We start from the raw sequence: 72,089 nt of genomic DNA on the forward strand, positions 1-72,089 counted from the left end.
GCAGTAGGATTGGGGTACAGGGAGTCAAATGGAGCTCCCCTGCACCCCTTTGGATTCGGCACAAGGATACAAAGTTAAATGAGGTCTAGCGTCAGTGAGAGTCCCCTGTAAATGAATTTACAGACCCGAAAACCTAGATTGATAAAAAGAGGCTTATTGCAGGGTTTGGAAGCAAGGTTAAAGTCTGGTTAGTAAAAGGCATTAGATAGAGGAAGAAATACACCAAAGTGGCAGAGGAGAGAGTCTGTGATGCTGGCATCTTTCAAGTCTCTGCCAAGGGATGATTCCAACTTGGCTCTTTTATCTGCTTGAAGGGGCATCTGGGTGGAGCCCAGGTTGATTCCTAGATAGTCAGAACCCACCAGGTCGGGGTTGGGCTATCTGAGCAGATCATTAGAATGAGGGCTGAAAACCCAAACTGGCTCGGATCTGGTGGGGGCTGGGTACAGCCCAAACTGGCTCAGATAGGACCTCTCCCCTGGGAATACAAAAGGGTGGTTTTGACCAGATCTTGAAATCAAAGGTCAGTCCCAAAGGAAGTTGTAGATCAGAAAAGGAATCTTAAAGGGGGCTATGCCAGTATCAGGACCAGCACAGCTCATGCTTTTCCATCTTTCTCTCTCACCACAGCTTCTCTCTGCCTCTTAGACTTCTGACTACTTGGGGGAGTGACATTCCTTTTCTAGTTAAAAGTCCTAGAAATTTGGAGAACTCTGTGAAAAATTGCTCATTAGCAATCATTCTCCATCAAGTTTCCATGAAAATGGCCCTGAGAAAGAAGAATTAAAACACACTAACACATCATATCACATTCATATATACATACACACATCTGTGCATACACATATCTGTGCATGTGTGTATACATACATACATACACACATGTATATTTAGGGTGAGATTATTTTTTATTCTTTGAACCAAAGAGTCTATATTGTTAATTCTAACAATGTTTCTTTGGTTTCTTCCTTTGCCCTGTCTCCTTCCTAAATGGAATTGATGGTACCACTTCACTCCCTGAAACAGCAGATTGTGAAATTAGATACTTTCTTGGTCTCTGCCCTTGGTTTGCTCAGTGCTTCCACCTCCATTCAACTCTAATTATTTGTCCATAGAAATCAAGCTGGGAAAGGGGCAATGTTAAGTCACTAGTGCTTTTCAATGGCCCTGTTGCTGAGCTCCTAACAAAGGGATGAACACTAGTGAGTTGAAAAGCCCTAGGTACTGAGGGGGCTGGTCTCTAGGTGACCATCTATTACATAGAAATAATAGCCGACCAACACTCACTGAAATTGCTAACCCCAGACTGCATTTACAATATAGAAAGCCATTATCTCTTCATTCCAACCATCAATCTGAAGAGACACTTATACTGAATGGGGGAGGAGAAATGTTTTACCTTAGGGGCAGCAGTTGGTGTTAGAACAAGGAATAGAGAAAGAGATTTAATTTTCAAGCACTAGTTTGAAAAAAAAAAGGATGTCCTGGTTAAATAATTGTCCTTCTCCTTCCTTCCCTCATACTCCATTTAACTGTTGTGATATCCTTTTGTAGTGGGTGGAAATGGAAACTACTAAAGAAATCTAATAATCAACGATAAACTTTTGAGAGTGATGAGAAAGTAGCATTTGTCTTCTTCACTAACCTTAATCCTGAGTTTTTGGCTTATGATCCACCGCGTAATAGAGAAAGGCTTTTTCTAAAAATCTAAGAAAAAACAGCATGGGCTTAGCACAGTTCTTAGAAAACAGTAAACACTTAATAAGTGTTTTTTATTCACTATCAATTTATGTTACATTACAAAGAGTAATGGATTTGGAGTCAGAGTGATTTGATTTGTGTTCTTGATCTGCGATTTTTCCAGTGTGATCTTGGGCAAATCAATGGACTTCTCTGGATTTCAATTTCCTCATCAATAAAATGAGAGATCATACTAATATAATGTCCTCAAATTCCTTCCCGTTCAAAATATATACTACTATGAGCTACATGCAAATAAAATTTTCATATTCCCTCTAGTTCTAGATTCATTTGATCCTATGTTCTATTTGAGTTCTTATTTGTGCACATGCCTGATCTTCCTTATTAAATTACTAACTCTCTGAATGCAGCAATGTCTTATTTATATTTGTACCCACATTGAGGATAGAACAGTTCCCTGCACAGTCTGACCTTAATAAATGAATGAATTGATGAATTTTCCAAGTTGACATTCCCCTATTCATAATGCAGGTTTGCAGATTTCCTTCAAAGAGCAAGCAGAGGGATAACATGAATTAACTTCAGAAGAAAAAGCCATATAACCCACCAAAGTCTTTTTGCCCAGATTTGAAGACATCTGGTTCCGGCATTTAAGGGACTCACAGAAGCAAACAATTCATTTTTTCTATTGATGAAAATTCTATTCTTCCAAACACATGAATATTCTCTGAGTTATGATTAAAATAGACCCCTCTTTATTAGGGAAAGAGCTTGACACAAATGCATAATGGTTTGCACACACACACACAAACATACTCCTCTAAAAGCAATGGGATCTCTTGATCAGTATGCAGGGAATTCTAGTGATATAAAAGAGTCCACACTTATCTGGACTTTTTTTTTTTTTTTTTTTTTTTTTTTGGTCAAAAAATATCTCTTTACTTTTTAGAAGTAATTTAAGAAAGAGGCAAATTGAGGGTTTATTCTTACAGGCAATGCCTTTTATTATGATTAGAACCTGGAAATACTCTTTAGCTCTCACTAAACAGAAAAAAATAAAACATCCTAATTAATTTTCTGCACCACTGCAATGGGGAGCTCACTTGAGAAGCTTCAATCAAATGAGAAAAACTCACAGGCTGACATCATCCAGCTGTCTGTTGGGTAGTAATGATTTACTGGAGGGCAGACGGCACCCTCCAGTGAATGTGACTTTAAAACCAAGCTGAAAGCATTATTTGCAAGCAAAAGGTAAGATATCACAGCACAGCTCAGATAAAGAAAGCAATGCAAATTATAAGAAGGTAGGGGTTTTAAGGAAGCAAAAAGGCATGTAATTGGCATCACATCTGAAATCCACTTGCTCTTTTCTCTTCATTACCCTGGACCTACTGTAGACTCCCAGCTTCCAAACAGCAGCATTTTAAGTAGGGTGCTGCTGGGTTGCATCTACAGCTCAGAGCCCTTCAGGTTAAAACTATAGTGATTGACTGTCAGTTTTTGCACACTAGGAACAGTTCTTTTTCCTCTCAGCTACTCTCCTGCCTCAGCCAGGTGTCACCAATTACTTTTTCCTTGCTATGAAGCTTAAGGTCAGCTCCCCTAGAATGACTTCCACTCCTCCAGGGTGAACCAAGAAATACCAGGCTGCATTAATAAGCAAGTCTTCGTGGCACCGATGTGTGCTCTGATCTAGGTATATGACAATTCCCAGCATAGGAGCAGATATTGACTCTTCTGCAATTTAAAATCTCAGTGACTTGCCTGGGGGAGGCTTGCTCAGAAAGATTAAGTGATTTGCTTATGGCTTTGTAACTAAACAGCATTTGAACCCAGGCCTTCCAGACTCCAAATCCAGGGCTCCATTTAGTAGAAATGAATTACTTTACTAATATTAGCTCACAGAAAGAATTAGGGCTTTCTCAGTGGCAAAAGACAATTAAAAAAAACTTATGTATAAATATAATAACTATGTTTTTTCAAATTAAAAAAAACCCAGCAACATGATATGCTAAATTTTTTTCTTTTTTCTGATTTTGTTATAAAAAGAACACATTTTTTTAAAATTGAAATCAGATCTGTCCTTGGAAATCTGGGACATAAAAGTACATTAAGGATGAATAGATCTGAATTGTGAACCTAATCTTAGAATGGAAAGGAAACTTTCTTAGTCTAAATGTTTACTGTCTATAAAATGTGAAAAAGACAAAGATCATATATATATATATATATATATATATATATATATATATATATATATATATATATATATATATATATATATATATATATATATATCTCAGAAATCAAATCCAACCTCTCCACTTTATTTTTATCCTGAGTGTAATAAACACTATATAAAATCCATATTTCCATATATGTTATAAAACAGAAAAGAGGCACAATGATTCTCCATTACATAGATTTTTACCCCCTTCATTTTTAAGATCTTGAAAATGGGACCATTTATTGTTGTTGTTGTTGTTATGAGACACTGTTTTAGACCTGACTTCACCTCCATTCTTTTCTACCTTGAATCATACATAATGGGAGGTATGATCTAGATTTTGATGTTGTTAAATCATTTTTTAGACCTGTCCAACTCCCCATGACCCCATTTGGGGTTTTCTTGGTAAAGATACTGGTTTGCTATTTTCTTTTCCAGCTCATTTCACAGATGAGGAAACTGAGGCAAAGAGGGTTAAGTAATTTGCTCAGTCATACAGCAGTGAGTATCTGAGGCCAGATTTTAATTCATGACTGCCTGACTCTGTGCTTAGCATTGAGCTAGATTATAGTGCATTTAAGTGGGTCCCATTACATGAATCAGTGTCAATTTGGTGGGGCAGTTCTATGGAGCGCTTCAGAGTTATTTTTTAACCTAGTTCTTTTTAACATCTTTATCAATGACATGGACATACATCTAGCGAGCATCTTTATCAAATTTGCAGAAGTTTCTTCCTCCATGAGGGATTGCTAATCGACTGGATGGCAGAACTGAGGTCTAAAAATATTACAAGATAAAATGATATGCCAAAATTAACAGAATGAAATGTAATGCTGTTAAAGGTAGAGCTTTGTACTTCATTTAAAAAAAATCAGTTGTACTAATGTGGAATAGGGATGATATTGCTAGGAAGTAACTTAGGGAAAGAATGCATTTGATTATATGGAAAATTGAATAGAAGACAAGGGTGTGATATAGCAGCTAAAGAGATAATGTAATTTTGTTGTGTGTTGTTCAGTTGTCTCTTAACCCCATTTGGGGGCTTGTTGGCAAAAATAATGGAGTGATTCCAGTTCTCCAGTTCATTTTTAGATGAGGAAACTGAGGCAAACAGGGTTAAATCACTTAGCTAGAAAGTAAGTTTGAGTTGAGATTCAAACTCAGATCTTCCCAACCTGAGACCTCTCACTTTATCCACTATACCATTAGCTTCCCCCAATATAATCTCAGATTGTTTCATTGGGATTACAAATTTAGATCAGAAAGAGGGAGATTGAGGGAGGTTAGGGGAGCCTAAAGTGTCCCCAGGCTATGGTGAAATCCTGCAGCCTGGGTGCTCAGTGTTTGAAGGTGTCAGTTATGGTGCTGAATTCCATCTGCAGAGTGATGAGTTTCTGGACATTTAGATCTGCCCCCTATTTTACTTGATAAGGAAAATTAAAAAGGAAGTGGCTTGTTTTAAATCACAATGTAAACAGACTAGATAGCTGCTAAATTCCTGTGCAATTCTACTTGGATTCTATTTGAAATCTATTTCTATTCTAATTCTTTTTACAATCTTCAGACCCAAAGAGGAGAAATACAAAGATGATAATAGCTATCTGCAATCTGTATTTACTGCTAGCAGCTTTGAGGTACATTATGAATCAAGCTATCAGAAGTTTAAAAAAAAATTGAATACTTTCAGCAAAGCCATAAACATTTACAGACTTTAACTGAGAGTTTTTTTTTTAAATTCTATATTGTTAAGTAAAACTGTGTTTAGTTAAAAACAATCTTGCAGAACTCTTGCTAATGTAAATAGAGGGAAAATGAAGAACCAGCTTAGAAGGTGAGATATATTATCCAGAGCTTATTCCAATTATACAATACTTAGTGAAAGCAAATAATCACAGTGTCTTCACTAAGCTCTTTGTAATATTATTAGAATTGGATTAGAACTGATCTGTAAGGAGAAGATTGAATCAACTAGACAGTTACTTATAGAAGTCAGCTAGCTGGAACAGTGGATAAACAACTGGGTCTAGTCAGGAAGATCTGAGTTCAAAATCTCTCTTAGAGGAATGAGTTATATCACCTTGGGTTAATCAATTAACTTCCAAATACTTCAATCTCTACAACTATATAATGGACATAATAGTAACATCTCTCAGGGTTGTTTTCAGGATCAAGTAAGAATAATTTTAAAGTTTATCCCATCAAGGATTGAGATAAGGCACCTGGAGTTTTATGACTCAATGGTATTTCAAGGTTTCTTTCCTGACTTCATTCTTCCAGTCCTTATGGCAAGGAAAAGTGTGTGTGTGTGTGTGGGGGGGCTATAATAATTTTATTCAGGGCATACCAATTCAGGGTATGACAAAGGGAGCTGTAGGATTAAGCTGAGGAGTTCCATAATACACAAAACTGATTAAGAACTTCTCTTTGAGAGTATTTCATCATTTTGATATCTCTTTGCCAATATTTTAATCCTCTCATTTCCATACTCATGCACCTGCTACTTCTCTTCCCTTCCATCCATCCTTCCTTCCTTCCTTTCTTCCATGTGTGTGTCAATAAGCCCTAATTCCCCAAATCAATATAATCTCAGCATCAGAATGCCTAATTCCATCTCTAGTATTCATCACAAAATTAGTAATATTATTTAGGAAATACTTAAGTGCTTTATTTGAAAATACAAACATTATTTTTAAAAGTAATCTATACAGTATATACAGTATATAGTATACTGAAACTATACTTTTTTTCTTTTTGCCGGGTGTATAAGGTTATTATTAAGATATTATTATTTTTTCCTTCTTTTAGTAGAAAAAGCACTAGTGATTCTAATTAAGGAGCCTCTTACTCCTGGATCATGAGTAGTTTTTTCTCAGTTTTAGCACTCAAGGTGTCAGTATACTATGAATAAACTGGAAAGAATGGTGCATAGTTATCTTGAAATATAGCAGAGGCTTTAAATAACACATAATTATCCCAATTAAGGAAATCTGCTCCATCTATAAATAAATATATATATTTTATAAACTTGGACATTGGATAAATATGAAATTGTCATTCCATAAAATGTATATTTTCTTTAAAAGGTATTTAAATAATATTTTGTATGACAAAAAAAAAGAAAATAAGAAAGAAAACAACATACTATTGTAAACAAAGTCACTGATCATTTCTATTGTAGCACATCTGCGTTAATATTTCAGTTGGGTCATAATATTTTCACATCATCTTCAAACTCACCCAAATCTAACATCACCCAGAGATGAAGGCATTTCAAAGAAATGTATTTTATCCAACTGAAATCTTAATGCATTGATCTTCTGATCTATAAACTCAATTCTGTTTCACAGTCGTCATTCCATTGGTCACCAGCTACTTCTTTGGCTTTGAAGATTTCATGTTCTTCATCAATATATTTTTCCTAAGCAGAGAGCTCTTGGCCTTCAGCATCCTTAATTACAGAAATCTGAGCATTATGTTCATGGTCAAGATATTTCTCACTATTGAAAAACATCAAAACATAAAACCCAACAACAAACAAACCACTTACTAATTTACATTTCTTAAAATCTTTCCTTCATATTATGTTTTCACAAGATCTGACAAAATCTTCAAATGGTAGAAGCTCAATAGCCATTTTTTTGCACTATTCCTCAAAGAAATACTCAGCTCATAGGCTGATAATTTTCCATCTCCATCAAGATCCATGCAGTGGAACCAATATTCAAAATTGGTTGAGTTTTTTGTCTTTGTTGGATATTGAAAAAATACACAAAATCAGTATAGCTTATTTTTCCTTCTTTCTGTACTATTTTGCCCCATGTCACAGCTCCTGAGAATATTTTTTTTTTTATCATCCTATTATATATATAGTGAGAATTACATCGGGCTAAGAAGTCAGGTTAGTATACAGTTCCCAATGTCCAGTTCTGACTGAATATTTTTACTCTTTAGAGAATAGTTTTTTCTTGACTTAAAAAAGACATAATAATGCTACTTAATCTGTGTTATGCAGTTCTATTTCCTCCTCTTTGAAAGTTTAGTTATTGACACATTCCATAAATATATAAACAAAAGTGTAACAGGAGCTTGAAATTCTGCTACCTCATTTGCCTCTCTCCATGGCAAAAGAGTATGTGCTGGATAAGGGATTTTTGTTATAATTTCATAAAATATGAAGTTGTAGTGCCTTGAAATATACATAATAGTACACAAAGAATTTGACTATAGAATATCTTCCGCAAGTTTACTTGAACATTTTCATGTAAAATGTAGAGAAAGATAGGGTTTTTTTGTTTGCTGCATAGATCATATTAATTTTTTAAATAGTGTTTGCATTTTCAAATAAAGCACTTAAATATTTTTAAATAATATTAACAATTTAAATGACATAAAAATGTTTATGAGAAGTAGTCTGCATCAGCTTAATATCAGCTTCCTATTCCAACAGTGCAAAATTCTGAAAAAAAACAAAAACAAAAACAAAAAAACACACCTTTTTTTCAGTTCAGTACAAGCAACTCTTCTAGAGCAAGACTTATTTACTGTATAAAAATATCCATTGTATAACTGGTAATATACTAGGAATGAGATCTATATGCTTCCTTTAAAAATGAAAAACCAAGATGAGTATTCACTACATTCACTACATAACATTTTTATAAGAAATGGTATGAAGTTTTCTAGCACCAAATAGTTGCATCCAAGATTCATTTAAAAATGAATGAACTCTGCAGCAGCATCGTGGAAATTCTGAAGGATTTTTCTCCACATAACAACAAACTCAAAAATAGACACATCTGTAGTTTGCTGTCCCTCAATACCATAAACGATGGGCATTTCCAGTAGAGTGATCATTCACAGGTCTTTGCAACTTTACCTGTATCTTGTAAAATTGTTCTCTTGGGAAATATGTTTATACTCAATTGGATATAAAAATTTATCTTACTGTGCAGGAAAATAGGAGGGGAAGTGAATAATAAAAGGGGGTGATAGAAGGGAAAGCATATTGGGGGAGGGGGTAGTCAGAAGCAAAACACTTTTGAAGAGGGACAGGATAAAAGGAAAAACAAAATAGAATAAATGGGGTAGGGAGGAATAGGATAAAGGCCTCATTCATCAAACATATAGAGAACTGTTAAATTTATAACAATAAGATCCATTTCCCAGTTGATAAATGGCCAAAAGATACGAAGTTTTTAAATAATGTAATTAAATCTATTTTAAAAAATGCTCTGACTTACTATTGATTGGAGAAATGGAAGTTAAAACAATTCTGAGGGACTACCTCATTAGATTGGCTAATAGGACCATAAAGAGAAATGACAAGTGGTGAAGAATGTGGAAAAAATGAGATATTAATACATTGTTGGTAAAGTTGTGAACTGATTCATCCATTCTGTAGAACAATTTGAAACTATGCCCAAAGGGCTATAAAGTCATACATATCCTTTGACCTAGCAATACTACTAAGGTCTGAATACCCAAAAAAAGATATTTTAAAAAAGGAAAAGGACTTATGTGTACAAAAATATTTATAGCAGCTCTTTGAGTGGAGATAAAGAATCAGAGATTGAGAGGATGTCTATCAATTGGGGAATGGCTGTGTGATTATGATGTAATACTATTATGCTGTCAGAAATGATAAGCAGGATGCTTTCAGAACAACCTGAAAAGACTTCCATAGACTGATGCAAAATGAAATGGACTGTGCACAAAGGAACAGCAAAAATGTAAGATGATCAACTATGAATGGCATAACTATTCTTAGCAATACAATGATTTAAGGCAACTCTGAGGGACTTATTATGAAAAATGTTATCTATTACCAAGAAAGAGCAATGGTGTCTTAATAAAAATTTAAGATTTTTTTTGGCTCTCTATTTTTCTAAAGGAAAATCCTCAGAATTATCTTGGAAAATAGATGCAAAAAAATCTGAAGTTTGGAAATACACCTTTTCCACATGGGGGGTATAGCTCCTCTTTAGCATAGAGTTAAAAGTCAAGAAATATGCTGGAAAATGATAAAACAACAGAAAAAAAGCAGATTGACCACAGAAAGTTATGATGGTAATAAGGAAAATAGAAACAAATCCAGAAGACAACAAAAACAAAATTCCTGCACCCAAAGACTCAAAGAAAGATTTGAATTGGTCTCAGGTCATAACAGAGCTCAAAAGGGATTTTTAAAATCATGTCAGAGAGATAGAGGAAAAATTGGAAAGTGAAATTAGAGTGATAAAAGAAATCATAAAAAAGAACTAACAGATTGGTAAAGGAGATATGCAAAAATACTGATGAAAATAACACCTTGGGAAAAGAGACTATACCAAATGGCACAAATACATATGATTTTAAAAAGTTTGTTTGTTTTTTAAAGCTAAAAAAGCCAATGAGTAGAAGAATGCCTCAAAGTGCAAAATTAGCCAAATGAAATAAGTTATATGAAAATTCTTGTAGAAAAGAACTCCTTAAAAAGCATAATTGGCCAATTTTGGGCAGTTAAAAGAAATATAATATAGAAAACAGAGGTGTGAGTCAAATGTAATGTTATAATTATCTAAAATAATTAAATTAATTAAGTAATAAGACAGAAGAATACACTGGAAAAAGGGAAAAGGAAGAGGTGGAATGGGATACATTATTTGTCATAAAAGAGTCCTGAAAGTGATTTACAATTTAGAGGAAATTGGAGAAAGTTAGGAGGTGAATACATGAATTTTATTTTGCTAGGAATTGGCTCAAAGAGGGAATAATATGCACACCCAGTTGGGTGCAGAAATTTATCTTATCATACAGAAAAGTAGGAAGGATATGGGATAAAAGAAGAGGTACATGAGCTTTATGGGAGGTAAAAATCAGGAGTAAAATGCTTTTGAGAATGGGTAGGGTAAAAAGAGAAAGAATAGAATAAACGGGGGAGGTAAGATGGAGGGAAATTAATTATTAGTCAATATTATTGTGAAAAGAAGAGTTTCTCTTTTTTATATAGTGAGTTCCTCTGATAAAGAATTCATTTCTTAAACATAGAAAATAGTTGAATTTATAGAAGTAAGAGCCATTTTTCAGTTGATAAAAGCTAAGAAAAGGAACTTTTCAAATAAAGTAATCAAAACTACTTATAATATAAAATGCTCTAAATCACCACTGATAATAGATATGCAAATTAAAACAATAGTGAGGTACCACTTCACACCTGTCAGAATATCTAATATGACAGAAAAAAAATTGACAAATGTTGAAGGGAATATGGAAAAATTAACCCCCCACAACTCTTATTTCACTGGAAAAAAAAAAAAAAAGAGACAATTGTTAGAGAGCTCCCTTCATTTGAAGAAGTGAAGCATCACCTTGCCAAAGCAAATCCCTCTATAGATGCAAGTAAACCCATTTCATTTGATCTCCTCCTGCTCCCTCTATCATCCCACCTTCAAACTAATCTTCAGTCTCTTCCTTTCTACTGGTTGCTTTCCTACTTTGTACAAATGTGCCCATTCTCTTCCATCCTCAACAAAATTCACTTGTTTCATTCATCTTTAATAGCTGTTGTCCCATATTTCTTCTGCCTTTGATGTATAACCTCCTTGAGAAGGCCATATGCACTAGGTGCCTCTATTATGCACTCTCCTTTTAAAGTTGGAATCTAAACAGCAAAGAGTTATCATTCAATTGAATTTGTTATTTCCAAAATTACTCATAATTTCTTATTTTTCAAAACTAATGACATTTTTTCAGTCTTCATTCTTCTTAAGATATCTACAACATTTAACATGGCCACCTTTTTTTTTTTTTCTCTTTTCTCTCTAAATTTCTATGACATTCCTTTCTCCTGGTTCTCCTACTACCTGCATGATGAGGTTTCATCTAGGTCATGCTTGTTAAGCATGGGGATTTCTTAAATTGTAAGCTCTCTTCATTGTCTATGCTTTTTCATTTAGTGATGTCATCTTCTTCCGGATTGTCTTACTGACTATAAATGCACTTTGTCTAATCCTAATCTCTCTCTTTATATTCAATCTCAATCGATCTTGTAAACTTCATATGTTCAAAATTGAACTCCATTATTCCCCTATAATCTTCCTCATGTGGTCAAAAATACTGCCATCCTTGGCAGTTACCCTTTATCAAAAATTGGGAATCACCTTTGACTACTCATTATTGATTCTTCCATAACTTATCAGTGGTCAAGTCCTGTCATTTCCTCCTTTGTAAGATATCTCACATATGTTCCCTTTTCTCCTCTGACAAGCCAACTTCCTGGTACAGGCCAGTATGACCTCATGCCTAGACAATTATATTAGCTTGTTAACTTGAAGTGTCTTCCCACTCCAATTTATATTTCATTCAGCCATCAAATTGTTCTTCCTAAAATATTTATCTAATTGTATCAGCTCTCTATTCACTAAATTCTACTCTTATCACCTCCAGGATCAAATACAAAATATTCTGGCTTTCAGAGCTCTTTATAACCTTGCTCTTTCTGGGCTATCCTTAGTTCACATATTATTCTTTTTTATATAATCTTTTTATTCAATTATGCTTAACTCCTTGATATTCCTGTTCTGTTTTTTTTTTTTTTTTTTTTTAATGTTTCTGTACATAACAGTACAGTGAATAGAGTATTGGTCCTTGAGTCAGGAGGACCTGAGTTGAAATCTGTTGTCAGACATTTATTAGCTATATAACCCTGAGCAAGTCCCTTAGCCTCATTTCCCTCAATTTCTTTTTCTGTAAAATGAACTAGAGAAGGGAATGGCAAACCACTCTAGTGTCTTTGCAAAGAAAATCCCAAATGGGGTCACAAAGAGTCAGATATAATTGAAAAATGACTGAACAACGGACCCTGTTGTTAACAGGTTGCTTCTCTCATTAGAGTCTCAATTCCTTGAAATTTTTCCCTAGCTTTCTTTGTATTTCAAGGAATTATCACAGTTAATTTTTGTATTTTTAAAAAAGCTTTTATTTTTAAAGTATATGCAGTTAGTTTTCAACATTCACCCTTGTAAAACCCTGAGTTCTAAAATTTGTCTCCCTCTCTTCCTTATACCTTCTCTTCTAGACAGCAAGCAATCCAATATATGTTAAACACATGCAATTATTCCATAAACATCTCCACATCCACCACGCTATCACAGTTAAGTGTATTTTCTCTTTCAATCTCCTTCTATCAGATTCACTTCATAATATGAAGAAGAACTGATGGTTTATGAATTTATTTTATCCTGACTTAACTGAAATTATTTTTTAGTTTTTAGGATTTTATAATCATATTATTTGCAAAAGAGATAATTTTGTTTCTTCTTTGCCTCTACTTATTCCTCCAATTTCTTTTTTTAAAATTTATTGCTATAGTTACTTACTATAATAGTTACCTATAGTTAGATTACTTTAAAAAGTAGAGTTACCAATGAATATTTTCCAATCATCTCCCTCATTTTGAAAAGAACTCTAGTTTATTCCCATTATATATAGTGCTGCTCTCAATTTTAGATAAATACTATTTACCATATAAGGGAAAGGTCCATTCATTTATGTTTTCTTTCTTTTTTTGGTAAGTTTTAAAATTTATTTTAAGTTTAAATAAAGAATAAGAAAAGAAAAAAAATCATTGCCACTTACACAGGAAAACATAAGAAAGATTCAATATGAAGCAAAACATTTCTATTTCAAGAAAACCTGTATAATAAATATGTCATTTTCAAAACTGTTCTTCTTTTCTTTCTTCCATGTAGGTTTTCTTTTGTTTTCTGTTGTGTGAATTTCACTTTATTTTTCTCCTTTCCTTCATCCTATAAGCTATCATTAATTGTGAATATATTTATACCTTCACACATATATGTATATATACATATGTAGACTTATGAAGACACAAACAGATATACATACATATATACTTATACACATATACAAGATTGTACTATGCTTATTTTCATTTGTCATTTGTTTTTCTGAGGGTGGATACCATCTTCTTTCAAAAATCCAAGTCTCTCCATATTTTCTTAATCATCTAGTTCATCATCTCCTATACCACAATAATATTCCAACCCAACACAATCACATTCTATCTGAAAAATTGTCTATGAAAGGTTTTTCCTAATTTTCTCTATTCTTTCTATTCTTGACAGTGTAGATTTTATTTATACAAGAAAAAAATTTAATTTAAAACATTTATCCATTTTACACCTCAGCAATGATCTCATCTTGTAATATGGTTTAAACTCTGATACTACTCAAATTACTTCCTTCACATCTTTTTACCCCAGGTTTCCTTAAAGTTCCTGACCTCCTGCTCTTCCAAATGTACCCTGTTATTATTTTTTTCTAACTCAGTAAGATAATATTCTGCCAATTTAATTGGCATTACATGCAGGTAATTACATGGATAGATTAATAGTACATGAATAGATTAGTTAGATATAGTTGCCATTAAAATTATATTGGCTTTATCTATTCATGAACAACAAATATTATTTCAATTTTAAGATCTAATGTTGTTTTCAATATATACATATAGTTCTTATATATTTATATAATTCCTGTATGTTTTGGCAGGTATATGCTCAGATTTTTTATACTGTTTAGTTATTTTAACTGGTCTAAAACAATATTGATTAGTATGACTGACATATAAAGTTGTTTCCTTATTTTTTTTTCTCTTTTGATTAAATCTATTTTGGCTTTAACTTTGAGATCAGGATTACCATTTCTCCTTTCTTACATAAATTCTACTCTTGATCTTTCTTTTATGCTTGTATGTCTCTCTCTCTCTCTTTTTTTTTTAGCAGTTCTTGAAATATTGTTGAATTCAAAATTTTAGCCTGCCGTCAGTTTCCATTTTATGTATAAATACATCCTATTCATATTCTAAGGTATAATTATTTGATGCATATTTTCCTCCTTCCTACTTTTTTCACTATCCTTCTCACTCTAATCCTATCCCTCCTTACTTCTCCAGCTTAATTCTGCCTGCTACCTTAGCCTTCTATTTTTAACCTACCTCCCATCAAGAATCCCTTCCTCATCCCCTCCTCCATCCTGTCCCTTTGCCCTCTTTCTGAATTTAAAAGATTTTTAATACTCTTCTAAATATATATATTATATATATATAGTTTCCTCGTTATCCCATTCCCATTAATCCATACATCCTTTCATAATATCCCCTTTATTTTTTAAAATAAATTTAGAAGACGTTCATACCCCTCTAAGTGTATATGTTGTTCTCTCTTTAATTCATATCTGATTGAGTAGGGTTTCAGTACTACCAGCCCTACTCCCCTATTTAATTCCTTAGTATCAGCTCTTCTCCTACCTAATCAGTATGAGATACTCTTTTTTACCTATAATCCTAGAGTGTGGGAATGTTGTTTTAGACCCCAGGTCTTTCTTAGTTGGTTTTTTTTTTTTTTTTGAGGTTTATCTGGGCCCAGCCTCTGTACTCCTTTTCCTTTCCAAGCCACAATTCACCCTTCTTCACCTGGAATCATAACCAAGGATTCAGCTCTCTGTAAGTGCCTGTAGCCAAGAGCATCCTCACTCTGCTTCTCCCTCACACACCAGGTGTGTGCTTGTTCCTTCTCACCCTGGATCTGACTATTTCTCAGCAACACAGCTAACCTATTGTCCCTTGGAAGCAGAGATTCTCTCAATCTCCTCCTCAGATGCACAACTCCTCATGCTGTTCATGAGGTGAAAATTTCTGTAGTTTAGTCTGAAGCTACCTCCTAACCCAGCTAGCCGCAAGGTTCACTCTTGCTGTTTCCGGGGAGATAGCCTGGGGATTTTTTATATTTCACTCAGGTTGAACCTCTATCGGGATCTTTCTTCAAATCTCCCGGAGGACTTCTGTTCTGCCCCTACTCTTGATTATTTTTGCCACCCTGCATTGTCCCTGAGGCACTATTTCATCTTGTTTATGGAAGAAATTTGGAAAACTTAAAATTTTCTGACCTACTCTGCCATTTACCCAGAATCTTTTCCTCCATTCCTATATTTTCTAGTGGTGATAGTGGTGGTATGATTGCTAACAGAAAGGGATGTTACATTTTCTTAAACAGTGTTGATATCATCATGTGTTTCTTCTTATTAATATGATCATAATGTTCCTAGATTTCTCAATATGAAACTGACCCTGCATAACTGCTACAAATCAAACATGTTCATAAAGTATAATCTTTGTTATGTTTATGTAGCCTTGTTTATGTAATTTCTTTGCTAAAATATTATTTAGAATTGTTACATCAAAATTAAGAAAACAAGATATAATTTAACTGAAAGATCCATGGAAAAGAAAAAAAATATGACCAAACAACTGTTAGAGAGCATTATGAAATACAAAACATATAATTTTGATTACATTAAATTAGAAAATTTTATATAAATAAAACCAATACAGCTAATATTAGAAGAAAAGCAGAAATCTGGGAAACTATTTATAGCAAGTGTTTCTGATAAGGGCTACATTTCTCAAAAATATAGAGAACAGAATCAAATTTGTGTAAATACAAGTCATTCCCCAATTGACAAATGGTCCAAGGCTATTTACAAGCAGTTTTGAGTTCAAAAAATTAAAGCTACCTGTAGTTATATTTTAAAAATGCTCTAAATCTCTTTCATTAGAGAAATGCAAATTAAAACAACTCTGAGGTACCACCTCACACCTAGAGTGATTAATATAACAAAAGTAAAATTATGAATGATGGAGAAGATATGGGGAAATTGGAGCACTTAGCATTGTAGTGAACTGATCCAATCCTTCTGGAAAGCAGTTTAGAACTATGGCCAAAGAGCTTTAAAACTGTGTATACCCTTTGATCCATCAGTAACCTTACTAAGTATGCATTCCAAATAAATTATTAAAAATGGAGAAAGGACTCATATTACAAATATATTTATAGCATCTCTTTTTCTAATGGTAAATAATTGGAAATTGAGGGGATGCTCATTAGTTGGGGAATGGCCAGACAAGTTGTGGTATACGAATGCAATGGAAAACTATTGTGCTATAAAAATGATGAACAGGTGGATTTCAGAAAAAAAAAAACAAACTTGTCAAGACTGATGCTAAATGAAGTGAGAAGAACCAGAAAAACAACATCATACACAATAGCAGCAATATTGTGAGATGATCAACCTGGTAAACTTAGCTCTTCTCAGCAATACACAGATCCAAGACAATTCCAAAGGAATCAAGATAGAAAATGCTATTTGCATCCAGAGAAAGAACTATGGAGTCTGAATACATATCAGAGCATCCTATTTTTATTTTATTTTTTCTTTTTCTTTCTTGTGATTTTTCCCTTTTGTTCTGATTTTTCTTTTACAACATGACTTATGCGGGAATATGTTTAACCTGATTGTATATCTATAATCTACATCAGATTGTTTGCTCTTTGGGGATGAGGGGAGAAGGAAAGGAAGAAAAAAAACTGGAACTCAATGTCTTATTCAGAATGTATATTGAGATCTATCTTCATATATAATTGGAAAATAAAATACTAATAAGTGGGAAAACACTCTAAGATTAAAAAAAATGCACCAATATTCATCAGGGGCAGCATTCAATAGTTTTCATTCACTCTCCCTGATTTAATTATCAAAATGTGAAAAAGAATAAGTATTAGTCTCTTTACCAAATTAAAGGTCTAGAGATCTGTTCTGGTGACCTCATTGTTGGGTATCTGTGAAATCTGGACAATATACTAGTGCTGTGCCAGGAAACCGAATCCTTTCTATCTGAAATATCTTAGGAAAATTTTGAAGATCTCTTGTCAACATAAAGACATTGAGGTCCTTTCTCAAGCTGAATTGCCAAGCACTCATACTCTATGCAACTCTGATGAGATGGACACATAAATTTAAATGCTATACAAGCACATTTGCCTGAAAGACTATTTTACAGAGAACTTACACAAGGCAATGGTGGTCAGAAGAAGTGATTCAAGGATACTCTCAAAGAATCTGAAGAACTTTGCAATTGATTATATGACCTCAGAGACACTGGTAAAGGACTCTGTAGCCCACTTCAAAAAGGTTTTGTGCTCCTTGAGCAAAGCAGAATTACAATAACTCAAAAGAAAAGTGAGATGTGCAAATTTAAGCATCTCTACTGTAAATGCTCATAGGGACTATTTGTGCTTGATCTATGGTAGAGCCATTATATTGGTTTGATCAGACACCATTGGATACATGATAGCTTGACTCTAACATAGTAATATCATTTTGGTCCTCCTTGAGAACAAAAGACAACTAACTGACCAACTATGGGAGATTGGGAGTGAAAGTATTAAGAATGTTTTGATAGACAATTTTTTGTTGTTTTCTCTTTTATCATTCCTTCTCCCATTTACATCTGACCATAGATCACTGGATGTCTTCCCTGTTTAGACATCCTTTACAACTTTTAGGAATTTAGATATTTTAAATACCCAGTCCTTCAAAAGGAGGAGGGTAAACAAAACTGGGCTACAATATCAAATGTCACTTACAGGTGATATTACCTGAAGCTCTTTATTCCAAATTCCTTATATGTAACTTTGGCAGTTGGTAATGTTTATAGGAGTTTGTGTACTTTGTGTTCACATGGTTCTGCTCACTCAATGGCAAGAATAGAGATCTCTAAAGTCTTCTCCAACCTTCTCCCAGGGAGATTTTGATTCATGGCATTGGGGGAAAATTGGGATTAGAGACTAGACATGTTCCTCTTCTCAGAGAGAAGGCAGCATACAGGGATAGAATTATGCAAATATGTACCCCTAAATATTTTTTTAAGTTCAAGCTAGTTCCTTTTTACTATCTCTTAATAAAGAAGGTATTTCCAAATTTTATATATATATATATATATATATATATATATATATATATATATATATATATATATATATATATACAGAGAGAGAGAGAGAGAGAGATTCCCGTTCCACCCAATGCCAGTTCCACAATGGTCATACAAATATCAAGTAAACCCATTTATCCAAGCCAATGGTAAATGAAAATCCAAGAAGTTGGTGAGAATATATACTAAACAATCAATGCACAGAGCAAATAAGCTTTCTCATTGAGAGAACAATTATAAATTTCTAATACAATAAACTTGGTATAGCACCATAATCAAGATACTTGGCTTGTCTACATGTAAATTTCTTCCCAAAGTCATTCTTTCCCTTTAGTACTCTATGTCTACAACTCAAAGTTTTCTGTCTTAAAAATTCCTCATGCCCTTACCAACTCCCCTTTCACATGGGGTAGAGCATTGAGCAATTAATCTCCACCAATAAGAAGAGTCCCATGTAAATGTAAAGATTACAAATGTGAATTAGAGCCTCATTCCCCCCCCCAATGAATTAAAAATTCCCTAAAATAATTTCACTTAGTAAAAAAAGGGGGTACATGGATGAACCAATCATGACTTTTTTGAGTTGTTTGTTAAAAAAAATCAGAGTTTCTTATAATCTGGATCTCTAAACACTAGGATAGGAACAGGAGAGCTATAATTAGCAGCTTTTTAAAAAGCTAGAACAAGAGGGAAGATTAGAGAAAAAAGCTCACTTTAATTGAAGTTCCTTTGGGGAGAAAACATGCCTTGAGATAAGGCTATTGACAACTTTGGAGGCTGGATATGATGAGAAAAAACTCATTTTGGAAACTCTAAATGATATTTTTATATTCTGAATTTTTCAGCCACAAAGGTGGAGGAAAGGAAAAGAAAATGTGTCCTGGGTCAAACCCTGAAGAGTTCATGGAGAGGGGGAGAATGTTTCCCTCATGGTGCTGTTGGCAACTTCTAAGTTTTTGCCAAAGGGTATACACAGTTTTAAAGCTCTTTGGCCATAGTTCTAATTATTAGACTAGATTAAGCTAAATTAATTTAAATGGGTTAAAGACATGGAGGAATAATAGCAGTGATTATTCCTTCCCAGTTAAAAGTGTGGATCTGTCAAAGAGAGCCATGTGGATCCCAGTTCTTAAAGCCAGACTCTGGAAACCTAGAAAGCAAAAAGGTAAATTTTATCTGCCACATAAGTGACTGCTTACATTACTTACATTGCTTTTCAAGTAGCATCTGGACTAATCTCTAATATCCCAAATGACTCTATTCTGATGCTTCAATGAACTGTCTGTTTGGTCAGATTTATCTTGGCTTCTTCTGCATGGGCATGATTGAAGTGGGCACAGATATCTCGACTCATGTGGTGTTCCACCTGATGCCAGATGTTCACTTGAGCTATAAGACACTGGTGTTGCTGTCAAAATGGCCAGATGTCAGGGATCTGAAAAGGCAGAATGAGAAGAGATCATCAACCCCATCAACAACTGAATTCTGCAGGGTGTAATAGTAAGAACCCTGAATGAGGCAATAAGGGATCGAAAGCTTCTTTAAAGCTTTGACTCTTAACTTGCTGTTTGATCTTGGGTAATTAAATTAAACTCTTTGGACTTTCATTTCCTCATCTATAAAATGCAAAAAGGGCGGCCTAAATTATTTTTTTAAAGCCCTATGCTTTTTTTTTTTCTTCTGGGATTTCTTTTTTATAAATAATATATCACTTAATTGGCTAGTTTTCACTTTGCTTAAAACACACATTCCTCAAAAGTAGCATCTCTATGCTGAAAGCAGAGCATCAGATCCTATTCTGGGCCTCTGTAAAATTCATTCACAAATTCCTTTATTCTTTGTTGTTTAAAAGCAACCTAAAACAGAAAATGTAATTGAGTCTGTATAGGAAAGATCTTAAAGACATTTATTAAATTGTAGGCTTCTCTAGGCTAGAGAATAGGTAGTTTTTATTGTACTATTTAGTGATATATAGAACCAGCTTGTATTGGCTGGGAATAGATTGTTGGATTTTTTTTAGTCTGAGCATTTATGCCTAGGATATTAACAAATATAACAAACAGGGCTTCATTTATTATTTTGATGATTATTATTTTGATGACATATAAGAAACTGATAAGAATGCATTTTAGACATAAAAGTTAGTCTTGAATACATTTTTGAGAGCTGATTGTTAAGTGTTTGTCAATTGTATCCCCTATAGTGTTCAGCAAATTTTTGTTGATTTAAATTAAAATGAACAAATTCCTTCTTGACCCTAGAAATCAAGAATGTTGAATGGAGATAATAATCTGTTTGTAATTTATCTATAGCATAATCTATATGTGTCCTCTTTCCCAGTTAAAGTAGGCTCCTTGAAAATAAGGACTGTATTTATTTATTTGTTTATTTTAGAGGCAACTGGGGTTTTGACTTGGCAAGGATAACTCAGTTAGTTAGTGCCTGAGACCAAATTTGAACTCATGTGTTCTTGACTCTAGGTCCAGTGCTCTAGCCACTGTGTTACCTAGCTGCCCCTCATTTTTTTTTTTTAATTTGTATTCCCAGAACATAGGGGCAGAGTAGAGTAGAGTGAAAGGTGACTTCAAAGACAGGAAGACCTGCACTTAAATCCTCCCTCTGATATATACTCTGTAACTCTAGAAAAGTCATTTGGACTCTCAGTGTATAAAATGGAAATGGATGAGCAAACTGTAGTATGTGAAGTTAGTGGAATACTCCTATGCTATTAAAAAATGAAAAAAAGTAGATGGTTTCAAAGAAACCTGAGAAGACTTGTATGGACAGATGGATAGGAGAATAAAATTAATGAAACACAGAGACCATTTTATGTAATAACAATATTATTAAAACAAATAACTTTGAAAGACTTAAAAAACTCAAACACAATGAAAAATAATAATTTTAGAGCACCCCAAATGAAACATGTTGCCAATTTCTTAGCAGAGAGATTGTTGACTCAGATTTCAGATTGAGCCATAATTTTGGGCATCATAATGTTACAAAGGGTCTTTTTTTCTTTTTTTTTTATAGAAAAGTTGAAGAAATTAATTTTTGTTCATTTAAAATATAAAATTAAATTTTAATAAAACTATTAAGAGTTTAGTATATTTTGAGTGGTGTGCACACTATGCATAAAAGAATAGTATGAAGTACAAGTAGTAGGTAAGATTTTTTTTCCAGATTGTTTACTTGGTATGCATCAGGAAGCCAGTGAGGATTTGGGAAAAGGAAAGTGATTTTACCAGTTCTATGTGTGAAGTATATTCCTCTTGCAATAGTGTGGAAAATGGATTACAGAGAGTAATATAGTGAAAAGTCTTTGCACTAGAAATGACAGTACACAAATTATTACAAATTGATAAGAGGTATCTACTTACTTTTGAGTAATATAAATGGCCTGGCCAAAATGAACTATATATTTGATTTCATAAACAAAGGACAGATAAGATTCCTAAGGCACTTATATCTGAAAGATTTTGTATAATGAGAAATGATATTAAGGATTGGAAAGCAGCAAAGATTCTTCTAATTAAAAAAAAAATGGAGAGAATATAGTCTGCCACCTGTAGGGCATTTAACTTTACTTAGATTCATGGGACAATATTAGAAGATATAAAGAGACAGCTAGTGAAAATCTACAAGGGAAAGTAGTATTTATAGAGTTCCAACCTAATTTCATAAGGAAAAGATTCCCACCCTCCCCTTGGTGGTTGACTTGCAAGTCAGAGAGATATTGTAGATGATGTTTACTTTTACTTTTTCTTTTTATTGTTATTGTTTTGGAACATAGTTAATTTATTTGGCATAATCCTTTTAGTTTAAGGTATATATTGAGAATATCCATAGAAGGGCAATCAGGAGACTTGAAAAGAATTCCATTTATGTTCAGTGAAGACAAACTGAAAAAAAAAAAAACAAACTGGGAGGGGGAGGCTTTTCATATGAAGAAGAATAGATTTATAGAAGAAGTAAGAACTATGTTCAAATATTTGAAAGGCTGTCATGTGGAAAAGAGACAGTAATTGTTTTGTTTCACCTTAGAAAGCTGTACCAGGAACAATGGGTAGAAGTTAGAAAATGGCAAATTTAGGCTTGATGTCAAAATAGATTTCTTCTTTTTTTAAATTTTTTTTTGTTTCAATTCTAAATTATTTCCCTTTTCTCTCTCACTTCCTTTGAGAAGTTAAGAAAAATAAAATGCATTATAAATATGTATAGTCATGCAAAATACATTAGCAAAAAATAAAAAACAAAAAGAAAAAGAAAACAGAAAAAATGCTTCAATTAGTACTCTTGAGTACACTAGTTTTTTTTTTTTTTTTTTAATCTGGAATCCTTTAGAATTGTTAAGGGCCATTGGGTTGATCAGAATCACTAAGAATTTGAAGTTAACTATCCTTATAAATAGCCTTTACTCTCTAGATTTTTCTCCAAGTTCTTGTATCAGCTGATAAAAGTCTTCTGAGGATTTTTTAAAAACCATCCTCTTCTTCATATTTTACAGTACAAAAATATTTATTACATTCATTTATCACAACTTGTTCATCCATTAGTGACTTTATGAGTATTCCCTCAGTTTCTAATTTTTTGCCATCACAAAAAGAGGTTATATAAATATATTTTTGTACATGTGGTTTCTTTTCCTTTTTCTTTCTTCTCTTAAAATTATAGACCTATTATTGGGATTATTGGGTCAAAGGATACACTCCCTTATTTAATTTCTTTATATAAAATAAGGTCACCTAAGTATTCTATTCCTTGTTCTGTTCATTTAATATTTATTTTATTTTTAAAAGACTCCTGGTTTTATTTATTCACTAAAAAAATTAGCTTTGATATTCTTTTTCCTTAATTTTCAAGCTTTCTATTTTTATTAATTTAAAGAATTTTTTATTAACTATTTTTCTAGATTTTTTTTTAGTTGTATGCCCAACTCATTCATCTGCTCTTTTATTTTTTATTTTGAATAATATTAGAATTTAGAAATTAAAATTTTTCTCAAGTTTTCATATGACTACCTCTCACATTTTGGCATGTTTTATTATTGTTATTTTCTTTAATCAAATTATTGATTGATTTTTATGACTTGTTCTTTGACCCATCTGTTTTTTATGATTAGTAATTTAGTTTCCAATTAATTTTAACCTATGATTCAGAAGCTCTTTTATCATAAGAAAATGATACATTTTGATGTTTTTGCTCTCCTGCATTTATGTGTGATATTTTATGCCCCTATGTGTGTGTGTGTGTGTGTGTGTGTGTGTGTGTGTGTGTGTGTGTGTAAAGAGAGAGAGATAGAGAGAGTCAGTTTTTGTGAAGATATCAGAAACACCTGAAGTATAAGTATACTTCTTCCTATTACTACTAAATATTCTCCAGGAGGCTATTACATCAAGGCTATCCATCTCCTTAATTGCATTCTTATGTATTTTCTGGTTAGATTTATCTATATTGGAAAGGGGTAAATCAAGGCCCTCCACTAATATAATTTTTCCTCCTATATAATATTTCCTTTTGTAAGTCATTTAACTTTTTCTTTAAGACTTTGGAAACTAAGATATTTGGTGCATATATATACACATACACACAAACAATATTGATGTTAATTCATTATTTACAGTAACTATTAGCAAAATGTCATTTTCTTCTCTTTTAGTTAATTATCTTTTTACTTTTGCTTTTACTGAGATTATGATTGCTATTCAATCTTTTTTTTTATTTCATTTAAAGCATATGGATTCTATCCCAGGTCTTTATTTTAACTCTGTGTCTTTTTGTTTCAAATGTGTTTTTGTAAATAATACATTGTTGTGCTCTGATTTCTAATTTCTTCTGTCTTCTTTCTTTTTATGGGTGAGTTCTTTTCATTCACATTGACAGTTATGATTGCTAACTACATCTCTCCCTCCATTCTATTCTTTTATACTTATTTTTCTCCTTTTTAGTTTTTCTCCTTCACTAGAGTCTGTTTTGCTTCTGACCACTATTTCCCTTAACTTATTCTCATTCTTACCCACCCTCACCTTTCCTTAACTTCTTTGCCTCTTAGTTTCCTGTTGGGTAATATGGATTTCTCTACCAAGCTGTGTGTGTAGGTGTATTCTTCCATTTTTGAACCAATTCAGATGAGAATGAAATTCAAGATTTACCCCAACTCCTACATTGTATGACATTTTCCCTTCATGATCCATTAATGTAAGATAATTTCCCCATTTCCCCTCTCCCTTTCTCTTTATCCCAGTGCCTTTTGGGATAATTCTTTGATATGATTATACATATAATAATCACATTCAGGTCCTTCATTTAGTTGAATTTTCTCTAAGACCCCTGGTGATGATGAAGTTCTGAGGACTTACATGTATTCTCTCATATACAAATGAAATCTTTAACTCTGCTAAGAATTTTTCTTAGTCTGGTGTCCAATCTGCATTTTTCTTTGAACCTTTGCTTATAGATATTTTTTATTATATATATTTTTATAATATTATCCCTTGTATTCATTTTTCCAAATTATCCCCCCCTCCCTCTACTCCCTCCCCCTGATGACAGGCAATCCCATACATTTTACATGTGTTACAATATAACTTAGATACAATACATGTGTGTAAATACCATTTTCTTGTTTGCACAATAAGCATTAGATTCCGAAGGTACATGTAACCTGGGCAGACAGATATTAGTGCTAACAATTTACATTCACTTCCCAGTGTTCCTTCTCTGGGTGTAGCTATCTCTGTCCATCATTGATCAACTGGAAGTGAGTTGGCTCTTCTTTATGTTGAAGATTTCCACTTCCATCAGAATATATCCTCATACAGGATTGTTGTTGAAGTGTATAGTGATCTTCTGGTTCTGCTCATTTCACTCAGCATCAGTTGATGTAAGTCTCTCCAAGCCTCTCTGTATTGCTCCTGCTGGTCATTTCTTACAGAGCAATAATATTCCATAACCTTCATATACCATAATTTACCCAACCATTCTCCAATTGATGGACATCTATTCATCTTCCAGTTTCTAGCTACAACAAAAAGAGCTGCCACAAACATTTTGGCACATACAGGTCTCTTTCCGCTCTTTAGTATTTCTTTGGGATATAAGCCCAGTAATAGTACTGCTGGGTCAAAGGGTATGCACAGTTTGATAACTTTTTGGGCATAGTTCCAAATTGCTCTCTAGAATGGCTGGATTCTTTCACAACTCCACCAGCAATGTATTAGTGTCCCAGTTTTCCCACATCCCCTCCAACATTCATCATTATTTGTTCCTGTCATCTTAGACAATCTGACAGGTATGTGGTGGTATCTCACAGTTGTCTTAATTTGCATTTCTCTGATCAGTAGTGATTTGGAACACTCTTTCATATGAGTGGATATAGTTTCAATTTCTTCATCTGAGAATTGTCTGTTCATATCCTTTGACCATTTATCAATTGGAGAATGGTTCGGTTTCTTATAAATTAGGGTCAGTTCTCTATATATTTTGGAAATGAGACCTTTGTCAGAACCTTTGCTTTTAAAAATATTTTCCCAATTTGTTACTTCCCTTCTAATCTTGTTTGCATTAGTATTGTTTGTACAGAAACTTTTTAGTTTGATGTAATCAAAATCTTCTATTTTGTGATCAATAATGATCTCTAGTTCTCCTCTGGTCATAAATTCCTTCCTCCTCCACAGGTCTGAGAGGTAGACTATCCTCTGTTCCTCTAATCTTTTTATTATCTCACTCTTTATGCCTAAATCATGGACCCATTTTGATTTTATCTTGGTATATGGTGTTAAGTGTGGATCCATATCTAATTTCTGCCATATTAATTTCCAGTTTTCCCAACAGTTTTTTCCAAATAATGAATTTTTATCCCTAATGTTGGTATCTTTGGGTTTGTCAAAGATTAGATTGTTATAGATGTACCCTTTTTTGTCCTTTGTATCTAATCTGCTCCACTGATCTACCGGTCTATTTCTTAGCCAGTACCAAATGGTTTTGGTGACTGCTGCTATATAATATAGCTTTAGATCAGGTACACTTAGACCACCTTTCTCTGAGTTTTTTTTTTTTTTTTCATTAGTTCCCTTGCAATTCTCGACCTTTTATTCTTCCATATGAATTTTGTTGTTATTTTTTCTAGGTCATTGAAATAGTTTCTTGGGAGTCTGATTGGTATAGCACTAAATAAATAGATTAGTTTGGGGAGTATTGTCATCTTTATTATATTCGCTGGGCCTATCCAAGAGCACTGAATGTCTTTCCAATTATTTAAATCTGACTTTATTTTTGTGGCAAGTGTTTTGTAATTTTTCTCATATAATTCCTGACTTTTCTTTGGTAGATGGATTCCCAAATACTTTATACTCTCAACATTTGTTTGGAATGGAATTTCTCTTTGTATCTCTTGCTGTTGCATTTTGTTAGTAATATATAAAAATGCTGAGGATTTATGTGGATTTATTTTGTATCCTGCCACTTTGCTGAAATTTTGAATTATTTCTATTAGCTTTTTAGCAGAGTCTTTGGGGTTCTCTAAGTATACCATCATGTCATCTGCAAAAAGTGATAGTTTGATTTCCTCATTTCCTACTCTAATTCCTTGAATCTCTTTCTCGGCTCTTATTGCTGAGGCTAGCGTTTCTAGTACTATATTGAATAGTAATGGTGACAGTGGGCAACCTTGTTTCACTCCTGATCTTACTGGGAAAGGTTGCAGTTTATTTTTATTGCATATTACGCTTACTGACGGTCTTAAATATATGCTCCTGATTATTCTAAGGAATAGTCCATTTATTCCTATGCTCTCAAGAGTATGGATGTTGGATTTTGTCAAATGCTTTTTCTGCATCTATTGAGATGATCATATGTTTTTTATTAATTTGATTATTAATATGGTCAATTATATTAATAGTTTTCCTAATATTAAACCAGCCCTGCATTCCTGGTATAAATCCTACTTGATCATAGTGTATTATCCTGGAGATGATTTTCTGAAGTCTTTTTGCTAATATCTTATTTAAGATTTTAGCATCAATATTGTGGATTCTATCAGTCCAGCGCTATTTTTGAGGCTGATTTATCTAATTGGTTGTGAGGGAGTAACGATGTTCACAGAATCGTGTGTATCTTCTCCAACATCTTGGCTCCGCCCCACTTATAGATATTTTTAAATCATTACCTTCTATGTTTATGTATTGAACTTTTCTATCAGCAAAGTAACTTTACACCCAGTGTCTTTTTGTTGTTTGTTTATTCTTCCAGCCTACTTCTTGATTTTGGACTTTATGTTTGTATTTAGTTCTTCTCACTTCAAGAAAGGAGAAATATATGGACTTAGCTTCTGTCTTTTTATGTCCTTCATAAAAGTTTTCACATCTCAGTCTACAAGCCTGGACATTTTTAGTTCTTCTAAGGTGATGTGATCTGTGGAGAGATTTGGTCAGTGTCATCTTTGAGTTTTTCAAGTTCCTGACCCATTTTGGTTCTGTTGGATTATATATGATTGAGACTGAGCAGACTGTGCTGACCTCAGTTACTCTTACCCTATTGAGAAGTTCCAAAGGTTCAAAGCAATTGTATTGTTTGGCTCTCCTTTGGTCTTTACTCCTGCTATGATTATTCCTCTGCTAGCTTATATGAGATACCTGTCTGCTGTTAGACTAAGATTTTGGAAATTGTTTCTTGCTTTGTACAACAGCAAGACCTTTCTCACCCACCTGGAACTCAGGTTCCTCTTTACCCTGGAACTCTATGCTGAGTAACAAGGGATAGAGCCACCAGATGGCTGTTGCTACCACTGGTTTATGGGTTCCTTGCAATATTTTTATATGCTAATGCTTCCTTCACTGTAGTTAAATCTTAGCTCTCTCTTGGTTCTTGAATGTCAGATTTTTGCTGCTGCTGTTGCTGCTGTTGCAGCTGTAACTGGACTGTATTCCTAGCCAGCCCCTACCTTGATATATACAGACTAGACAAGCTGACCCGAGCTGAAAAAATGATCCACTATGATTTTTTTCATGTATTTTGCAATCAAAATTCTACTTGGAATATTTTAGTGGTTGTTATGGAAGAGCTATGTTGGATGAGCTGGACAAAAATTATGATTCTCACCCCATCATCTTGATATTGTCAGTCACTATAAATTTCTTAACAACTGAAGATGTCTGAAAAGGAACAGACAATCTCATGAGATAAAGAGTTTTCACCTTCACACAGATTCTTGTTGGGTTAGTTAAGATGAAAATTCTAACATTGTGAATTGGACCATAAGGCTACTGAAATACATTTCAATTCTTCAATTCAATGAATGTTATTCTCTTCCTACTGTGAAGAAAAAGTTTTGTACACAGATAAGTAGATAAAAATACAAATGTAAAGTATGTGGAAATGGAGAATGGGGAGAACATTAATACCTGGGGGAATCTAAACAGATCTTGTGCAGATAATGCTTGAGCAAAGTCTTGAAGCGAAGTAGTGTTTGCAAAAGGCTGAAGTGAGAAAGGAGAACATTCTGGACACGAGGGATACAGCCTGTACGAATTCATGGAGGCTGGAGGTAGAATGTCATGTTCAAAGAATGTCAAGCAGACATTATTGGCATATAAAATGTTCAAGGAATGCTAATGTGAAATCAGGCAGTACAGTTAAACCAGAGAGTGAAGAGATTTAAATGGCAAAGACAGGAATTGTTTTTTATTTTGGAATCTAGAAAGAGTGACTGGAACTTTCTAAGCATAGGATTGACATAATCATACATGTGCATCAGAAATGTTAATTTGGAAATGGAGCTAAGATGACAAAGTAAAGGTAGGAACTTGCTCAATCTCTCCACTAAACTTCTCCAAATTCCTTTAAATAATGACCCTAACGAATTTGAATAAAGATTGAAACATTCTCTTCTCTCTCTCTCTCTCTCTCTCTCTCTCTCTCTCTCTCTCTCTCTCTCTCTCTCTCTCTCTCTCTCTCTTTCTGTGTCTCTCTCTCTTTCTCTTTCCTTTATTTTTCTTGAGAGTTTTTATTTTCATTAGGTTGGGAGATTTATGTTTTCTTTCACAACATGACTTTTATGGAAATGTTTTTCATAACTTGTTTCTTAATTATGGGTGGAGATAAGGGAGAGAATCTAGAACTCAAAAAAAATTGTTTAATGTAAAAATGTGTTTTAAATGTAACTGGGGGAAATATTAAATAAATAAATCAAACACAATTAGTGTTAAGCATCATGATTGGGAACTTCTGGAACAAATAAAGGTCCTAAAATGTTTTATTATAAGTTATATCATACTCAAGAACTTGGGTAAAACTTCCTGTTTCATCAACTGCAAACTAATCAAGACTGCTGTGGGTAATGTGTAAATATACTATCTTTCCTGTAATTCTTATCACTGTTGAAAGAAAATAAACCTCTATGCTTGACTCTTACCCCCACCCCCCAAAAATGTTAATTTGGGAGCCTCTAGGTAGCCCAGTAAATAGAGCACTGACCCTGGAGCAAGAGGACAATTCATCAGAATTCAAATTTGGTCCAGGCACTTATTAGCAGTATGACCTTGGTCAAGTCACTTAACTTCAATTACCCATAAATAAAATAAATATTAATTTGGTGACCATGTGGAGGATGGATTAGAGATGAAAGAGACTGGAACAAAAAGCCATTTAGGCAACTGTTATGCTCCAAGAAGAGAAGAGGTAAGGGCCTTAGCTGGGGTTTTGGATGTGCAAGTGAAGAAAACGGGGACATGAAAGATAATATAAAAGCAGAAGTGAGAATACTATAGAACTAATTGAATATGGGGAGTTGAGAGACATGATAATCAGAGATTTGAAACTGAATGAGCTTACCAGAAAACACAGAGAGGTAGAAACAGTAGGAAATACAGGGATAGAGAGAGAGTTTGAGATGGAAACAGAAAGGGAAAAAGAGACAGACAAAACCAGGCAGAAAAGGAAGAAAATAAGCCTAGAACAGAGCTTGGTGGATTTATTGATCTACAAATGGGACAGACAGGAAATGAATGGTTAAAATATGAAGAAAATAAGCCTAGAACAGAGCTTGGTGGATTTATTGATCTACAAATGGGACAGACAGGAAATGAATGGTTAAAATATTCAACTCATCATCAAGCTTAAGAGAAAAAAAAAAAAAAAAACTTCTTTCCATGGATTTCTGTAGAATACTGAAACACAGGAATTTAACTAGAGATTGTTGTGTCTGGGGGAAAAATCATTTAGTGTATCCACAGATGCTAGACCTGGGTTTGGGGAATCACTCACAATTATATCTGGAAATTTCCTATCTTAATCCATTTACCTTTCTAACTAGGCACTAAATGGTTATTTCTATGAAGCTGAATGATTGTAAATGCTGTTAACACCCCCTAATTTTGGAACCCTGGCTTTGCCTCTTCCACCCTATTTTAGTACAGCTGTGCATAAGTAAATACCACAGCCTGGCATTCAGTACCTGAATTAGTCATAAATCAGAGCTTTATTTTCAATGTTTTATCTTGTTTTTTCCCTCATAGATCAAATCTTTCTTAGCAATCTGAACTAAAGATCCCAAGAAGCTTGAATTTCTCATAAAGTGACCTCTCTCTCTAGTGGGACTTTCAAAATAATTGCTTCTGTTGTCAATCACCCAGAGGAGTGGGAGTTAGGGTTGGGGGGACTAGGGTATTCAGCATTCTCTAGGTACTGTAATCTTGAAGCTCACTTCCACCTTCTTTTCCTCTCCCTCTTCTGGGTGTCCAAGGCCACGAGGGTGACTTGAGGGATGTGTTATCGCTGTGTAATAGATAACTTCACCTCTGGGACACTACTATCCTTTGCTTTTTAAAAAAAAATTCAGCAGAATTCAGAGGTGTTAATGTGAGGCATGTACATAGGACCTAATGGGTCATGAGCTCTCAGCTGAGCTAGAGGGGTATGTTTGGGAGTAGGGGAAAAAAAGGCAGTCTACTCAGTGGAAAAAATGGTTCAGCTTCACAGAAACTTGGAAGTGTAAAATATTCCATCAGCAAGAAATATAAATATTTAAAAAGCATATACATTTATTTCCATGTAAACATTTTATATTTCTTTGTTGGAATATAAACTTTTTGTAAGGCAGGTACTATCTGCCTCTTGTATTTGAGATTCAGTACCATGCAAAATGCTTGACATGTTTATAGTAAGCATTTAATAGATGCTCATTGATTGGCACGTAATTAGAATTTGGCTTGACACTGAGTTGTTCAGTAAGGATTGGTCATAAAACTACTTTGTAGGAGGAATTATGGGTGTTGCAACCTCAGGGTTCAAAGGAAAGGAGTAAGGGGAGATGACAAAATAGGGGAAAATGCAAAGGACAATTAATAAATTAATTAATTTTGAAAAGCATTTATAGAGCATGCATTATGTGCCAAGCACATAGCTAAGTTTGGGACACAAATAGAAAAATGAAGGTAGCTCCTGCCAGAGTTAGCTTGGTGGATTAGATCTGGATTTGGGGTCAAGTAGATCTGAATTCAAATTTGACCTCATATAGTTCTAGTTGTGTGATCCTGGGCAAGTCATTTAACCTATTGTTGAAATCCAGCTCCAGTAGTGATAAAGGGTGTGGAATCAAGGGCCAAGCAGAAGAATTTATTAGTCAGTCTTCAAATTTATTAGTCAGAGAGACAAATATATATATACACACACACATACATACATACATATATATATATATTATATATATATATATATATATACACTAATATACATACTATATATGTGTGTGTATATATATTTCCAAAGCTTATAGAATCAATACAAAATAAACTCTTTGATATTCCTTTATCAGCTCTAACAAACCTAATCCACTGAGATGCAAATGATTAAGCCCAGAATTGTAAATAGTTGTTATACACATCAGAGCAAAATTATCATACCAATGTCTTCAAATTCATTTCTCCCAAACGTCTTTTACCTCCTTTGTAGACTGCTTTTTCCTGTCCTAAATTCAAAGATATGTCTTTGATCTTTTGTATAGCCAAGTTTGCTTTTGTTCCATTCATAGGCATTCTCTAATAAATGTATTAAACAAGTCTGTCTCGGCAAATGTTTACTGGAAGAATTGGTGAACCCAAAGTAATATTTTTTCCTGGCCCTCTACAACATATGTTTATTTGTTTTAGTTTCTTCATCTGTAAAATTAGGATATTAATGGCACCTACATCACAGGGTTATTGTGACTACTGAGGGATATTTGTTTTATAAAATACTTACCTTAGTGCCTGGCACATAGTAAGTTCTGATAAGTTTTTGTTAAATCTAAATCTGCTCTCAAGAGGTGTTTAGTCTATTTAGGAAAGACACATTAGAGTACAGCTATAGGGTGGATAGAAAAAGGCTTAGAAATCCTAAGGCTTCAAGATTAAAAATACGGTTATGCCGGCTGCAGTCACCAGGCTCACAAGAGCAGATTGTTAAATTTTCAGTGTGAGCATTTATGTTGGGAATCAGTAAACACTACAAATCAGAGCTTGCTTTTATTGTTTCATTGCTTGTCCAGACTTAAGAAATGATGGAGAAAACGTTAAAATAAATGTAAAAAGTATATCAGTATCAAAAAGCCAGTTGTTCATCATGGATAGATGGAAGTAAAGTCTCAAGAAACCTCAGGGTACAATAGGAAGTGGGATAGCAATGTCTATGTGATCCGAAGAGTATAACAGCATTAAAGTCTAAAAGACCTTAGGATTCAGTATCGGGGCAAATATGAAGGTTCAATGGTATTCTAACTCCCTGGAGGAATTGTAGTGTTTATATAAAATACCCAAGTATTTATGAGCTGCCCCACTGTTATTCCTGCCCATCAATTCTAGATGAAGACAGTGTGACCTATGTGAGGTTAGGAAATGTATTAAGGGAAAGATAAGCATCCCCCCACTGGTTGTTCTTCCTGCCCAGTTGTCATGGGTGAAGTAGAAAAATGTCCTAGCAACCTGATCAGGGACACTATGTGTCAAGCTGATGCTGGATATTGTGGTCTGGATAATAAAGCAATTGTTGGACTTCCTTCGGTTTTTCCTAAGTTTACTTCAGCATTTCAAAGGTTCTTGTTTTCATCAATGTGAATGCTCTGTGTACTGACATAGATAGAAGGCACTTCATACTTTAGTTGACATTTTCATTTGTTGTTGGACCAAAAAAGAAATTTGTGGTGAACCTCTCTAAAATCCACTAAGCTGGCCCTTGCAAGATATATACATAAGCCCATGCTCCTTTCCAGCTTAGTTGAACATGCCAGAGTTTATGCACAAAAGGTCATTTCCTTTGAGATTCTAGTGCCACCTTCACACCAAAATGAAGTATTAAAGTGTATATGTTGGAGGATGGGGTAGGGCAGGAGTAAAACTGAGGTTCTTTCTATATTTTGAGAGATCTGTGATCCAGATGTATATTTTCTCTATTTGATACAAATCACAACCCTACATTTCTTTCTTCCTGTTTCCTACCCGGATGGTTTATATGTAATTTTATATATATATATATATATTTTTCCCTGTTAACTAGTATTTATCTCCTCTCTGACTTCCTCCCCCTAACAACAAAAATTAAAATGAAACCTTAGTAACAAATATTCATTGTCAAACAAAATATATTCTCTCTTTGGTCATACTTAAAAACATATATATATATATATATATATATATATATATATATATATATATATACATACATATATATATATATATATACATATACTCATTCTGCATCTTAAAGTTTTTCATATATTTCTGGCAGAAGGTCAGTGATGTAGTTTATCTTTAGGCCCTTGGAATCATGATTCATCATTGTCATTGTTCTGAAGTATTCAGAGTTCTAAAGGCTTTCATTTTTTTTTTAATGTTACATTGTATATTTTTTCCCTGATTCTGACCACTTCAATATGTATCAGTTCACAAGGTCTTATTGGTTTCTTCTGAAATACAATAATTAACCATTCCAGGTTTTGGTGGTAAAAGTTTAGCAACAGGCTCTCTGGGGGGAAAAGTGATCAAGATGCATATTTAAGTTTAATTTGCATTATTAACATGTTATTCAATACTTTCTTAAACCTATATAATTAACAAGACAATAAATCAAGCCCAGATTTGTATTATTTATCTATTTCCTAGATATAAATGCTCGCATTGAAAATTTAATAATCAGCTCTCAAGAGCCTGTTCAAGTTAACCAACAATGTATCCTGAGTTATTCCCTAGAATTATTCAACTTCTTTCTCCAGGGTATTTTTGCTTCTTTTATAAGTATTTTGTGCATGTGGATGATTTTCTTCTTCCTTTGATTTCTCTTAGCATATAGGTATTGCTGGCTTATGACCTAATGCTCATAGTTGTAAAGTGTTTTCCAGAATGCCTTAAAAATATATTTATTTTCCTAATTAGAGCACACCTTCCTAAGGGGGCAGGTATCTTTCTTGTTTCCTTCAAAGCTCAGTTAATCAAACAACAAGCATGTATTAATTCCTTCCTATATGCCAGAAAAAAAATATATGCTAAATGTTATGTAGACATAGACAAAAAAAAATCTCTATTTGTAAAGTTTATACTTTAATGGAGGAGACAACATTACATACGTTTGAGCAGGATGCGAGACAGCCCTGGATCACAATCTACCTTCAGTATGCCAGGAACCCTGAGGGAATTAGAGTCTTTTTTTTTTTCCTCCATTGCCATGATCTGGAGGCCTCTTAGATTTTAGAATCTCTCTGTTGTCATGGATCCAGTGACATATTGTAGTTAACCACTTAAATCAAATAGCTGTTACAAAAGGATATTTATTCAAAGATTTAACCAAAACAAATAAATAGACATTTCTCCCAATACCTCTTGGACAAGAAGGAACCCTGTTCAATTTAGATCATAGAAACAATAGCTGATCTGAATTTTCTGCATCCAATCAAAATGCCTCTTCATCTACATGCTTTTATTGTTGTTTGTTTGATGTTTAGTCTTTTCTAATTGCTGTCCAAATCTTCAAGATTGGAGTTGGAGTTATTTCTGGCATTATTTGCTATTTTTTTCAGTTGATTTACATATGAGGAAACTAAGGCAAACATGATTAAGTAACTTTTCCAGGGTCATACAGCAAGCAAGGGTCTGAGGCTGAATTTGAATACAGGAGGATGAGTCTTCTTGACTCGAAGCCTGACATTCTATCCACTGTGCCATCTAGCTGCCCCCAATATATGTTTTTCCACCATGTTGATAATAGTTGCTAAAGAAAGAGCTAAAAAAAACTATAAGAAAAATATATTTTATATGTGATGATCAACTGTGATGGATATGGCTCTTTTCAACAATGAGGTGATTCACGGCAATTCTAATAAACTTGGGATGAAAAGTGCCATTTGTTTCCCAAGAGAGGACTATGGAGACTAAATGTGGACCAAAGCATTGTATTTTCACCCTTTGGCATTGTTTGTTTATTTGTTTGTTTGTTTGTTTTCTTTCTCATGTTTTTCCCCCTTTTGAATTGATTTTTACTATTCAGTATGACAAATATGGAAATATGTTTAGAAGAACTGCACGTGTTTATCATATATTGCTTCCTATTTAGGGGAAGAGGGAGAGGTAAAGGGAGGGAGAAAAATTTGGAACAAAAGATTTTGCAAAGGTGAATTTTGAAATATATTTGTATATATTTGAATATTAATTTTGTATATATTTGAAAAAAATGTAAAGCTATTTTTAAAAAAGAATAACTTAAAGTGAAATAAATATACTTTAATTTGCATCCGGAGTCCATCAGTTCTTTAAATGACCAACATTTTCCTTCATGAGTCCTTTGTACTAGTCTTGTTTCATTGTTTTGCTAAGAAGAGCTGAGTCATTCAAAATCAATCACCCAATATTGCTTGCTTATAGATGTTTTCCTGGTTCTGGTCATTTCACTTTGCATCAGTTCACATGAATCTTTCCAGGTTTTTCTGAAATCTGCTTGTTAATCATGCACTATAGAATTCTATTTGTTTAACCATCCTCCAAATGACTGACATTGCCTCAATTGCATTATTTTGTTACTGAAAAATAAGGGCTGCTATAAATATTTTTGCACATATAGATCCTTTTCCCTTTTAAAAATAATTTCTGTGGGATACAGATCTAGTAGTGTGTATTGCTGGATCAAAGAGTACATAGTTTGATTTCTCTTTGAGCATAGTTCCAAATTTTTCTCCTGGATGGTCAGATTGGTTCACAGCTTTATCAACAATGCATTAGTGTCCCACTTTTTCCACATCCTTTACAATATTTATCATTTTCCTTTTTTGTCCTATTAGCCAATCTGATAGGCATGAGATAGTATTTTAGGATTGTTTTAATTTGCATTTCTCTAATCTAAAGTGATTACACTTATTCATATGCTTATAGATAGATTCCATTTCTTTATTTTAAAATGGCCTGTTCATATGCATTGACAATTTATAATTTGGGGAATACCTTATATTCAAATTAATTTAACTCAGTTTTCTGTATATTTGAGAAATGAGTCCTTTATCAGAAATACTTGCTGGAAAGATTGCTTTTTAGCTTTCTGACTTTATTCTAATCTTTGTTGCATTGGTTTTATTTGTACAAACACTTTATAATTTAATGTAACCAAAATTATTTATTTTATATTTTTATGTAAATTTTTTGTCATTTATCTCATATTTGATCACAAATTCTTTTGCCATTATCTTGGTGCATGTTGTGAGAGAATGGTCTGCATTATTTTCCAGTTTTCCCATCAATTTTTGCCAAATAATGAGTTCTTATATTAAAAAACAAAACAAAAAAAAAACTGGAATCTGTGGGTTTATCCTGTGTTATGTTATTATGGTCATTGGCATCATATGTGCTTAATCCATTTAACTGATCCATCATTCTATTTCTTAGACAGTACTAGATAATTTTGAAAATTACTGCTTTATAATGTAATTTGATATTTGATTGGTAGACCACCTTTCTTTGTATTTTTCTCCATTAATCCTCTTGATATTTTTGATCTTTTGTTCTTCCAGATCTTTGTTATTTTTTCTAGCTCAATGAAGTTTTTGGTACTTTAATGGGTCCTGGCCCCTGATAAGTTAATTAATTTAGGTCTAAACATAAGCAATTGATATTTTCTCAGTTGTTTATATCTGATTTTATTTGTGTGAAAAGTGTTTTGTAATAGTGTTCATCTATTTCTGGGGTTTGTTTTGGCAGGTAGATATATTTTTTACAGTTATTTTAAATGGAAATTATTTTTCTATCTTTTGTTGCTGGACTTTATTGATCATATAGAGAAATGCTGATGATTTATCTTATATACTGCAACATGGCTAAAGTTGTTTATCATTTCAAGTAATATTTTAGTTGATTCTCTAGGGTTCTCTAAGTATATCATCATATCATCTACAAAGAGTAATAGTTTTATTTCTTCATTGCCTATTATAATGCCTTTGATTTATTTTCTTATTGATATAGCTAACATTTCTAGTACTATATTGGTAATAATGAGCATCCTTGCTTCATCCCTTATTAAGAAGACTTCCCAATAAGTTTATCCCCTTTAAAGCTAATGATGTTTGTTTACTGGGGTTTTTAACTCAATTGGGGTAGGGAATAGGGAGGAAGCTTTTTTTTTCCTTTTCTTTAATTTTAGCTCTGCTTTTAAGTATGGGAGGGATACTTTCTCAGACTTCTTTTGCCAGAGGTTATTTACCTAGTGCTGTGGTGATGCTGCCTAAGCTCCACGAGGGACTCTTGAGTCTGGTGCTTCGCTAAGGGGATGGGTGGGGGCATGGCTGGCACTGCTAGAAACTGTAGAAGTCTGGCAGCTTGCCTGGTGCTGAGTTGGGTTACTAGCAATGGTATCCAGTGTGCTCTGAGACCAGGTGGGGTTTTTCTGTCTTACCCCAAGTTTCCACTGAAGCATATGGTAGTCTAGCTACTAGAGGACGCCTGATTGCCTGAGATTACCCTGAGACATGTAACACTTCTCAGAACTAGAATCTGCCAATCCCCGTGGCTATGCTAAGGCATTTGGGATGTCCTGATATTGGTATTTGCCTGTTCCACTACACTGGGGCTCAGAATCTCCTGCTGCTTTGCTGAGGTGATTCTTTCTGCTGGCTTGCTAAGAAGCTTGCTGTCCTGGACTGAACTCCCCTTTTATCTGAATGATATGGACCTTTCCTGGTGTTCCTTTAAGTTTCTATCATTTTGCTGGTTCTGCTTTTCCAGGATTTATTTTAGGGTACCATTTTATGGTTGTTTGGAGGAGAATATGGGAGAGTTAGAGCAATTTACTGCTTATTCCCCCATCTTTGGACTAACTGGTATATTTAGTTTCTTTAAAGAAGTTGCTTTTCATTGTTCAAATGTGGAATTGGAAACAAATACTTTCCATCCATAGGAACGCCTGGTAATGCCCATGTTATTTCTGATGTTATTGCATAATGAAAGAGATCTCAGGGAAAATGGGCCACTGAAATATGTGCTGAGAGTGGTAATAGCAAGCTGAAAAATCTGTCTGTTAGGCAAGGGTTTGGCTCAGGGGACAGATTTCATTTAATTCAAGATTTGAAATGGATACTAGTGAACAGTGAGTAAAGAGATGAATCACTCCACTTAGTCTCTAATGGAAGAAAGGTTTGCTCCTCAAATGTTCCTTCTACCACAACTCCTTCCCCACCATACCTAACCCACATAATTCTTTGAAACTCATTGCTTACTATCAGCTTGGGGGTTAACTTGGTTTATAAATGACCTCATCAACAACCTGGTGTTCTCATACGAGTCACTGAGCAATTTTGAGAGCACCTAATCATTATTACTCTTCTCTTTATCAAATAGTACAGAACTGATTCACTTTCATGTTTAATTTACAAATGGGCTTCATCTCATAAATCAGGATTGAGTTGTAAAGGAAGGAAAGGTCAGTTCAAAATTGAAGTAAACAGCTCCATTGAGATTTCCAAGTTACAGAGACACTGACACTTGAAAAATGGTCCAAGTAAATTAGATGGTCCATCCTTGGACAACTGCAGATCCAGCCTAAGTAAACCCTGTTACTGGTTGGGTCTTGCAGACTCTTACTATTATAAAAATAAACGCTGTAATTGCTTTATCAGCATGGTATTGTATTCCATGAAGGAAAATGCAAATGAGCTTTTTGCCTCACCATTGGAGGGCCAGAGGGATTGTTTCTGAGCTATTCTGTGGAGAGATGGAAAAATAAAATGGGAGGCCAATGTAAATGGGAACAAAGACAAAATCTCAAGGTTTTGTCCCATTTGCATGGGTAATAATCCCAGCAATCTGGCTGCAATCAACTAAACCATATTTGATTGGAACAGGTGCACTCAGAGGTTTACTGCTTAGAATAAACAAGCATTTAATAATATTCCTACATTTATATATAGCACCTTTCATCCCCTTGTGTCTACCTGTAGTGGCCTCAATACCTCAGGGGTTAGTTTAAAAAGCCCCTCTAAGAAAGCCTAGGGAATGAATAAGTTTACAGAAAGAACACAAGGCAAAGAATCAAGATATCAGAACTCCAAACTTGCCTCTGCTACCTGTGTGATCTTAGGCCAGGATTTTTCCCCATTCCTCAGTTTCCCTATCTGGAAAATGAGGAGACATACAATTAAAGAAAGGATGACAATATCTAAAGACTCCAGTACTCTGAGCGAGGAATCCTTTGAGTGCTAGATCTGAAGTCAGGAAAACCTTTGAATCCCATCCTCCCTCAGGCACCTACCAGCTATGGCACCATGAATTTTCTCATCTGTAAAATGGCAGGGTTTGACATGAAGTCTTCTGTGTTTTTTCCTAGTTCTACATCTATATTTGTATAATCTAATCAATGTGATGACCATTTATGACTTCAGAAGAGTAACAGTGAAGCACGTCTTGCATTTTTAAATAATGAGGCACTGATCTCTAGGGCAGAGTAGGGCATGAATCATTAAACCAGTGGGTTGATTTATTTTGCTAAACAGATTTTTATTGGTGGATTTATTTTATTTCTTATACAAGAAAGGGTTGGTGGGAATCACTGGGAAATAGTAGCAATGTAAAAAAATGAACAAAATGTTTTAAAAATAAAAATTAAATAAAGGAATCAAACTAGATGACCTCTAAAGAAATTTTAGTTGTAATATTCAATGATTCTTTTGTAAGGAAAATAACCTTAGAATAACTGCTTTGGGTTTCTGGTCAAGAAATCTCTTATTGTAAATGGAGGCTAAGACACTTTATTCTGGAGGCAAAACTCTCATCTGCTATTAATTCTTCTTTCCTTCTACAGGAAAAACATATGGAAAGGTTTAAGGGTGAGGATGAACTATGAATCCAATTAGATCACCAAGACAGTCCTATATCCCCATCTCCCATGGAAATATTTATTCTTTTAGTTGAAATTTACAATATATTCCAATTTAAGTCTACCAAATATCTCATTCAACTTCTTCCCCTACCCCCACTATACTTGTCACATCATTCAACTCTGACTCTCCCCCTGGAATTACTGTGACTCCTGGCAACCATTAACCTGCCTCTGTAACTTCAACATAATAAGAAGTCATACCATCCAGTTATTGCTTCCTATGTGAGCGATAAAGATCAAAGCTTCATATAACCTTTCCCTCCCAACACACTCGTCCTCCTTTCTAATATTGTTTTACCTCTCACGTTCCCACTCAGATATGCTCTATAATGCAATAGTTACTAGATTATACTGGCTTCCTTGAGATTACCCAAACACTTATATCCTGTCACACTGATCATTTTTTCTTGGCTATCATTTCGGGAATTCTTCCTTCTTTTCACCTCTGCCTTTTTACTTCCTTGACTTCCTTAAAATTCCAGGTAAAAATGTTTCCTTCCACAGGAAACTTTTCCCAATCCCCTTAGTTGTAGTGCTTTCCTTCTGCTGATATTTCCACTTTAGCCTACATATAACTTGATTGCACATAATTATTTGCAATGTTTTTTTTTTTTTCAACTGTGAACATCCTTGTGGTTATCCTTGGACTATCTTTGACTTTTCGGTGTGCTTAGCACAGTTCTTGGCACATAATAGGCTCCTAAAGATGCTTATTGACTGATTGGAAGAATCAGTCATCTGTCTATGTAGCTCATTCACTCAGCCAGATATCAGTAGTGTTTTAAGCAAGTGTTAGGTTTGGGAGAAGGAGGGAGATTGTGGAGCACTGTGGTTGGAAAGATTCCTCTAACAGAGTTTGGAAAGTTCATTCTCCAATCTGGGCTTTCTCTGGGTTAATGTTCCACTAATCAGCTTTCCCAAACTAAGAATTTGAACCATATATAAATATGGAAGAAAACACTACAGTGAACCCAAGGTGGGAAAAGCTGAGACAGTGCCTATTTATATGAGTTGACTGAGAGATGAAAATTTAGTGTTGCGTATATCACTATTAGACTTTAAGGCCATAGTTTCATTAGCATCACTTTAGGGTTATATCAAGAAAAAAATTAGGAAGACCCTGTACTAGGTGATATTCTGGAGTGGTCTACAATTATCTTTGCAAGATCCTGAGTAATCCTTATTCCTTATTGTGGCTCCTCTGTATTTAAATTTTTTTCTGGCTAGTATTTTTTCCTTGATCCTATAGTTCTGGAATTTAGCCACAATATTTTTTTTGAGTTTTGATTTTAGGATCTCTTTCAGTAGGTGATTGATTTATTCTTTCAATGTCTATTTTATCCTCTGTTTTTATAACATCTAGGTAATTCTTTTGACGATTCCTGAAAAATAGTGTCTAGGCTTTTTTTCTTTTTTTTTTTCATCACGATTTTCAGAGAGTCCAATAATCCTTAGATTACATCTCTCCTAGATCTATTTTCCAGGTCTGTTGTTTTCCCAAGTAGGTATTTAACTTGTTTTCCTATTTTTCTTCCTTTTTTTTTTTTTTTTTTTTTTTTTTTTTTTTTGGTTTTGTTTGACTGATTCTTGGTGTCTCTTTGAGTCATTCATTTCCATTTGTCCAATTCTGATTTTTAATGAATTATTTTCTTCATTTACTTTTTCATTTCTTTTTGTAATTGTCCAATTGAGTTTTTGAATGAGTTGTTTTATTCTATGAAATTTTTTCCCATTTTGCCAATTTTATTTTTAAGGAGTTATTTTCTTTTTCCAATTCACTAATTCTGTTTTTCAGGGAGGTGATTTAATCCACTCTATCTTTTAATGAGTTACATGTCTTATCCAGACCCTCCTGTCAAGATTCTTTTTCCTTTTCCCATTTTTCTTTTCGTTCTCTTGTAAGAACCTTATAAATTTCTTCTATAAGAGCCTTGTGTGATGGGGAGCAGCTTATATCACCATTTGGGGATTCATCTGGAGGCAATTTGCTTTTAGTCTCCTTAGAGTTTGAAGGCTGATCTCTTTCAGTATAGAAGTTATCTATAGTTAGAACCTGCTTTAACTTTTTATTCATTTTAACAACAACAACAACAACAAAGCTGCAGTCTGCTTTGAGTGCAACATGGGGTTACCAAGCTTCCTCAACAGACAACAGGAAGAAGCAGAGAAGCAGCAATGGGACAGCAAATGATTGCACTGAGGTAATTTCTACACTGGGATCATCAGTTGCCCTCTGAGAGCATGCTGAGTCACTCTGGGTGGATGTGGCCAGGTCCTGAGAGACCCTAGCTTTTTGGGTTATAGTTTTACCCCCTGTGTTTATAGCTTCTCTGCTGACCTACTGGACTGCTGCCAGGGACAAGTAGCCCATACTGTGGTAAAGTTTTCCCTGCAAATTTTCAGCTGGCGAAGACCACACCCTGACCCTTCTGGTCTGCTCAAAGTGAGCTGTTATCCGTGCTCCACTGTCTCCCTTCCTGAGTCTATGACTGGCCTAGCCCCATTCTGTCCCCTAGTAAAGCAGACCTTTTCTGCCAAATTTCGAGCTTATTTTCTGTTGATAGTCTGTTGGTGCTGTCCCAATATTCATGGGTTCTGAGAGTCAATCATTAATTCCAAGGTTGAATTTTGTTAAAATTGATTGAGGGAAAAGGAGAGCCTAGGAAGACACGTGTGTCCTCTCTGCCATCTTGGCTTCATCCCTCTATAATTTTCCTTTAGAAATGTTTAATTAATGTATTTTTCTTTTTTTTTTTTTAACATCATTATCACTTCATGATTTCCTCCCAAGTCCTTCCCAGTAGAACATTCTTTTGTAACAAACAAATTCAAAAAAGCCAAAGGTCCCAGAAAGTATAATTTGCCATCCCAAATTTTAATTTAAAACTGTGATAATATATCATATCTTTAAATTGTTATTGACAGATATAGTTTTGCTGAAATGTATACTCTTGAAGATGAAGGTTAATGGACAATGATGTGTATAGTATTATTTTAAATTACTTTTCAAATTTGATAAAAGTAATTTATAGGCCCATCAACATTGTTTTAGTGTATCTACCTACCAACAAACTCACCAATGTTCACTATTTTATAATTTTCTTTATTCATTATCTTTGTTAGTCACATGAGTATAAAGTAAAATAGTAAAGCTGTTTATATTTTGCATATCTCTTATCATTAGTAATGTAAAAATTTTTCCAAGTGATTGCTAATAACTTTCTTGGTTTTTAAATTTACATAAAATTTTATTTTTTTTGATTAAAATATTTTTTATTTTCAAAACATATGCATAGATAATTTTCAACCTTGAAAAACCTTGAGTTTCAAATTTTTTCTCCTTCTTTTCCCTCTGCCCCTTCCATTAAATGGCAAGTAATTCAATATATGTTAAACATGTACAATTCTTCTATACATATTTCCACAATTATTATGCTGCACAAGAAAAATCAGATAAAAAAGGAAAAAATAAGAAAGAAAACAAAGGCAAGCAAACAACAAGAAAAAAGTAAAAATACTATATTGTGGTCCACACTCAGTCTCCACAGTCCTTTCGCACATGGCTCTCTTCATCACGAGCCCATTGGAACTGGCCTGAATCACCTTATTGTTGCAAAGAGCTACATTCATCAGAACTGATCATCATATAATCTTTCTGTTGTTATGTCCAATGTTTTTTTGGTTCTATTCACTTCACTTATCATCAGTTCATGTACGTCTCTCTAAGCCTCTCTAAAATCATCCTGCTGATCATTTCTTACAGAACAAAAATATTCCATTGCATTCATATACCATAAATCATTCAATCATTCTCCAACTGATGGGCATCCACTCAGTTTCCAGTTCCTTGCCACTATAAAAAGGGCTGTTGCAAATAATTTTGCATATGTGGGTTCCTTTCCCTGCTTTAAGATCTCTTTGAGATACAGGCCCAGTAAAGACCCTGTTGGATCAAAAGATATACAGTTTGATAACCATGTGGGCATAGTTTAAAATTGTTCTCCAGAATGGTTGGAGCAGTTTACAGCTCCACTAACAATGTATTAGTATCCCAGTTTTCTCACATCCAATGTTCATCTTAATCTTTTCCTGTCATCTTAGCCAATCTGAGAGGTGTGTAGTGGTACTGCAGAGTTAATTTGCATTTTTCTGAACAATAATGAATTACAGCATTTTTTCATATGACTAGAAAAGGTTTTAATTTCTTCATCTGAGGATTGTCTGTTCATATCCTTTGACCATTTATCAATTAGAGAATGCCTTAAATTCTTATAAATTTGAGTCAATTCTCTATAGATTTTAGAATGAAGCCTTTATGCTGATAACTTTCAAGTCTTTTAAAAACTGTTGTATTCTTCAGTTATATTCCTTGGCCACTTATCAATTGGAATCACTCTTTTCATACATTACTATAAATTCCCTATGAATTTTGGAGAGCAGATCTTTACCAAAATTTTGCTGCCAAGATTATTTACCAATTATATGAGTTCCTCCTGTAATGCTGGAGAAACTGAGGCAAGATAGAGATTATAGATTTTTTAATATTTTATTTGGATTTCTGAGAAGAAGAGGTTTTCTGGGACCAAAAGGATCCATTTTTGGTCTCAGGGCTGAATCAGACTTTGACTCAAAGAATCCAGCAGCTAATGTGAGTTTCCCATGAAATATATACACGTGGCTTTAAGTGACTGGGGTAGACCAAGGTAAGAGGTGGAGTCCTAGCACTGAGAGCAGAAGGTACCATCAATCTGGTAAGGGTTGAGGACCATAAATTCTTGACAATTTAGGAGGAATTAGGAGTCAGGAAATCTGAACTCCCCCTTGTCTTGAGTTTACATATTTACAATTTATAATTTTAGAGTAGCCAGCCCTAAGTTATATCAGTACTAATGATCAGAAAGGGGGGCTGTTGCAACCAGGGGTATTGAGGCAGAACAATTCCAGGAACTGAAGCAGGACAATTTAGGGAAACTAAAGCAGGATAATTTAGGAAAACTGAGGTAAAACAATTTAGGGAAATTAAGGCAAGACAATTAGGGAAACTGAGGCAGGGAATTAAAAGGGAACTGTGGCACAACACTCCTAATCTTAGTTGCTTTTCATTTCTTATAATAGAAATTATACACTTTATCTTCTATAATCACCTTGTGTAATTAAAAAAAAAACCCCTAACCATGGTTATGTAAGAAACTTCTTTTGCTTCTCTATTTTTTTATGACATGATCCTTAATAGTAGGGTCATATATTCAGCTGGAGCTAATTGTGGAATGTGCTGTAAGAAGGAGTTCTAAGGCTAGAACTACTTTCCATTTTGAGTCATTTTGTTGTTGTTTGTTGTTGAAGAAACTATTACAGCATCAGCTGATAGTTTTACTTGTCAAACAGGCTCAATTTATTTCTATCTCTAGTTAACCCCTGGACTCTTTGTAACTGAGATAATTTCCAATTTTCTAAAAACTTTTTGGCAATGTAACAAAAAATAATATTATAGTATCTATAGAGAAGTATCAGAAAGGGGAGTTGGAGAAACAATTGACCTTTGCTTGAGATTTCCCTAAGCCTAGCTGACTGCTGCATTGTTACTCAAGTCTCTGATCTCCAGTGTCTCAGCCCTAAATGCTTAGAATGTCTTTCTTCATTTCTGAAATGTCTTCTCCTTTTTATACAAATTGATTAGGTCATGACCCTGTCACTCACACAATGACTTTGACTGATTCAAGGAGGTACACAAGCCCTGCTCATTCTCACTTCTGATTGTTCAATCAAAAATGGTTTTTCACCCAGTCAAGTCACCAAAGTCAATTAGGAGAGTTTTGACCCCACTCTTTAGTAATGCATTTGTTCAGTAGCATTAGAACATCTAATTCCCTTTTCCACCCAACTGCATTTAATTATCATTTAAATTATTTTCATATCATGAAATACAAAGTTAACTTAAGGAAGAATTTGTGATGTTTGTCATGGATCTGTTCCATGCTGCTCCCAATGTCTTTCTTGCTGCTTATATCAAACATCAAAATTGCTAACCTCAGCTCTGAATGCAATCTGTTGTTAGTATTGCTGCCATTACTTCTGCCCCTAGTCTAGCCATTCATAGCTCAGGAAGGGAGAAGTAAAGAATGGAGTTTCCATAATTACAATAAAATACTATAAATGGAAGCAAGATAAAAATAAGAGTTTCTATTTGAGATGGCAACACAGACACTGGGGATTTGGGTTAATGCCTTAACCAAGTGACCTTGTGTAAGCTTTCTTCCTGAAAGGCTTTGTAGTCAAGTGTTTATTGTGGTGTGACCATCAATCCAATTCATTGTAAATGGGCAGCCATTGGGAACATTTAGAAGGGTTGTTGGCCTGCCAGCCTGCCTTTCATCAGGGGTGATTTGTTTCCCCTAATCCAGAACATTTTAGCATTTTTACATTTGGGTTCTGAGAGAGCGGATTTATTGCTCTCTTGTTCCGCCAAATGTAGACGGGATCATTTGTAGCAATAACTTCTCTCCTTTTCTCCATGGCACTTGAATTTTAGTAACCCAATTTGCTCTGCTCTAGTTTAAGTCATGTCAGCACTTGCAGCAAAACGTCCACATTTCAAAGGCTTTCTGATATGTGGCTTCCCTCCCCACTTAGCATATGCAATCACTTACCCACCAAGGATTTTACACAGGCACATTAAAACTGCAAAATCAAAAATACTTTAGACATATTTGCTAAAAAGTACACTGACAACCTAGTAAAAATAAGACTCTCTCCTCCTTCTCCTTTTTTCCCCTCTTTCAGATGAAATTCTAGGCCCACTTCTTCCATGAAGCCTTTCCTGACTGCTTTCTTTATGATCCAACCTATAATTAGTTGCATTTCACATTTTTGACATATTATATATTATTTTTAATTATTCAATGTATAAGAAGCAGTCTGGCTTATGTAATTCTATAATTGTAATAATAACGCAAATTTGAGAAACAGCATGAAGTACTAGAATCAGCATTGGATTCCAAAAGACCAAAAGACTGGGTTCAAGTTCCATTAATATATACTGACCCAAACCCCGGAGACATCATTTAAACCCTCAGTGATTTAAAACAGGGTCTAAACATTTTCTATTCACGACATTTCTATGCTTATAAAATTTTTTGTAAGACCCTGAGTATATAGACATATAAAATGGGCATACAAATCAAACATTTACTGATAGTAAATCATAATTTTGTGATTCATTCAGTTACAAGATCCCACATGGGGTCATTACCTACATGTTAAGAAAATGGGCTCTAGACAAATCCCTAAGAATACAAATTGCAAAGAAAATGATGAACTATTTTGGCAGAAGAAATTTCCTCATCCAGAAGTTCTCTGTACCAATGAAATTGCAATTCCCTATCCCTTTGTATGATATATTGGATAGGGTGCTAGACTAGGACTCAGAAAGAGTCAGGTTCAGCTTTAAATTGCACCAAAACTTTTTGGCATTTTGTATATGTAAAATAGTCTACAGAAGATATATCCATACCTAAAATGAATGTACAATTCTAAAGAAGATATCCCCATTCCTAAAATCAATGTACCTTTCATGTCTACTTCTCAGAACTCATAGCTTCGTTCAGAGGCCAATTCAAGTGTCATCTGTTAAAATAAACTAAAATATCTCTAAAATGACTGTATTTATTGCATGTATGTTATATTTGTTTGTTTAAGTACTGTTTCTCTTGATAGAATATAAATTTCATGGGATCGGGTATCCTCAGCATCATGCTTTGTGACTGGCACATAAGAAACAATTAATAATGCTTATTGATTGGTTCTTTGAAGAATGGAATGACTGAATAAAACCAAACATTCATTGATCACTATTTGGAGCAGACAGGGCAGTGTTAATGAATGGCAGAGAGAAGACCTGAACTAGGCAATCTATTTTCATTGGATCACAGGATTACAAATTTCAAGATGGAAGGGATCTTCACTGTACATACAAGAATACTGAAGGGAGAGAAGTTGGTCGATTTGACCAAAAACACAAGAACAGAAAAAAAAAAGGCACATCTGACTCTAAATCAAACATGCATTTATGCTGCTGCCATAGTCTCTTGTAGCAAAGCCCTTTATTGCAAAAGCCCTTTACATATATTATTTCATTCAATCCTCATCAACAACTTGGTAAAGTATAGCAGGTATTATCCCCACTTTTACAAATGAGGAGTTTGTCTGACTTAAAATTGCAACTCAGTATAATATAAAGAGTTTGGAGTTGGTGACCAAGGATCTAAGTTTCAGTGCTGCCTCTGCCATTTTTTACCCGCATGATTGGAATACAATGGGCATGCAAGGAGAGCTAACAGCTCTGATAGGAGGGCTTGATGTTCACTGACTTTTTTCAATTGTAAAATGAAATAGTTGCATTAGATGGCTTTGAAGATGTATTCTGTCTTTAATATGTATGGTCTACCAATAGTCATAAAACGTTTAAGTGTCAGAATCAGAACTTGAACCCAGATTTGAATGAATATGCTACTTTATTCCCCGTTGAAAGAAGTAGGAGAATCATCTTCACACAGAAAGAATAAAAGAAAAATGGTTAAGAGGAAGTCAAGACCCATAATAAATAAGGAATTATTAAGATAGCACCAATTATCCAGGATGTTATGACATACATGATTTGCAAAGTTGGATTAGGTGACCTCTACGGTCACTTAGACAGCTAGGTGACACCAGAGTGCTGGGATTGGAATCAGGAAGATCATCTTCCCAAGTTCAAATCCAGCCTTACTAGCTGTGTGATCCTGGGCAAGTCATTTGCCCCTGTTTGCCTCAGTTTCCTCACCTGTAAAAAAAAGCTGGAGAAGGAAATGGCAAAACATTCTAATATCTTTGTCATGAAAATGCCAAACTGGATCATGAAGAGTCAGACACGACTGAACAACAACTTCCTTCTCTGAAGTTTTGTGGTTATTATTATTATTATTATTATTATTTCTTGAAATGAGTTCAAGTCCCCTGATCCAGATGCTTTACTTCCTGAAGTACTGAAATAATATGTGCATGTGATTATTGAATAACTGTCTGTGATCCTTGAAGGGTGGCAGAAAATGGGTGAGATAAAGTAGAACAAGCAAATGTCTTGATTTGGTTTTTAAGCCGCAAATTCTGCAGAGAAACTATAGAGAGCTTATTGTCCATTTCCTGCAAAATTCATAACATTAGTAAAATAGATGGCTCATGAGTAACTGAATTCATGCTGTTCTCAGTGGTCTCCACTTTCCTTTTTAAGAAAAATCATGTCAATCTAGTGCTATTTCCTTCTTTGAAAGGGTGATGAGACTGATAATTGAGGGAAAAACTAGAGTTTCCATATTTCCTGATTTCAGTACAGAAGATGACATGTTTCTTCTCATGATAGCCTTGTGGAACAACAACCAAAAAAAATGGGCTTGGTGATATTATAATTAGGTGCATTTGTAACTGGCAGTATAACTGGAGCCATTGAATGTTTAATTAATGGATCAACACCCTCCAGGGTGGTCTCTGGAGCAATGCCAGAAGCCTATTTGCTCATGATTATTCTGTTCAACATTTCTATCAATGGCTTGAAGACATACTTGGCATGTTTATCTTATTTGCAGATGACCTAAAACTGGAAGGAATAATAGAACTGAGATTCCCAAGAGATTTCCACGTGCTATAATAATGAGCTGAATCAAAAGGGAAGAAATTAATAGAGGTAAAGATAAAATCTTGGATTTAGATTCAACAAGTGCATATAAGTACAGGAAGGGTGAGGCTTGAAAAATCATTTATGTAAAAAAATTTGAGGATTTTAATTAACTGCAATTTCAACCATTTATCAGTGATGCATTGCTGAAAATAACTTTAGAAATATCAGGGAAAGTTAGGCTGAATTAAGAGGAGGAGAGTTAAGAATGAAGGCTAAAATGATCCTATTCTAATCTATACGGCCACAGTGGAGCTTAAGGCATACATTAATATACTGTTTCTGCCATTTTTGTTGTTGTTCAGCTTTCCTTCTCAAAAAGAATCAGTGACATCATGAGGATAAAGTCTTAATTTTAATTTGATTTAAATGAGGCAAAACTGTGCAACATCATCATCCTTATTCTGTCCTCCAGAGCCATTGAAGTCCAATAGCAGGACAAAAGTCAAGATGACTAATGATGGCCCATGATGCAATAAATGACTTTGAGATTTACAAATTAAAGTTTCTCCCAAACTCCAGCTTGTCTGAGTTATCTCAATGGACATGCTGAAGCAAACCTAAAGGAGGAGAATACCCAGTGTCAAAAGGAAAAGTAAAACTATGCCAGATAATGAAAAATATAAAGAATTAATGATGGTTCCCCTAGATAAGTCTTCAGAATGGGGAGTATGAATAATGCTCTTCAAACAACAGAAGGACCATCAAATGTAAAAGGAACTCGATTCATCGGAGGGACTTCAGAAAAGGAAACCAGGCTCAATATGAGGAATTTATAGAGGGGCAGACTTCTATTTTACCAATATAAAGGGAAAAAAGGAAAAGAAAAAATAGAACAAGTTGCCTCATTAAATTCACTGGAAGTTATAGGAACATAGATTTAGAGTGGGAAAGTCTTTGAGTCTAACCTCATTTTATAAATAAATAAGCTTAGTCTTGAAGATATTAAGCAACATGATGAGTCTGATGACTACTCAGTGGCTGACTGGAAAAAAAGACTATACTTAAACTTTGTAGAGAGTCACAGTCAGTGGGGGAACTCTGCCCAGAGAGAATTGCTGATAATGTCTGGTTAGGCTCCCCATCTCTCCTTAGGGCTTTCCGCCTTCTTGATAAGTCAGGGGACAGTGATAACCTATGTGGAGATTGAAATAGAGTGATAGCAGGTGGCATCTACACACAATAGCAAGTTGTTTATGTGGTCCCACATGTGCAGTATATATTTAGCACATGCCCAGTGTTTTTGTTTCACAGGGTATAGGGTATAAAAGGGGAAAGTCCTTGAAATTAACAGACTCCATTTTTCCACCATCCTCAGGAGTCCCACCTCATCACTTCTTCACTAGGATGGCATATTTTAATCACCCCAGCATAGGGGCTCTACAAAGCACAGTACATTTTTCATCCCAACTTGGGGGCTGTAGAAAGCAGGACACAACATAACTTGTTTGACAGAAGGGGTCTGCTAAATAATTTATATAATTGCTTTTGACTCTAGGTCTAGTGTGGCTCTATAATTGTATTAATAACACACATTTGAGAAGCATTGAGGAATAATAGATAAAGCTCTGAGCTTGAAGTCAGGAAAATGTGAATTCAAATCTTGTGTTTAATATATACTATTCAAGTGATTTTATACATGTCTACTAACTTCTCAGGGCTCCAAGTAGTGCTCTAAGACCATAAATTGCAGAAAAAAAAAATTGATTGGCATGGATAACAACAGTAGTTCATCAGTAATACCCAATTGATGGAATCACAGGTCTGATTAAAAATAAAAAAAAAACAAAAATTTTATCACCCTATTATTTTTAAAAGCTTTTCACAATAAAACTGAGATAAATTATATAATAGTTGTTTCCATTTTATTGGATTTCAATACTAAATTTTGAATTAAAGGGTTTTAATTCCAGCTCCATCTTTTGTGCTATTTTAAAATATGTATATAACTTCTCTGGGTCTCAGTTTCCTTAGATGTTTATTGGTTTTTATCACCCTGGGTAACTCACTCAACTTATTACTCTGAATTCCCTCATATGTAAGATGGAGATAATAGTAATACACACCACCAAAAGTTGTTGTAAAGATCAAATAAGAATAAAATATGTAAAGCATTTTGTAAACTGAGTGTTCAACCTGAAATCAGGAAGAATTGAGTTCCAATCCAGTCTCAGATTCTTGCTAACTATATAACTCTGGTAAAGTTGTTTGATCTCTGTCTGCTTTAGTTTCTTCAGCTATAAAATAGGGATAAAAATACTACTCATCTCCCCAAGGTTATTGTGAAAATAAAATGAGGTAATATCTGTAAAGCATATTGCAAGCTGTAGAGTATCATATAAATGCTCTCATTACATTATCATTATTATTGCCAGGAATCAGTCAGAAATGTTTTGATTCCCAACCACTGCCACACTGATGTTTCCAGGTTCTTTTTCATCATTCTTCAGCTTTGTTTTTATTTTCCAATACTTATTGAGGGATTTAGAATACTATAAGCACTCAATGCATACCAAATTGATGTGCATTTTAATTCCCTGCTAAAACACAAATAATGTTTTCCCAGTGTCCAAATTGCAAAAGATCAGCCAAATCATGTCTTCAGAATAGGGGGGTGGAGTAGGCTGATGACATCAGTGAGGGATTATTTGGTATTATTATCTTGGTCTTTAAAATTTCCTAGTACTACCATACATTCTTTCTTCTTTGCCTCCTGTAATGATTGTTCATGTTCATTTAAGGAGATACACCATACATGCTCATAGAGAGATTATTTGAAGAAAAGGTAATCCAACTCATTGTCAAAGCCAGATCCTCTACTTGTACCCCTTTTGTTCTAATCTTCGATATTTCCTTTTTATTTTGATCTTTCCCCACCAATTACGACATGCTATCTTAATGTAGTTTGACGTGGGGTTTGGGATTCCAGTATTTGTCATGAAGAAGTTAAAAGCACAGTATGGGACAGCAAACAAAAAGCAACATAAACTAATTTTATTAAGAAGAAATAATCATAAAAACAGGCAGCTGAGGAAGATGACTTCCAAGTTCTAATCCAACTCTAATCTATCTCCTGGATTCCAGTAATACACCATTAACTATTCCCTAGGTACTATATTTCCTTTTGGATATCCTATGAACATCTTAAACTCAAGCCCAAAGAAAAACTCATCTCCTAACAAAATTCTACCTTTCCTAACAACTTTTGTATTAGTGTATTATTGTTGCGTTCTGTATGTATTGTTGAGAACCATACTTCTTGCCCCATTCTCAGCTCTCAAGATTGTAACTTCAGATTTAGCCTGGACTTTTCCCTCCTTTCATCACTCATATCCAAGAACATGTCAAGTCTTATTTATTCTGTTTCTATATGTTATTATATAATATAGTTATAGAGTCTAACCTCACTCATGCAGACATGACTCTATATGTCAAACTCTACCTTTTGGTTGGACTTTAGACTATACTATACTATATAATATTTCTATCTAATTGGGTTATTAAGGTCTTGTAATTCATCTCCCTGCTTTCAATTTTTCTCTCTCCAATTTTTCTTTCATACAACTGTCAAAATAATCTTCTTAAGCCATAGGTCAGGTCATTTGGGTTCCACTAATCAGAAACTTATATTAGTTCTCTATTCCATTATGGGATAAAATGCATAGCTTGTCATTTAAAGCACAATATTTGGTCTCCTATCTTTATTTTCAACTTTGTTTCATTCTACTACACTCTGTAATTGAACATTTTCTGAGCTCATTATGCCATTTCCCTCCTCTATGCATTCACCCAAGCCAACCCCCAAGACATTCACTTTGTCCCTATTTCCATTTCTCATAAACTTTGTAATCCTTCAGTTCTTAATTCAGGCACCACCTCTTTTGTAAAGGCTTCTCCAATTCCCTAGATTTACAGTTTTCTCTCCCACATGAATTTTCCTTTTATTTTATATATATATTCTGTCCTCCAGTAGAAAGTAAAATCTTTAGGAACTGTGATATTTTGTATCACCAGAAAAAAGACAATAATATAATAGATAACCCCTTAATGATTGTTAACTTTGAATTAAGTTCCTCTATCTCTAACCATTAATTTATCCTTGGTCCTCCTTCTGTGTAAAATTTCTTCCAGAATGGAGAATAGAACACTCTTTGCCACTCTCACCCCTGTCTCTATCTCTGTCTGACTCTGTCTCTTTCCCTGTATTTGTTTGTCTCTGTTTTTTGTCTCATAATTTCTTCAATCTCTTCCTATCTGATTTAAAATATGTTAGGTATCCTAAACACTCGCTCAAGAATCTCTCCATATCCCTTCCATTCCATGTCTAAAATCTCACCTCCCTGTCTTTTACTACCAAGTAATTAAAATGTTATTAATATATTTTATTTTTATAGAACTCTAATTCTTTAATATCTTACTCCCCTAGCATGTAGTGAACAACCTGTCATAACAAAGAAAAAAGAGGAAAAAATCAGTTCAATAAAACTAACCAAAACCTCAGTGGAGTTTTAAAGTATATTCTATAATAAAGTATTTATTAACCTCTGCAAAGGAGGACAAAAAAAATCATGACCACACTTTTTGAAAAATATGCTATCCCCTGTGTTTGTGTTTTCTCACCACCAGGTCTCTTCTCAATAACTATCAACTTGGCTTCCTTCCATTTCACACTCCATAAATATCTCCAAAGTTATCCATATCCCTCATAACCAAAACCATTATACTATTCTCAGTCTTCATCCATTTTTTACTTTTCTGCAACATTTGACAATAGCTCTATTACCCTCTTCTTTCTGCATGTTCTTTGCCTCACTTCTCAAAAAACATAATATCTTAGTTCTCTTCCTATCTCTAGCTTATTCTTTTTATCAGTCCTTTAATATTGATGTTTCTTAAAGACTTATCATTGACCTTCTTCTCTCCATCTATTCCCTCATTGTTATACATTTCTATTTCGAATCTCGCTCTTGAAAGCCAAAGCCAAATTTTCAATTGTCTGTCACCTCTGTACTTGTCGTGTTGCCTAGAATATGGATGATCAATGGATATTTTTTTATTTATTCATTCATATCCACCTATATGTCAAGAATGTCAAATTCAAGATGTCCCAAGTAAAATTTCTCTCTACCCCCAAAACTTAGCCTCTGTTAACTCAGAAAATAACTTTATTATATTCTAGATTTTAAACATTGCTCTTTGCCTTTAAAGCACCACAGAAACTTAGAAGAATTCTGGAATACCAGAAACATAGAAGGATAAACAGGGAAAGTAATATCCAAAACAATAGAGAAATTCAATTTGGGTGTGAGTGAGTAATTCCTTATAATATATATAATACATCTAATATATACATATGCATATATATATATGTATATATATATACATGTATATAAACACACACACACAGATACCCCACATACATAAATAACATAGAAAGCAGAATTGTTTATTAGAATCTCGAGAAGCAGACCTCACCCTGGTCTGTGAGCCAAATTTCATAGCAGGATAGGGCCACAGCTTTGAAAATGCTTACAAGCTTTTATACATTTCATACAAAGACCCTCCAAAATCCCACCCTCTATATGTTATGATTGGTCATATAAGTCTACTGTTCCCCTAGTTGGTCAGTGAATGTAGTAGACAAGGTGATATACAGCTTCTTGGGCCATGTTGGACAATGGAATGTAGTCCAGGCCTTATCTAAAATCACGTGATTCTGGAGAAGCAGAAACTGAGGCTTATAGGCTTGATCTACTTTAGAACCCTTTTCTCACACACCTCTGAATAAGCAACCCAAATTTCCTAATCTTGTACCTTTTCTGTCTATGCTGGGATCACAGTATTTTTTAAAACTATTAGGCTTAGTATTTTAAAGATAGTTTTGTACTATCTTTTGTACTAGTTTTAGTTTTTGTTTTTGTTTTAACCTTTGATTTCATTGGTATAGGCAATTTACCGATGGGTATTGAAAACTTTTTTTATTTTTATAATGTATAGCAGTAGAACAATGATGTCAAATATAAATAGAAACAGTTCCTGAAAGTCATATTTTGTCATAGGAAAACACAGATTATCTTTATGTTTTATTGTATTTTCATTCATTTTGTTAAAAATTTTCAAATTAAATTTTAATCTGCTCTGGATCACTTGGGGATTTTGTCTCCTATGTGGGTCTCAAGCAGACGCCTTTAATCTGGAGCACTGGAAAGTGTATGGTCACTTACTTGTGGTCACATGGGACCACAAAGGGAAGACTTGAACTGAATTCTTACTGACTCTAAATCCATCTTGTTATCCTTTTCAGAGTTCATCCTTTTTTTATTGATAATTTTGATTTAATACAGCAGACAAACTATTCCATCCATTTTGCCATGTTGTTTCTATTCTTATACCTTACTGAATCAAATATACATTAATAGCACAAAGCTAAGTGAATATATGAATGACAATATATTCTTGGTTAGCTAGAATTGGTGGGAAATGCATGTAGCTTACTAATAATATTCACATGTTTCAGACCTAAGCTCCTCTTTAGAATAGAAATTGGTGAAACCTTTACAATATTATTGAAGCATGTAAGTAGATGTTTGAATTTTTAAAATAACCATTCCCAAATGAGATTTACACAATGACTGGAAAATGAGAAATTTGATGCTTCTAAGACTCTCAAATGAAATTATGACCTTAGACGAACTTCTCACTAGCACAGGAAGAAAAATAAAAATGAGGAATATACAACAAAAGCTAAAAATGATGTAGGATATTAGTAAACCTAGGTGTTTGCTCTAAAAGTCAAGTCATTCATAGAACAATGGGTTTGAAATCAGGAAGTCTCATCTTCATGAGTTCAAATTTGGTATCAGAAAATTATTAGCTGTGTGGCAAATCACTTAACTGTATTTGCCTCAGTTCCTCACCTGTAAATTGAGCTGGAGTAGGAAATAGAAAACCATTCTAATATCTTTGCTCAGAAAACCCCAAAGTGCCAAATATTATGCTAAATATTGAGGATACAGAGACAGGCTAACGATATCTCTGACCTCAGGAGTTCACATTCTAATAGTAGAGATGACCTGAAAACAATTGCATAAAAACAAGCTATATAGAGAATAAATAGGAAATAATCAACAAAAGGAAGATCTAGAATTAAGAAGAACTAGGAAAAGCTTCTATTAAGAGGTAAGATGTTATCTAGGACTTAAAAGATGCCAGAAAAGCAAGGAAGATTAAATAAGATGTATGACGGGATTGTGAATGGTTTTGTTCTGATGTTATGATCTATAGAAAGAGAAGGGACACTATATAGGGGAGGAAAGAATGAAGGGAAAAGAACTCAGAATCTAGCTATTGTGACTTACTTTTTACATATGACAATTTATTTTCCAGTCCTTTGACTTTATAATAACTGTTTTCCATGCCTAAAATGCTCTCCCCATTCACTTCCACTTTCTGGTTATTGGGCCTTTTTTAAGTCTCAATCTAAATTTTACTCTTCTCAAGAGACCTTTCCTGGCTCCCTCTTATCCCACTTTCCTTCTCCAGTGGTTGTCTCCTCTTTTTGAGATTACCTTCCATTTACACTGTAAATATGTCTCCTTCTCCATTAGAACATAAACTCCCTAAGGGCAGGGACTGTATTTTTACCTTTTTTTGGTAACCCTACTGCTTAGCTCAGTACATGGTACTTAATAAGTGCTTAATAACTATTACCTAAACTGAGTATCTCACTTAACAGCTGTGTATGAGATGAAAAATACTCAATGATTAATGAAAGAATAAGGGAAGTAGGCATGTCATAAATATTACTTTTTTTTGTAACGAAAAGAAGGGAAAGTTGAACACCCAAACATATGCACACATACAGAATTAATATAGAAATCTATTAAACATGATAGGGAAATAGACAGACAGCGAAAGGGGAGGAGAGTAGTTAAAAAGAGAGTAAGATACATGAAGAAATAGTCATACATAGAGGAGCACTGAAACCAAGAACCCACTGTTAAATTTTCAAAGTCTGTATTTATATATTAACAAATTTAAAATTATTACTTGACATAATTTTATTCGTTGTAGACTTAAGAAAGTATTAATTATACAAATTAAGCTTAAGAGCATACATATGATATGTATAATATTTTTGCACACATACACAGACAAACTATAACACATATAGATGTGTGCATGTGTGCTTTCCACAGAAAGCCATGATCTTAAACATTTAGTAGCATACTCCTATATTTCTCTATAAACATTTCTTGAATTAGCAGGAATATAAAAGAATACTCAAGAAATAAAGTCATCACCAGACTGGAGATCTGGTGATAGCAGGCTAATAATTAGGATTTATATAGTTCTTTAAGGTTTGCAAAGTGTTTTACCTTTTACCACCTCTGAGCCACCCCTAGTCATTAGCCAAATAAATTCTAATGTCTAACAAGGTGAGTGAAGGTGAAATTAAAAGGAAAGAATACAAAAGAAAAAAAAATCTGTGATGGAAGGGACCTTTAACGGGAAGAGGAGAGGGACAATAGTATGGAAAATACATATTTTTCCTTAATAGATAACAAAAGTTAGGTAAATTCTTCTTTATATAAAGGTAAACAATTAACAACCAGAGGGAAAAGAATAGAATCAGAACAACTGATGCAATAACAACAGCATTGCAAAGAACATGGTCAATGGGAGAATTGTGCTTGACTATGAGAATTTTCTTTTTCTGCATCTTTTTGTTGTTCAATTGGGGGACAAAGTAGAAAGGAGAGGAGATAAATTCTGCATGGTTGAAGAAATAAATAAATAAAATAAATAAATACCAATAAGTTTGTTTATCTCTTTCTATATCTACTAATCAAATGGCTATGAGTAATATTTGAGGCTGTTTAAAGTTTCATTTATCTGTTACCAACTTTAATTGGTTACCAATTTGTTGGTAGTTTACATTTTATTATTAAAATTGTTAAGTTTGTGTAAAATCATTTTAATTGTATATACTGTCTGTGAGTTTCTCTCATTTCGGACCTCTATTTACATACCCAAGATTGAATATATTTTGTGCTACAGAATTCTATCAAGACAGCGGCTTATAAGCCTCTACCCAATGCTTATTTATTTATTTTTTTTACTACCAATCAATTGACACACTTACTTTGCAAAAGGCATTTTAATTAAGTATCAGTGTAAATAAAATAACCCCATTCCATTAGCCTCAAATTTACTCTTCCACAAATACATAAACTTTTAATGGAAAGAAAGGTCCTTCATGGGTTTGATTGATTGTTGGCCCCTTTTCCCTAAGAGGACCTAACTGACATCACTATGGTAATTACAGTGTGTCTGATTGTCGTTGATCAGACCAGTATGAGCTCAGAATGCTCTGCCACAGGTCAGATACAAATAGTCCCTATGAACATTTGGGATGGCTTCTCTAACAAGGAGTATCTGGTGTTTCTTCTGAGCTGATTAAATTCTGCTTTGCTCACAGAGCACAGCACTTTTTCTGATGAGGGCATGCCATGGTGGATGGTCCTGTGCCAGTGTCTCCCATGTCTTATAATCAATTCTAAAATTAAGAGAGACCTTGTGAGTGTCTTGTATCACTTTTTCTGACCACTGTGGGAGCCCTTGCCTTATAAAAGTCTTTTTGCAAGCTTACATTTGGCATTTGGACAATGTGGACAGCCCAATGGAGTTGTGCTCTTTGCAGCAGAGTTGGAATGCTTGGCAGTTTAGTTTGACAAAAGATCTCAGTGTCTGGTATCTCATCCTGCCAGGAGATCTTCAGAATCGTCCTAAGATAATTCAGGTGGAAGCAATTCAGTTTCTTGGCAGGATAATGGTAGATTGTCCAGGTTTCACAGACAGACAACAATGAGGTCAGTACTCTATCTACTGCACCACCTAGATGCTTTGATTTCCACAAGTTTTGATGTTTGTTCCTCTTTATAATTTTTAGCATAATTGTTATTTCCATATTTTGCACTTTTGCCTATTCATTATTGAATATAATATAATTATTCCTTTTTTTTGGTCTTAATTTCCCCTTTTTTGTTCACATTTCTTTTGTTGGTTACAATTATTCTATAATTTTAACATATTTTAATATGTTTTACTTTATATATGTATGTCTGATTTCCACCAAAAATTCAACCATAACAAATTGTTCTTTAACACCTTATCTTAACCTTTATCTTTAAAAAAATATTTCTTCTATTTGGCATATTTGGGATGTTTTCTACTTTTTAAAAACATTCCTCATAAACTTTATAAGCCAACTTATTTAATTAATTTTCAGGTAAATAATTATTTATCATATCAGAAATATATTTGTAATATATCTTTCAAATAATACTATAAAATATCAGCACTAACTATTGGGAGCTTGTTTTATTTTTAAAACCTTTTAACCCTTTTTGTCTCATCTCCCAATGGAGCTCCAAACACATATTTTCCCCCTTTGTTTTGTTTCCCAATCAGATATTGGGAGTGGTGTGGCTGGGATGGAAGGGTATAAATGAAAACTTAACTCCTTTCAAATTTTGGTCTACCTTGAGTTCTACGATGAAGGCACCCTTTTCTGCACCATCAGATGTCTTCTCTGATTCACTCCTGAGCATATTCCACTGTGGGGTACTCTAATCCTGACTGGTGATTTGGATAGAATCTACTTTCCCCCTCCTCACATTCTTACTTTTTTTCATACCAAAAGTATATATACAGTTAAAAAACAAACTTCCTAGAAACATGTCATCTTGTGCACTGAGTGAAACAGGAAAATTGTCCTGATTCTAAATTCTCTAACATAGTTTTGGCCTTTGATCAACTACTCACCAAAGTTCAGAAACAATCATAAGCAAGTAATATGCAACTATTATTTATCCAAATACAAAGTGAAACATCAACAACCTGAAGTACTCCTCACACAAATCAAATCATTTCAAATAGAATCTTATAGTTTTGATAGAATTATGGGTATATAGTTTGTGTATTTGTAGAAATTTGGCTTAATTTACTGTTTTCCCTTGATGAATTAGCCATATCCATTGTATGTATAAAAGAACATATAAATTTTGGATAATGGAACTTCTACTCTGCAATAAGTGGTATTAAATATGACAGGTTTTCAGGTAGCAAAATTTAGGCTGCTTCCATCTATTGGGGTTTGGACCATTCCCTCACTGCAACTTTCAATCAAACTGACTAGCATAATCCATCATCATAACAGCATAATTATCATAGACCCAAGAGTATTAGTCACTTCTCAGAGACATGAAGCAATGATGAATTTAACCAAGCACAATGCTTCTCAATAACAAACCTTGGGCGACAGCAAGATGCCCACTTTGCAAAGACCAGTCTCTTTTGAGGAAGAGGTGAAGCACAAAATTGCAATTCCTAATGCCATTCACAAAAATTAATAAGAGTTTTCAGGCAACTATGGTTAATAATATATCTCAATGCTCCAATGAATATTTCATCTCAGGGACACAGAATGTTCTCCATCCATGTTGATAGCAGTCCCTTCATACCTATTCACCCTTAACAATGTTCATTTAGGGAAGATCCATTGAGTATACTGGAATGCTTTGTTTAGGGCAGAGCTGTCGGTAGGATGGAACTAGAGAGACAAAAAAACTGAGTTCAAATCCAACCTCAGAAACTAAGTAGTTATATAACCCTGAGGAAATCAGAGTTTTTTTTTTCCCCCTTAATTGTAAAATGCAGATAATTATAACACACTTACCTTTCATTGTTATTCTGAAAATAAAATGAGATAAAATTTTGTAAAATGCTTAGCATAGTGCCTGGACCATGATAAGTAGTTAATAAATACCTTTTTTTAATTTTTCTAAGAAGAAAAATCAATGATGATTTTCAAAATATTAATACCCTATATTTTCAAAATTATTATATTTCATTATTAGTGATACTGATAACTTTTAACTTTTTTTCTCAAAAATTTTGACTACTCTTGGACCAAGTTATCACTAATTAGTATAGATATGCTACTTTATCTGAAATAGTGTCATTTTTTTAAAATTAGAAGTTTTATACAGTAAGGCTTTATACATTAAGGCCTTTTGTTTTTTTAACTACAGATAAATAAATGGTGTACAGCAAAACTTCAGTGAAGTCATCACTTGGGACTCTCTCATAATTATTGCAAGGTAAAATCTCAGCTGTTGAGCCAACTAATCAGGACACAAGAGTAACATCAAAGTTTTCATTGAATTCAGTGTCATTGTCCCATTAATTACCCAATTTGAAGACCTGATAAAGGTTATCTACTGAGATCTTTTTCTCACATATATCACATATATTATATAGAGGCTTACAGCTTGGAAATCAGCAAAAACGACCACTCAAGGATTGATTTATTGATTTTTAGACCTACGAAGGTGATGCAGAAAATGTTAATAATGAAATTAAACTATCTCTAAGAGTAGAGGCGAAAAAAGAAATTTACATGATAACTTTATTAAATATTCAAAAGGAATAGTAAGTTATACCTAACAGATTTATAATTTCATGTGCAAATATCTTTTAAATTATACTGTTTTACAAATACTTATTTTAATTCATAGATTAATAAATGATGCAGATTAACCTTCAGAGTATATCTTGTGTATATTTATTTTTTTTAGGATCCAGTTGTTAAATATATTTCTAATTGCATATGTGTGAGCCTTGAGTATAAACATGCTAAATGGAAGAATAATAACCAATAGCACCCTAAATAAATATTGTTTGGTGCCCCAATTATGTAAGCTATCCTTTCCATCTAGAAATCATTTTGAATTGAAGTATAACAATTTATAGTAAATAGAGAGTAACCCATTGTAGACAGGAAGACTTTAATTTTAACCTCCTCTCTAATACTTCAGGCAAGACTTCCAGTGTGTTCCAAAAATTTTTGTAAAACTATAAATTATACATGCATACATGCATATATGTGGAGGAAAATTTCCATAGTAGAAGTTCCCTACATAACTTAAATTATGACTCTAAGCCACATAAAGCAAAACAAAAGGCTTTGTATTTATTTATCTGTATATATAGCAAAAACTTTTGGAATAAGATAAACTAAACCCATTGTGGGAAAACCTTGTTCAGTTTTATCTTTGTATTTATAATGCATAGCAAGGAGCCTTGTACAGAGTAGATACTTAATAAATGCATGTTGATTTGGGAAGACCTAGTGCCCAGAGCACTAGATTTGAAGTCAGAAAACTAGTTTCCAATTATGTCTCAGATGCTAGCTACATGACCTCAGGCAAGACACTTAAAATTTTTATGCCTCAGTTTTCATCATCTGTAAAAATTAGAATATTCAACACAGGCCTCTAAGGTCTCTTCCAGCCCTCAATCTAATGGTATTATTATCTTAATTCTTCATTTTCTGTGATATTTTATAATCTAAATATGCTAGATATCATGACCACTAAAACCTAATAGGTCAAGTTTCATCTCCTCCATGAAAACTTCCCCATAAGCCCAGTCAACATTGATCTTTCTCCCCACATCTTAACTACTATAATATTTACTGTCTGCCCCAAGCATTTGGCATTTGAGTGACTGCATAGTATTCAATAAATATTCCACTTTGAAACAGGCACTGTGTTAGACATTGAGAATATTGTATAAAAGGTAATATAATCCCTACTCAAAATGAATTTATATTCTAATTGCTTCATATGTATCTAATGTTGTATTACATTTCTATTTAAAATATCTTAAAACTCTTTTTTTATCTCCCACAACATTTGACATGGGTATAGACACATAATATCTATTTTTAATACTCATTGGATTATTGACAATACTTCCAGGATTTGTGATTCTGACATTTGGAGTGTTCCATCAACTAACACATGACATGATCCCCACATAATTTAAACGATTGGATCAATTAATGTTTATCAAATATGTATATGTGCTAAGTGCTAAGCATACAAAGAAATAGAAAGCACAAGAATTAAGAAGGGTTAAGAAAGGCTTTCTGTAGAAAATGGATTGTACTTGGTATTTAAAGGAAGCCAACAAAGTCACTGGGGCGAGTTAAGGAGAGAGAACATTCAAAATGTGGGGGACAGACAGAATGTCTTTAGATGAAAAATGTTATCCCTCTGGTAATGATCTGGTAATGAGCTCTACAAACTCAGGTAAATAGGTCCCCAGAAAACAGATATACAATTTATCCTTGATCAAATGCTCAAAGACTTTCCAGAAAGTTAGGGTCTACCAGAACTTTGATTTCACTGATAAGACTTTCTAGGACTCATGCTTATGGTGACACTTGATAGTAAGATGTTAGTTATGTGAATCTGAATTGAATATCTGAAGAAATCATGATTAAGGCACCAATATCCTGAGATACATTAATCATTTACCTGAATTTTCATGGTGTTATCACTATTCTGAGAATGAAACAAGTCTATGTGGAAAGTCACTAAAATCCACAAAATCTATCTCCCTTTAAAAATTGCATTAAATGTTATTCCAGCTATTCTGGAGAGCAATTCAGAATTATTTCTAAAGGGTAACTAAACTGTGCATTACCTTTGATTCAGAAGGTCTGTATCACAAATAGTTCATTAAAAAGGAAAAGTATCTACATGTACAAAAAATATTTCTAGTGGCTTTTTTGTGTGTAATAGTAAAAAATAAGATAAAAAAAGAAAATTGAGGGGATGCCCATCAATTGGGGAACAATTGAACAAAATGTGTTATATGAATATGATGAAATACTATTGTATAATAAGAAATGATGTGCAGGCAGCTTTCAGAAAAATCTGGAAAGACTTGTATAAACTGATACAAAATTAAATTGTATTTATAATGCATAGCAAGGAGAAATTATATACAATAATAACAACACTGTGTGTCAATCAATTATGAAGAATTTAACTCTTCTCAGAAATATAATGATCTAAGACAAATATGATAGAAAACTCTATTCACATCCAGAGAAAGAACTTAGGCATTCTGAATGCAGATTAAAGCATAATATTTTCAATTTTTAATTTCTCTGTGTGTTTTCTTCTTTTGTTTCTTCTTTCTAATATGGAATTATGTTTTAGATTATTGTACAGATAAAACCTATATCAAATCATTTAATATTTTTGGAAAAAGGGAAGGGAGGGAGAGACAGGGAAAATTTGGAACTCAAAACTTTGTAAACATGAATGTTAAAATTGTGTATATATGATTAGAAAATATATTATTAAAATGTAAAAAATAAAATAAAATTTATCATTGAAAGGAAAAAGACAAAATGTCTAACATTACTTGGGCAAGCAAGCTAGCATAGAGTGTCAGATCTGAGTCAGGAAGACCTGACCTTATACACTTATTAGCTGTGTATCCCTGGACAAATCACTTAATTCTATTTGCCTCCATTTCCTCATTTATAAAATGAGCTGCAGAAGGAAACAGCAAGCGACTCCAGTGGGGAATGAAAATTCCACACAAGTGATATGACTGAAAAACAATATGAAGTATCAAACTGATCCTTGTCATTGTCACAAAGATAATAGATCTTAGTACAAAAACACCGAAATATTACATAGGCTTATTATAGATTTATCATGGGTGAGTGACTTGGTAGAAGAAGGAAGGAAGGAAGGAAGGAAGGAAAGAAGGAAGGAAGGAAGGAAGGAAAGAAGGAAGGAAGGAAGGAAGGGAGGAAGGAAGGAAGGAAGGAAGGAAGGAAGGAAGGAAGGGAGGGAGGGAGGGAGGAAGGAAGGAAGGAAGGAAGGAAGGAAGGAAGGAAGGAAGGAAGGAAGGAAGGAAGGAAGGAAGGAAAATGAAAGAGAGAGAGAGAGTGTGTGTGTGTGTCAGGAGGGAAGGAGGAAAAAAGGAAGAAAAGCATAAGGGAAGGGAGGAAGGAAGGAAGGAAGGAATGAAAAAGGAAAAAGAAAAGAAAGATAAAAAGAAAAAAAAGACTTTCAAATTAGGTAACTGATAGGATAAGATTAATGCTTCAGGCATAAAGTAGACTAGATGGCTTTTGGCTTCCCTTCCAATCCTCACGTATTATTTTCTCCCCATATGACTGTGCCTTTTATTTATTTTCTTTTTCCTAAGATTCAACCATGGAACCAAAATACAAATTGCTGACATGCAGTTTAAGGCAAGATATATCTCTTCTCCTTTATCATTTTTAAAATCATTCCATTATAAGAATGAACAGCCTTAAGGGATATTCCAACTAATGTTTTAACAATAAAATTATGAGAAAGACCTTTAATGCATAAATAATGTTAAAGAAGTTTCCTTTTTACCCTGTGCCATGATCACTTGTAAATAATTCTTCCTTTCTTGGATCTTTCATGTTTTGTTTGTAGATTTCCTATACCCTCATAATAAAATTCTAATTTTTATCATAATTATTTGTGTTCATATTTTATTCCTTCACCTCCATTATCTACCTAGATTTCATATTGCTCCTAACCTTCATATTAATTTATAAGCTCCTCAAAAGCAGAGAAATTTTTCTTATTCATTTTTTTGTCCTTTAGGCCTAGCATATCCTTGATGGATTAAATGAAATGGAAAGAAATAACTTCTACTGCTATATATAAAAGTTTTTCTGCATAAGAACAAGGACTTTTATGACCTTACAGTTAATATAAACCAAGAGAATAATGTGATAGTGAGGCTGTACTATGGGTAGAGTATTATACCTAGAGTCAAGACATTGTCATTCTTGGTCATTGTTCAATCATGTTTGATTTTTTCAATATCCCACTTGGGGTTTTCTTGGCAAAAATACTGGAATGATTTGCCATTTCCTTTTGAAGCTCATTTTTCAAAGGAGGAAACTGAGGCAAACAGGATAAAGTGACTTGCCCAGCAAGGAAGTATCTAAGGTTGTCATTGAATTCAAGTCTTCCTAACTCCAAGCTCAGCATTATAATTGAAGGGAAGTGTAGTTTTTTTTTTTTTTTTTTTTTTTTTTTTTTTCCCGATGAAAGATGGAGTTGAAGGATCAGAGGAAGTTAGAAGATACATGGAATGAGGAAAATATGGAAACCTAGAAATCTGACATGTAGCAGGGCAGTGGCCAACTAATTTCAAGGGGAAAATGCTTCTAATCCTAACAGAATATAATCATAAGCTTTGTTTGGATCCCACTTAATGGAGTGATCTGCCCTAGACAATTTGCTACTACAATGAGTTATGGTGAATTCATCTCCTAACTAATTCATTATTGCCTGGAAAATTGAAATGTCTTAACTTCAATGGTTCCCTATTTTTTTTTTTTTATCTTTCAATCTTGTTTCTCTTTAGAAATGAACATACTCTCTTTATGTCTCTCTCTCTCTCTCTCTCTCTCTCTCTCTCTCTCTCTCTCTCTCTCTCTCTCCCTCTCTCTATGTCTGTGTGTGTGTGTGTGTGTGTGTGACTCTGTGTCTGTCTCTCTGTGTGTGTCTCTGTCTCTGTCCCCATTTCTGTCTCTCTGTCTCTCTCTGTCTTTACCTCTACCTCTCTCTCCCCATCTGCCTCTTTTTCTCTGTTGCTCTCTTTCTGTCTTTCTGTTTCCTTCTCTTTCAATACACAAAAAAAGAAACTTACAATTATCCTACATTTGACCTGAAGCACAAAAGACTGGTAAAAATAAGTATTTTCAAGCATTTGAGGGACTGTCATACTAAAGAGGGCTTAGTTATATTTTACTTGGTTTCAATCAATGGAAGTCATAAAATGACAAAACTTAGCTTGATATAAGGAAAATTTTGCTAATCAATCAACTCAAAAGTGAAAAATAGGTATCATGATGGAGTAGCAGTGTCCCTCATCTGAAGTCATCAAACAAAAGTGGAATGGCCACTTGTTGAGTGTGTTGTTAGGGAATTTTTCAAGTGTGGAATTCTATGGAATTTCTCTCAGGATGAGTGTGTCAGAATGAGACTTGAAACCAGGTATTTCTGATTCCCAGGCTGCTTCCTATTGACTGTACCATGTTGCCTTTTGTATAGAGTCATATTCTTATTTTCCATGTTCTCTCTTTGCACAAGCAAATCTTTGGGAAATGTTTGTTGGAAACATTAACTAATACCCTTTTCATCTCAGCAGCTTCAGCTCTTTCTTCTCTAACAGCTTCAGTAGCAGTAGGTAGCAGAGGTACTGCCATTAGAACTAGCCAAACATAGCTGGACTAACACTTTAAGACTAAATTAACCTCTTGTGAATACCTCCAAAATAACTTAGAATTGCAAAACAGTAACACCTCATTTACTCTATTTCCTCACAACTCTTCCATTTCTGTCAAGAGAGCCCTATTCTTTTTTGGACAGCAAGCCTAAAATTTCATTTGATGCTTTTCTCTCCATCTTCTCTATTAAATCTCTTAGTCCTAGCACCTCCTTATTCTACATTGTTCTCAGATTTGAGCATTCCCCTATCCCTACAGTGTTATGGGCCAGAACTCTGAAACAAGGATTTTTACAAGGTGTTAAGTCAGTGGAATTCATAAATACAATGGTTATCTAGTTTAGCATGGAGATTAATAGTTCTCTACGATATAGGTGCAAATCTTGTAGAACTGTATAAGTACAAAGTACATGTACATGATTAGGCCTAAAAGGAAGTTCAGGCTTTGGCCTTCTCACTCTGAAGCCACGAGAAAATCCATTGCGGATCTGGGAGCACCCTAGCTGCATTCAGGAATTTTTGGTGTTTTATAGCAAACCACCCCTAATATGGAAAATTTAGCATTTTGTTGCTAGGGTATCCTTCTTCCTGGGACAACCTTTCCCCTAGTCCTTGTGTAGATGAAAGACCAACTGTGTGGAGGTTGAACAATCTCCTTTTTCAGAGGGGACTATCCTTTAAACTACCACTACTGAAACTCTGACCTTCACTTTCACTGCCCCATTCATAGGAATATAAAATCACAGATTTAAAATCAGAAGACATTTTAGCAACCATCTAGTTCAACCCCCTTATTTAATTTATGGGAATGCTGGGCCTCAGAGATATTTAAAATTTTTTATATAAAGCTTCTTTATTTTCAAAACATATGCAGGGATAACTTTTCATCACAAACCTTTGCAAAACCTTGTGTTCCAATTTTTCCCCTCATTCCCCTAATCCTTCCCCTACCATATTAACATGATAGAAATATATGCTAAATTCAATATATACATCCATATTTATACAATTATCTTGATGCATAAGAAAAATCAAATCAAACAGGAAAAAATGAGAAAAAATAAAATGCAAGCAAATGAAAAAAGGAGTGAAAATACTGTTATAAACCACACTCAGCCCCCACAATCCTCCCTCTGGGTAGAGATGGCTGTCTTCATCACAAGATCATTGGAGCTGGGATCAACCATGTCATTGTTGAAGAGAGCCATGTCCATCAGAATTGATCATCATACAATTTTGCTGTTGCCGTGTACAGAATCACTTTTTTTTCCCATTGACTATTGAGAAATAATAGTGAAGAGCAAAGAGAAAAGAGGAGATGGCGCTATCATTCCCTTTATATTCTATGTCACAAAATGGAATGGAACTAAAATGGGGATTTAATTGGTTGAGAGAACTCACAGGTGAGGAAAGCCTCTCTACCAGTACAAATTGTATGTCAGTATTGTTTCCTGAAGTGTAAAAATACTTGAGGATAATAACAGCAATCTTAATAATGACAAGGAGAATTCTGGAAGAGCAATATCTAAATGATTTGATACAAACTGCTTCCTGAGAATAAAGCTCATTATCCTAGCAGGACAGAAGCCTTCTCTACCTTTCTTCTCTATTCATTTAGCATTTCTGTGATGTCTCAGAAAATCACTTAAGAGTATTGAAGATATTAAGGGACCTGTTCCATATGTATAAGTGGGAGGATTTGAATCCAGGCTCTTCTGGCTCAGAGAGTGACTCTATCAATGATACCATGCTGTTTCATTGAGAAGTGACAGCAGATCTAACCACTGGCAAGGACAAGAACCCTCCTGTTGGCCATGCCTTTGGAATTTCATCATCTATTCTCTACTTTCCCTAGGATTAAAGTTAAGCTTGACTACTGAGCTCCAATGAACTTTTTTGAAGGTGATAATTATCTCTGGAGCACAAATTACTTAACCTGTAGACTTCTTTCACATCTTTGGCTCTTGGCTCAGATCAAGACCTGTGGATAGTACAAATGTTATTTCTCTCTCCTTCCCATTTCTTTAGTTCTATGTCAGGACTGTTTTCTGCAGTATCAAACACTTAAGGATAATGATGGTGATGTCTTCAAATTCTAGCAGACCAACACTTCAGAAATTGAGAGCAATCTCTCTCCTGAAAATAAAGCTCATTATACCAGCAGGACAGAGGCTTTTTTTCTCCTCCCTCTAGACATCCCACAAAGCTGTATTGTGCTACTCTGCATGTCCCCCAATTTGATTTGCTTGTTGTATTATACTGTTGTGACTGGTCCTAAACCCTCTCCTCTTCCATTATACTGGGGTATTAGTAAGGACCATGGTCATTCTCCCTGCCCTATGACTCAGAATCATCAGATGTGCAAATTTGAGAGATTAATAAGTTGCAGGTTAGTAAAATGCCTAGCTGGTCAATATATATTATAATGGTGGGGAAGGGAAACTTCATCAGAATGTAACTCCTCATTCTAAGAGATCTTCACCATTTATTTATCAAATAATATGGAATTTTTACTATTGGTGACACTAATTAGGATATAGTATTTATAAGGCCTTTTTAGAAATTATACATATTTGGAAGAGGTGAAAGAACAATTAATCATGGAATTAGATATGGAACTAATTATGGATAGATCCAACAGAGTGCTATGAAACAGATGATATCATCTTTAAGATCTTTTCTAATTCTTTGTTTCTCCAAGTGTCTAATATAAGTTTTATTAAAGATGAAAAAGAAGAATAAAATAGTCCTTGCCCTCAATAAATTTATCATCAATTTGAGAAGATAAAATATAAAATAATGAGAAAGAAATACTAGACATAGAACAAGAGCAAGGGACAAATGCCAACTTTTGTACATTATGTACTTTCTAGAGATCTAGTGAAAGCCCCCAAATATTTTGGGTAACCCTTGAGAAGGACTCATGAGAGATTGTAAATAAGAGTTGAATAGGAGGAGTTATGAATGGTTTGTAATATTCATTGATAGAAGGATTGCCTACATTGTTAAGATTACAGACATATTCAAATATAAAGAAGTATGTAATTAAGTTGTAAAAATTTGACAATCTAATCAGATAATATGAGTGAAGGTTTTGTAAG

General features: G+C 34.0%; 2 pseudogenes; both read right to left on the reverse strand.

The window, feature by feature from the left end:
* Positions 1-7,133: 7,133 nt before the first annotated feature.
* LOC141550504 (serine/threonine-protein phosphatase 2A regulatory subunit B'' subunit beta pseudogene) lies at positions 7,134-8,048 on the reverse strand (annotated as a pseudogene).
* A 258-nt stretch (positions 8,049-8,306) lies between these two features.
* Positions 8,307-38,539, reverse strand: LOC141550511 (serine/threonine-protein phosphatase 2A regulatory subunit B'' subunit beta pseudogene; annotated as a pseudogene).
* Between the last annotated feature and the right edge of the window lie 33,550 nt (positions 38,540-72,089).

The sequence above is a fragment of the Sminthopsis crassicaudata genome, chromosome 1, assembly GCF_048593235.1.
Source record: "Sminthopsis crassicaudata isolate SCR6 chromosome 1, ASM4859323v1, whole genome shotgun sequence".
Taxonomy (NCBI): domain Eukaryota; kingdom Metazoa; phylum Chordata; class Mammalia; order Dasyuromorphia; family Dasyuridae; genus Sminthopsis; species Sminthopsis crassicaudata.